This window comes from Anas acuta, chromosome 3 (genome assembly GCF_963932015.1).
Source record: "Anas acuta chromosome 3, bAnaAcu1.1, whole genome shotgun sequence".
Lineage (NCBI taxonomy): Eukaryota > Metazoa > Chordata > Aves > Anseriformes > Anatidae > Anas > Anas acuta.
Genome location: NC_088981.1, coordinates 58,101,844 through 58,162,791, shown reverse-complemented (window position 1 = coordinate 58,162,791; position 60,948 = coordinate 58,101,844). Strand labels below are relative to the sequence as shown.

General features: G+C 42.3%; 2 protein-coding genes and 2 long non-coding RNA genes across 5 annotated transcripts in view; 1 reads left to right on the top strand and 3 right to left on the bottom strand.

Annotated features, from left to right (window-relative positions):
* Positions 1 to 6,065: 6,065 nt before the first annotated feature.
* Positions 6,066 to 11,383, bottom strand: IL22RA2 (interleukin 22 receptor subunit alpha 2). The gene is made up of 6 exons (XM_068677307.1): positions 11,223 to 11,383; positions 10,221 to 10,371; positions 9,353 to 9,531; positions 8,081 to 8,250; positions 7,418 to 7,574; positions 6,066 to 6,339 (listed from the first exon to the last, which is right to left on the bottom strand). The coding sequence occupies exons 1-5, from the start codon at positions 11,317 to 11,319 to the stop codon at positions 7,419 to 7,421; spliced, it is 753 nt and encodes a 250-aa protein (XP_068533408.1). The 5' UTR covers positions 11,320 to 11,383; the 3' UTR covers positions 6,066 to 6,339; position 7,418.
* LOC137854193 (uncharacterized) lies at positions 9,641 to 16,238 on the top strand. Its single transcript, XR_011095009.1, has 2 exons — positions 9,641 to 9,780; positions 11,686 to 16,238. It is a non-coding gene; the product is annotated as an uncharacterized lncRNA (long non-coding RNA).
* Positions 16,239 to 19,095: 2,857 nt separating this feature from the next.
* IFNGR1 (interferon gamma receptor 1) lies at positions 19,096 to 40,032 on the bottom strand. The gene is made up of 7 exons (XM_068677306.1): positions 39,863 to 40,032; positions 32,973 to 33,087; positions 32,391 to 32,563; positions 31,209 to 31,363; positions 30,294 to 30,477; positions 29,102 to 29,217; positions 19,096 to 23,325 (listed from the first exon to the last, which is right to left on the bottom strand). The coding sequence occupies exons 1-7, from the start codon at positions 39,939 to 39,941 to the stop codon at positions 22,831 to 22,833; spliced, it is 1,317 nt and encodes a 438-aa protein (XP_068533407.1). The 5' UTR covers positions 39,942 to 40,032; the 3' UTR covers positions 19,096 to 22,830.
* Positions 40,033 to 59,963: 19,931 nt separating this feature from the next.
* Positions 59,964 to 60,948, bottom strand: part of LOC137854190 (uncharacterized) — an 11,862-nt gene continuing 10,877 nt past the window's right edge. The window contains exon 3 of one of the 2 annotated variants that reach the window (XR_011095007.1): positions 59,964 to 60,948. This exon is cut by the window's right edge and continues 2,831 nt beyond it. This is a non-coding gene — a long non-coding RNA (uncharacterized lncRNA). The other variant, XR_011095008.1, reaches the window with a different exon arrangement.

The window sequence follows — 60,948 nt, the reverse complement described above, 5'->3', positions numbered from 1 at the left end:
CCATGGTTGTATTCTGCAGCCCAGGAATGGCTATTGAATTGTTCTTTCAGAGAAATGGTACCTCACTGAAATCATGCTTAAAGGTTACTGGTTTCAGTGAGATCTCTGACTAGATACGTTAGATGAAGACTGATCAGAGCTGTCCTGCTCCAGGAAATTCAGATTTGGCATTCGGAAAACTTGCAGTCTGGAAAATGAAGGAAATGGGTATTTGGCCACAAAGAAAAGAAATTTGTTTTGGCTTTTCACTTGAAATACATAATGTTATGAAACACATTTCTTACTGTTTTTCTTTCAGTAAAATTAAACCTTTTTATTAGAAATATTTGTCTGGAAGTGTTTTCGTTGATCCTATTCACATGCAATGCTAGGGTTTGTAGATAATCAATGGAAGCTTGTCTGCTATTTAGTTTTCCCTCTTCTGTTTATCTTATTTCCCCACTTTATCCTACACAGTGAGTGGCTATCATTGGACCCTGAGGGGTCATGTATATCACCACAGGTTCTTGGGCCTTGGCATTAGGACAAAGGTAACCAAGGCACACTGCAACACCCGCTTGCACACCAAGGTTTTATCAGCTGTGTTCCATTGCCATAACTGTGTTTTCTCTTCAGATTTCTTAATGTAACCTTTGAAATCTGTATTGGGTTTATGTGGCAAGGTGGTGCTCAGCTGCCCACTGATGTGAAACTGCTACAAAATCATATACATGTAGTTTCAGGGTTCAGTTTATACCCACTAACTATCCCATTAGTTTTCTACAGGAGTGATTCAGACGCTACGGTAGAGCTTTGGTCACCCAAGCATAGATGTCTTGTGAATCTCTGCGTGGTGTCCTTTGTGACTTCAGCTGACTTGCCAAGGAGGTAAGGGTCTCCTGCAGAGCCCTTGTATCTGCCAAAGCTGTGTGAATGTTCTGAAAGCTTAGGGGTATTTTAAATTGCACTAGACACCTATGCTGAGGTGAGTGACTTTTAAAATCATCTTGATAATGTCTCTTTGGCATTAAAGACTGCTGTTGAAATAGCTGAATGATCCTCTCTGAGCAGAATACACAAACATCATGTTCCCACAAGTATAAGGTATCTCCTTGGTTATGGATGCTCATAAAAATAGTCTTGCTCCATACTAATAAAGCAGTCCTTTTCAAAGGCAAAAACTGTTTAGTGTCTGTGCCAGCAGCTGTACCATGAAGCTGGCCAAAACACTTTGCTTGTGTTTTGTAACCTTGTTGAAATACACATTTCTGCTCTGATGCTGCAGGCTCTTTGCTCCACAGCTACTCTGTGCACGCTTAACCTGTAGTAGTCACTCTGCTGCTCTCCAGAACATTTCTAATTCTTCATAGCTTAAATCAACATTTTTCCCCAGGTTTCTCTCTCTGATTCTCATTGCATTTGGGGGCACAATTAGTGGTTTCACAGACCTTCTGAAAGTGTAAGTTTGAGTCAACTCTGTTGTTTTTTCCTCTTGGTGATGTACATGTATTTTAGGACCTTTATTTTTTTTCTGATATAAAAATTGAGAACAAGAACTTAGCCCAGAAATAAGAGTTCAACCCAGTCCTATGACAATCATGTACTTGTCACTTGCCAGTTTTTAAAAAAACATGGTGTCCCATAATAAACAATGCTAAAAATACTTGCTCATCTGTTACAAAATGAAAAACAACTGCTTACAACTGCTTCTTGGAACCAGTATGATTTGTATGATTTCTTATAAAGAAGAAGAAAAAAAAAAGAAAATAAACAAAAAATCCCTGTGTCAGAATGACATTTTCTGAAAGACAGTAATGTAATGACAATTTTCCAGATTTTCCAGTTGCTCCTCTTGTAGGTATAACAATTAAAATTAGGGCTGCTCATTATGATCCTGTTCCTTTGTTTAAAATAAGGACATCTCTGAGGTCCCTACAGTGTGATACTGTTGGGTTGCACTCTGTTACTACTGAGGGTATTTATGTATATATATAAATCAATGTAGATGGTCCCACTGCCTTAAAAAGGAGCAAAAAAAAAAAAAAAAAAGTAAAAAGTAAAAGTTGCTAGTGGTTCTTTAGTATTCTCCGTGGGTGATAGAGCCATTTCAAGAATTCCTTTTTTGTACTTTCCTTGTAAGCATCTGGGCTCAATCTTCCCATTTTTTTACCCATCTTAAGACAAGGACAGTTTGACCTGGGCCTTCAGCAAAAACAACAGGTAAGACTTGCAAGTGATTTCGTCATTTAGAGAATTAACGTTTCAAGCTTTTTTTTTTTTCTGCTCAGAAATACTTTATAGAAGATTCTGAAAACAAGTGCAAAGGATACTGTACATTTCCTGATGGTGAACACCAGTGCCATTTATTTCCCTCTGTTTCTCTGTAGCACTCTGGTTTTGTGTCCTGTATCTTTTGTGGCAAACCAACCCTCAGAAATTGGGGCTTTGATTTCTTCTTACTTTTTTATTTTTTATTGGAGGACAGATTTTACAGATTAATACCTCTGATCATTGTAGCATACATCAAAATCCATAGGAAATCCACCCAAAAGCGCCTAGTTATGAATAATTCACTGTGGTTGAAATACTTGATAAAATCTGATAGATCTGATGCAAAAGCCAACGTCATTTCACAAATGTACCCCACCACAAGAACTGTGCTTACCTGACATCAAGTCATGCAAATAAATCACCCCCAAGTCTACATCTTATTGGAGCAGATATATGGGAGGTATGATCAGGGCTGGCCCAGTGCTGGGCCGTATCATAAACACTGAGGATCATGGCATCACATAAAACTGGGCATTTATATTGTACAGCTGGCTATGCATAATATTCTCCTAATTTATAAGATTGGAGCATCTGCTCCATTGCTGTTGCTCCATCAGCTTTTCCCGAGACCTGTTCTTGAATTTCTGGTCATTGAATATTGCAGCTGCGTGTGGTGGTGTAACGGGAAGTTGAAACCAGTTACAGCAGGAGATAAGCTGTTACTCCGTCCTGCAGATAAGATAATATTAAGTGCGGTCAGGAAAGAAGTGGTAGACCTTGTGGGACGGGCTCCACATCACACAAAGATCAATAACGGCCAACTCTAAAAGACGTAATACTTATTTCTCATTGGCAGGATCCCCAGCTGTGGCACAAGGACTTGGCCATTGTGACAGGCCATGACTGTGACTGTGGACATCCCCAGTGACGCAGCAGGCAGGAGCTTAGAGAATAGGTTGCACAACTCCTGACGTTTTTTCTTCTGCTTAGTCTTTCTGACACTACGCCATGGCCTTAGCAGCATTTGTTTCTGTTTCCTGAACCAGAAGCTGGGGTTAGGCACTCTGCTAGAAAGTGTGTGCTCTGCAAGTGGCACTAAACTAAGAGAAGAGTGTTTTTGGCTGGGCCCTGAAAACTACTTGCCAGAAGTACAAGCCAACTGTAATCTCATGAGTCTTTGACATGGCCTATATTAGAAGATCGATCTTGCCGGGTGCCCTCTACAAGCAAAGCCTCCAAAGGATTGGCTGGTGAACCTGATTCTCTCTCTCCAGAAAGAGAGTGGCCTATAGAGGAACAGCCTGGGCATTAGTCCCTGTCCCCTCAAGCCCATTCAGGTTTCACTGCAGAAGGCTGGTAACGGTCCAGAATATGCACTGCTTGGACAGCTCAGTTCTTGGGATCGAGTCGACGATGTGAAGGCATCCTGCTCAGATGTGCTTACCACCATGGACCCACGTGCCAGCCCAGGACAGCTCTGGAGAGGTGAACCCACAGTAGACAACCTCCTTGTGCCCATGAGGAGGAAGGGGAGGAAGGCCAGGGCTCACTTTTCTAGGTATTTCCAAACTGCCTCATGTGCAGAAAAAGCCTGTTGTAGTTCAGAGTCTGTGAGAGAGCTCTTCTTCCTTTCCATCCACACGGAGACATTAACAGCAGTATGCCACAGGGACTAAGGCATCAAATAAGTTGTTTTTAAACTCTACAACATTACCAGCGCTATCTAGGTGTTATGGATTCAGATCTCCCAGTGCATACCTGCTACACAAAAGTACCTCTCTCTGAATAAGCCCCCTGTCTGGCAGACCCAATGGAGCAAGTTGTAGGAACATGGCGCTATTGCTGTTTGTGGAGGAAAATATGGCAATGACCATTTTACTAAGCCCTTCCCCAGTAAAACTACATGGTTGAGCAGAGTTGAAAGGATATTTGCAATCCAAACGGAAAGTGAAAACTGGCTTTTGCAGAACATCATGAGGTTGGTAAGAGTAAGTCACAGCGCTGTCGGAATGGAGGTGGTTCCTGAAACTCATGTGCTGCTTTCTGTAAGCCTGCGTTGTTGCTAAGGAAGTGAAGTTTGGTTAGCAAACATGACAGCACAAGGCTGCTTCAGACCTTTTATTCTTTTTCCCAGTGTAAGTGCTGCACATTTCATGTAATTTTATCAAATTGAAGAACTTTCAGATTTACAGCTTCTCCGGGTCCATAGCATGGCACCTGCTATATTTCTAGCTGGGTCTGAATGCTTCAGGCATCCCTATGGCTCTTTTTCTTTTTTAAATACATGTATATTTAAAGATTTTAAAATCCTAAACAGTCTCATGCTCTGCATCTGCCAAAGGTACAGCATCCAGCATTGCCATAGTCTGTTGTCTGACTAGGGTAGGTAGATGTTACCATAATAAAACTTTATCTTTGTTTAACAAGGGAAACATGAGCTGCCCTAAGGAAAGAAGTGCATTTGAGAAAGAACTTGAGTTACTACAGATACTGTCTTCAGGCTGTGATAACCCACAAGAGGATGAAGTCGTCACTGCTGCAATGCATGGCAGGCTATTTCCTAACACTTTTTCTAATCTGTTTTATTGAGGTTCTGCAAGGGAGGCAGCAGGGCAGCACTGGTTGCACGCTGCATGCAGTTCTTGCAGTTTATCACCATCCGCTGGGATGTGAGACTTGTCATGTCGCTATGTACTGTACAGAGGATTGATAAGTCTCATTTCCCATAGAAACTTACCTAAATTAAGAAATGGTGTGATACAGGCAGGGTAAAAAAACTGGAAGAATTGAGAGAGGAGGAAATAGGGAAGTATGGAGAAGGAAATTTGTTTTTGTGGACCAGGTATGCAGACACAGATAGAGCACCAAGACATCCACCCCGCAAACAAATGCTTCGTCACTTTGTTTGCCTGCAAAAGTGGTTATTCATATATATTACGTGTTAGAGGGTGGGAATATTTCATACATAATGCCCTTTTCCAAAATCTGGTAAAGGCACGAGTGGCCAGCATTCACTTGCTTAAGCACAGCCTCTCCCAGACACCTGCTGCCAGCATCCTGGCGCTGCTTTCAGCGGTGCTGCCTGTAGGTGAGGTGCTAGGGATGGAAAATGAACAGTAATTTGGATGAGATGTAAGTGAACTCACGGTCTGTCATTTAGACTGAACTGATCCACCTTTGTGTGTATGTGAGTTAAGGAAGAATGGAGAACAATTATGTAGCAGGGAGCTCTGTTTTCTCTAGGGCTTTCTTTGCCCTCTTGTGCTTGGCCCACACTCATTGCCTCTCATCTAATTCACAACAGCAGAGTGTGGTTAAATGTTAAGATTATCCTTAATTACAGACCTTGCAGAACTGGCAAAAGCCATGTCACCTCTCCATCAGTTGTGGCTCACCTTGTCCAGCAAATTTTTTCCCTTGTGTGATGAAGGCTAGGAGGAGTCAAATCATTAGAAATCACAGATGATGGTCAGCATTCATTCATCATTTACTGGTTAAAATAGAGGTCTCTTCCCTTTAACTGTCTGTCATTGACTGCAAGGATCTTTTTTTTTCTTTTTATTTTTTTTTCTTTCCCATTTAAATGAGCACCTGCCAAATCACATACAGGTTTCACTATCAGAAATACTATGTTGAGGACACTGTGAAGACATTGTGAGCACAGGCCCTGCATATTGTAAAGGAAGGACGTTTTTAAATCTTCTGCTGCAATCTTTATTATAGAAGAAATAAAGTATTTGGAATTTCTGTTTTATAAATCATATTTTAACTCCAAGGCCTAAAATAGAAAACCATAGAAACAATCTTAACGATACTTTCACAAGTACTTTTTGCATTTTTTTTATTACAATACAAGGCTATTTGCTTTGTAAGTACAAATAAGTGCTATCTTAAATTGTGCTATAAGATATACAAAGAATCCTTGGACTTTGTGTAACATAAACTGATTGTGGTGAATTGGATAATTTAATGCAGCAAGGGTTAATTCAAAAAGCATCCACAAACGTAGTCCTGCTGTATTCTAGGCCACAGATGTCAATTTACAGCTGGATCTGTAACGGGAGGCATCTTCCACCTTTATCTCTGTAACTGAGAAGAGAAAGAGAATTGCTGCTGCAGTGTGCATTTGAGCTGCATGGTATTGAATTCAACCAAAAATTCAATGCGTGACCTTTGCTGCATCCCTCCCATACCTCTGCAGGTTGCTCTGCTCTTACCTGAGCTTTCAGCCTTGTACAGTACTGGAAAAGCTTTACAACAGTGTGGGGAAATCACCTAGAAACAAGCTCTCTCCTTAGCCTAAACCCAATGACCAAGTCTCAAGAAAGACCAACATTATGCATCACATTATGAAGCAGAAGACAGAAAATCTCTTATAGTTAGGGCACTAAGCTCCAACCAGAAGCACAGGTTCAAACCAACGCTTTCTTGTTTTTCCTCTGTTACCTCAAGAAAGGACATAAACCTAAGCTTGCTGCGGTCAATGCCACTGATACCAGCTTTGGCTTAGGTCCTTTTAGGTTCTGTGCCTTGGCGCTTGCAAGGCAGGATTAATAATAAATCTCTCTGCTGGGCATATGATACACGAAAATACTGTAGTAATCAAGGTAAGTAAACAAACACGTTTCAGACAAGCTAATGGAAATAACTCTTGCATTCCTGCCCATGAAAACTAATGAAATATGATAAATGGTTTATTTATAAACATTTTATACCCAAAGAATGGCCATAAAGAGTGGATGAGCACATTTGGATTAAACACATCAGATAAATCCCTGACCAGAATTGCAGAGGTTGCAGCAGAATTGCATGTTAACAAAGTTGGAGGTCACTCATTTCCTGGTTAATTATTACTTGACAGCAATAAAAACTGACAAAAACAATATTATGTATAAATGCTTGAAGAAAGGGAAGACTTTCTGAGCACTGTGCCAGCTTGAAAATAATTAGCCACACCATCCTCATAATCTTCTTGGCCGTATCAATGGATATGAAACTCGCTGAGATGATGCAAGAGCCCTGGTTAATTCTGTCCCGGTATCATATGGGAATGGCAGTTTTCCTGTCACATGTCATTTTCTCCTTTTGGAAAGCATCTACCTCAGATAAGGGAGTGGCCCCCACCTTCCAGCACCCCCTCCACCTCCATCTCCAGCTGGCAACCTACCTCACAGCAGCATGGTGCACTGCCTGCTGCTGTAGGCGCTGCTGCGGTCCAGTGTCGGCACGTACGTTTTAGCCACGACGCAGTAGCTGACTCCACGCCTCAAATCTTCTATTTTAACCACTTTGTCATTTCCTTCATACACCAAGACTCTGTGTTGCTTCAGATGGAGGGGAAGGGGGAGAAAAAACAGCTGGTCATGCGCATTGTCCTAGTGAGCATGTCTATGAATAAGCTTGGGAAGGTCAGAGCACACAGAGCAGCACGTGGACTTGCATGAAGTCAACAGTACTCCTTATTTATTTATTTATTTATTTCTCCATTTATTTATTTATTTCTCTATTTATTTATTTATTTATTTCTCTATCTATTTATTTACTTTAAGAAATTCACTCCCCAAAACAGCCCTCATTTCCCCTCTGTTTCAACAAGACCTTACAGTCTGAAATACTAAGGTGATAGGAAAGAAGAAAAAGGAGAAGAATTAAAACTCAATTCCAACAAATTCAATTCATGAAAAAAAAGCCCACTTTGTTTTCAGATACTTACACAGTTATTTATGCCCTTGCAATTACAGAGGACTGTTCTGGCTGTAAACGAGCATGATGTGCCCATGCTTTCCTGGCTTTTAAATGGTAAATGTTTTGTATTTGAACATGCACTTACCTCATCTAGCAAGTTGTTAATTATGAAGACTTGGTACAGCAGATCATAATAATTTGTCATTGGTATTGTGCTGCCTCTTTTTCTTCTATAAGGAGAACGTGGAGCCTGGAGCTTTACTATGATGGATTTGTTGCTCTGAACCACATTTACTGTTGGAGGTCCTATCATAGCTAAGGGAGTAAACAAAACAATGAGCATGATTATGGGTTACTAATAACATTTCACAGAACAGAATGCTTTGGATTCCTTGCCCTGTTTTTTTTTTTTTTTTTTTCTTTTTTCTTTTTTTTTTTCTTTGCATTTTTCATAGAATCATAGAATCACAGAATATCCTGAGTTGGAAGGGACCCTTTCTGTTATCTTGGACTACATAAAACAGATACTTGAACCATTTCCCATTTCAGATATGTCAAGGATGCAGTTTCAATCTTTCCCTTCAGAATTTTTGCAGTCTGCTTGGTCAGACGTGGCTAGGGTTTCAAATCATGTCTGCATGCTTCTGCATGCAGCCCCCGAGGTGTGGGGAAGCAGTGGCTGCCCCACGTGTCTCTGCAGGAGGATGTGGCGCAGGGCAAGACAAGCTGCTGCTGCTGCAAGGTACTGCTTTAGGTCAAAGTGGTTTTGTCTGTACAGGATGCTCAGGTTAGTTTGCTCATCAGGGGTGTGGAGCTACTTGTATTCATGTCTATGGTTCAATTCTGCAGTGAGAAGTGGGCTAAGACTGGTTAATTCACAGGGAGGTTAATGGTAGACTGCTCAGACCTCCAGTTTCACCACACACATTACAATGACTACTAGCTAAAAGCTTTGTACATGTCCTTTCTAAGTATACTGCAGTCAGGAAGACACATACATATGAGAAAGCTGTTGGCTATGCAGCCGCTGTCTCTCTTCTCCCTTTTCCCCTCGAGCAGAGAACGTTTCCTTCTTTTCCACACTGTGCCCAATCCTTCCAGCAGCTCCCAAAACTGCGGAGAATATTTTGTGGAGCTCCATGCCCTGGGAAAGAGGTTGAGTTAAAGAGCCAGGCATTTCAGGTCCCCTAATCATAGATGGGGAGCTGCTTGTCTGGAATTGGTTGGCATTAAGTGTGGGCAAAATTACATTATCGCAACACTTCACCTGAGAGCCATGGAATCACAACTTCTTTCGGAGCAGTTTTGTAGCTAGAGGAGGATGACTTGCGATTGCAAATTGGGAGCACAAATGCAGCACCCCATGCCGCGGAGAACCCAGCCCCTTTCTCTGAGAGCCCCACGTGTTTGTACTTACTTTCTCGCCAGGGCGTGAATCTGCAGCTGAGGCTCCAGTCGGAGTAGACACCACCCGAAGCGGCTCGCACCCTGCCATAGTAAGGCTCCTGGACGTCAGCAGTCTCATCCGTTAGGTCACAGAAATGGTCCTGAATCCCCCAACACTCTTCTTTGTTTTGCCATGTGCTCTGCCCATACCTGTGGGGACAGGAGGAGGCATGATGTGGACTCTGCTTTTGCCGACCAGATCTGTACAGATTTTTAGGAGTCCGTTTTAGCTTGGCTGTGCTGACCCTGAGTTCTGCTCTGGAAACGGACTCCTCTGCAATGTGGCGCCGGGGAAGATGGATTTCATGGGTGTTTGGGAACTGCAGGTTTCTGTCTCTTCAGAAAGAAACCTAAAGCGGAGATGTGGGTCGCCCACCCCACAGGAAGCCACACTTGCAGGTGAGCTTTTGCTTTGCAGGCGTGTTCAATGATGCATGGAGAGCTGGTTCCCACCAGCCCATTTCCCCAAAGTAGGCACTGTTTCAGGTGCTCAGGGTCTGAGGAGCTGGACCCGGCATGCCAGGAAGGATCTCCTGAGGAGCAGCCCCCAGGGCCAGCGTGCCCTCAAGGTCCTCCCGCGGAGGTCCCTGAGCTGCTTGGAACAGAGCTGCAGTGCTGCGGGGCCGTGAGGGTGCACAGCACATCACTGGAGGCGCTTGTGTTCTGCCCGCCTCGGGCTGCTCAGCTGCACTTTATGGACTATTGATAAGTGCAAAAACAACCGGGAGCTGGCAGCAGGGCAGGACGTGAAGAATATCCTTCAACACCTGGGAAATGCCTCTAACTTGCCAAGCAGGGATGGGCTGTGGGAGGCTGGAGTTCCCCCGGCACGCACTTACACTTTATACTGCACAAAGTAGACTGCGGCTTTTGCCTCTCCGGCCCTCCCAGGCTGCCAGTGCAAGGTGTTGTTGAAGTTCAGTGAATGAAATTCTACTTTCTGCGGCTTAATGGAGTTTTGCAGGTCTTCACTTTCCAGGACTAAAATCGCTGCAAATAACAAGGAATGGTGACACAGAGCGTTTGTCACAGACGTGCTGCTCCACATTCGAGCACATGTGGCTCGTGTGGTTTCAGACTAGCAGATGGCAGGGAAATTAAATCTCCTGGGTCTCGTGTTCAAAACTTTCCACATCACAGTGACCAGATCAAGCAGTTACAGACCACATCCAGTATTGTGAAAGGAACAATTTATGTAGGTATTTTCATCTTGGTTTTCTCATTGAGTTTACTGCTGTGGAAATGCCCAGCACACAAACCCTATGGATCAGTTCACAAAGCCTGCACTAAGCAGCCCCATCAGTAGTTAAAGTTGGGTGCTCTTTTCTTCACATAACCTGCAGGGATTATAGCTGGTTTAAGAGTTACCACAGCTGCATTGGTTCCTGCCTAATAAAAAATACAACATTCACTGCTTTTCCCATCTGAGGTACTGGAAAAAGCTGCCTGACAATTTTCAAGATAATCTGTTCCCAAACTGAGACCGATGCAGGTGACAGAATCAGTTAACTCCCTCTCTGAGGCACCACAATCCTAACAGTTTTCTAGATTTTGTGACCCAGGTAACTTATATTTCTGCAGCTCTACCCCTGGTGTATCACAGACCCAGAGAAGACTTGTACTAGTTGAACTGAAGCTGGTAAAACATGCTATAAATACATGTAATAGGCATCATGCTGTTTTCAGCTGCACTTTGTAAGGCAAAATCATACCGATCTGAAAATGACAGGACTTTTGACACCAACCAACATATCCAGAGACTTTGTGACTCCTCCAGCTTCACTCACAGACCCAGCACCCCCCTCCCCATGTAGGAAGAGAAATTGAAAGCCTTTACTTACAGCTTATCTCATCCTGAAGCAGGTGTATCAGTAAGCAGAGGGAGGAAAACGTGATCCCCCTCATGCTTAGGAGAGCAGCTCCATGACTGAAGAGCATCTCCCTTCCTCTTGGGCATGTCTTATGAGGAAGTAATTATTAAACTTGCCACATAAAACTTCCCCTGCACTTGAAAGTTTCAAAAAATCCCTCGTTTGGCTTTTATTTGATCTGAGTGAAAAACATATGAGCTGTTCTAAATTAAACATAAGCAATTGCTCTTACTTGGCTGCTGTGATGACTTTGAAATTTGGAACTAATTATGAAGCAAACCAACAAGAATAACATCCTCTTTTTTTTTCTTTTTTCTTTCTTTTTTTTTTTTTCAGGCATTAATCCCCAAATGTCTGGCACTATTATTTTATCCCATAAATTTGTCACACAAGCTTGCTTCTTTGCTATGCCTTTTTTTTTTTTTTTTTCCAGCTTACTAGTCACTCAGAGATGGAGAACAACACAAGAAATCTTGCTGCAATGACGTAAAACACCTACCGATGGGAAGTCAGCTGTCCGGGTGGCCTGCCTTGGGGGTCAGACGTAAGAGAGCAGTTTGTAGGAGGGTTCATGGCAGGACAGCATCTAGGGATGTGCCATCAGAGGGACGAGGGGACATGAAATGCTTGCACGCTGAAGCACACGGCTGCCGGAGAGATGCTGAGAGGCTGTGGAGGCGAGCCCAGCCTGCCGGGCCAAAGTGCCACTCCACGTTGGACTTTCAGACCACAGCAGTCACATGCGGGTGTGCCGCGTGCTCCAGCAGCTGCATTTGCTGCTACTACTGGCCTTCAAGTTTCATGCTCCCAGCACACTCATCCCCGTGGCCGTGACCGCGGGGATGCCGGGGCTTGCCGAAGAAAACGATGTCGCCCTGTGTTTGCCATCGCTTTATTGCCACACATTGCAGCCTAGAGGGAGCCTGATGTCGCCTGTTGGGCGGGACGGAGAGCGTGGCCAAGGCGGGTGCTGGTGCTTGCACACCAGTGATATCCCAGCACACTTGCCTCAGTTTCTGTGTATTCATCTCAATGAGCAAGAAGGGATGATCTAAACTGGCACCATGCGGAGCAGCGTGATGCAGGGGTGCCCTCCGACAACATAATTCGTGTGGAAATGAGCTGCTTGCAGAAACAGATCTCCTCTGTCTGCAGAAAAAAACTTTGCCTAGCTGTCACCTTCACTTGGGGAATAGGCAGAAGCAAAACACCTGCCAAGTTGAAAAAAAAAAGTACGAGTTCTGGTTCAAATTAAAGTGCTTTTTGATCAAAAGGCATTCAGTTACAGTACTCAAGCTAGCCAAAACCTAATCAAGAAGCTGGCTTTGGTCAGATCCGTGGGCACTGAGCACATATACATCATCATGTGAGCACTGAATCTGCAGCAGGCACCTTAGAACTGCAGACATAGAGCTGAATAATTAGCTAGTTAGCCCAATATATGGTGAGCTGAAGAGGAATACAGAAAAAGACCAAACCAAAATCCAAAAAGCAAGGTAGAAGGTGGAAAGGCAACCCTGCCATCACAATCTGGGAATTTTTTATCTATCCATTTCCCAAACACATTTTCAAAATTTGATGACCTTTAAGAAGTTCCCCACACCAAATGCAATTAGTATTTCATCATGTTATATGAGCTCAAGTGCGGGAATAGGGAACTTTTATAAACCAATCACCGGACTGAAATACCATCAAAGTTTAGTCATTCTTGTCACAGGTTGTGTATTTGCTCACTTGAATTGTGCCAACACACCTTACCGTATGCCGCACAACAGCAAATTGCCAGGATCCCAGCGGTGGAACTGTGCCAAAGCTGCTGCCGAGGGCAGCTCCTCCCGTGAACACAAAACCTCCTGAAAGCCGGGCTTGGAAGTATGGCTGGCCACATCCCTGAGGGTCAGGCTGCCTGCTGCCACCAGGATCTCTGCCACAATCACAGAAAAGGCTGCCGTGTGCTGTGGTGAAACGGGGAAAGAAATGCCAGGGCCATGGAAAAAGTCAGGGTTTCCGTGAGCTGCACTCTGATAGCACTTTATCTGTAATTGCAGTCTAAAACAATCTCTAACTCTTCACATAATTTTGTACTTATTGAAACATCGGCTGATAATCCCCACGTTGTCAGCATCTATAGCTGTTTCCTACCCATGAACTTCAATCACGTTGCTTCAGTGCCCTGTGCGGTAAAAGCACCTGTATTCAGGCAAGTGGTAGCTGCACACCTTTATATAGGCATATGTAAACATACATGTCTTAAGCTGAGTACGGTACATCTATAGCAAATTAAAAAATGGAAAAAAAAATAGAGGAGCATTACAGGGTGTACACTTCAACACGGTATATTTAAAATAAATGAGAACTTCTAAGAAACAGTGTTGTTTAAGAATACTCTGGATGGTACCCATAAAGAGATGGAAAATGAAAACCTTTTGCTTTCCCCACCAGCGTCCACATTCGTTCCACTATTAGCTCCTGATTATTTATGCTGGCACTTTTCTGGGATCCCAATCTTTCTGAAACAGCAGTCCTGATGTTTCTGTGAACAGAGACAGAGCCGCAGGCATGAGGATTTTTTTCCATTCCTGAAATAAAAACCTATCTGGACACAGGGTAAAGAGACTTCTCTCAGAGATTGACTATTGCCACACAGAGGTAAAAGTCAAGTGCGTTCTTGCTGGAAGCTGTCTGACTCATCCGATTTGATAGCACCACCTAGTCATATATATTTTTTTTTCCCCTGGAGCAAATTGTTTCCCATCCGTAAGAGGAGAAAATTTAACCCCAGCAGGGCTCCCGGGGCACCACCTCTGGCTGTTCAGAGCGTGGCTCTCAGCTGTCTGGAGCAGGTGTGTGGGTGGGTTTCACTTGTCTGCCTGGGCCAGGGTTGGGAAAGGTGAAGGAAGGAAGGAACTCTGTAAGCCCTGCTCTACAGGGAGTGCCTCTAGTAAATGGCAGAGGCCAGGTGAATCTGTCTTATGTGAGGCATTTGGCACCAGAACAAATGGACAACAAAAAATGAGCAGCTCAGGTTAGCCTGGACCTAAGGGATATTCTCTCTTTTTTTTTTTTTTTTTTTCCTGTAGGTTTCAGTCTTTAACCCATCTAAGGAACCAGCTCAACACCATGGAAAAACCTGTCTTGGCAAGGGACTCTGAGGTCAGTTAGTCCAGCCTGCCGTTCCCAAGCAGGGCTGGTGGTGGTGTCACCTTGGCTTAACCACCTCCAGTGTGGGAAGAGAGGAGAGGCGAGGAGAGACAAGGAGGGGAGAGGAAAACCCCCACAGTCGAGCAGTAGGGACTTTTTGTCAGCCGTTCAGGGAAGAGGCATTGCATCACAAGAGTTATTACAGAAAATTCTCTAAGGAAGTGAGATTGACTTTCACTGCATGCTGCGGGCATTCATTGCTTCCTTCCCGCAGGTACAAACGGCATGAACTGTTCAACTCCTGCTGTCAAAGGGCTTGGGTCAACATTTGGAAGATTATGGTGAGAAATTCCCAGTGCCATATCTGCATCTTGATAGTGAGAAACGTGAATGCATGGAAGATGAAGATCCGGTGACAGCTCACTCTGTAGCAAGTCCTTATCTGCACTTAAAATATTTAGTTAACAATGTGTGAGATGCTGAATTGTGCCAGAACATTAGTAACCAACGGTGGATTTCATTAGGATCTGTAGGAAATACAAAAAATGTCTCAGAGGCTGTTATTTAAATGACAGGTTTCTTTAGCTGACTGTTTTTTCTTATTTGCAAAGCCTCACATTTATTTATTTTTTCCTACTGCTAGAGTGCTACAGCTAGTTGAAGCACACTGAGAAAAGACTTGTTCTCCTTTAGCTTGTGGGTCCCTCACCAAATCAGCCACGGACTAAAGCCCACCCGTTTAGGAGATAATATTCTGTAGGTTGTTTTTTTTTTTTTTTTCTCTTTGTTTGCTTTTGTTGAAGTAATGTTAGCAGTATAGGAAAGACGCCAGGTGATCACTTGTCCAGACGAAACCGCAGATAAGCTGGAGAAGTGCAACACAAACATTGCTCATGCTTCCTTGGCCCGCCTGCTAAGGCAAAGAAAGGCAGGCTCCAAGCCGGGCAGCGCCGACCGCAGCCTGTTCTTTCTCTCCTTTGGCCTTTCACCAGCAGCAGCTGGGGCAGCGCCTGCAACATCAGCAGTGCAGACAGCACATGACCCACAGGCTCGTTTTTTTGTAAGCTAGCTTTAGAAGCCCCCGTCACAGATCCCCTGGCCCTGTCCTGACCACAGAGGTTGTGGGGTTGGCAGACACCTGCTGTGGGAAGAGGCTGACGGCAGTGGGATGTCTGCCTCCGCAGCTGTGCTCGGGGCTTGGGCTGCAGGAGGAGCAGCTGCTTCTCAGCGAAGCTGGGAGAGTTGTGGGCTCCAGGGACTGCCCTGGCCATGCCAGCTGCAGATGACACAGCAGTGATGTGGCATCTAGCGGCAGGGGATAGGGCTTTGTGCTGGACGAGCGGCACAAAGCTGCCCAAGTGCCTGGTGTGCTCCAGGAGCACCTTCACACCACTCTCCTCACTGCCAGGGGAAAACCCATCCTCCAGAAAGTAACTGCACTGAGTGATTTCCAGGCCATGCCTTCCTCCATACACTGCTCTAGTAACTGCTCATAATCACAAGGAGTCTTAATGCTGAAGTTCAGGTGTGCTTAACTTTCTGAAGCCAGGAAGGAAGCTAGGCCATGGTACATCTTTGCAGAAAGCCTTCTTCCCTCCTCCTGCCCTGCTTTACTTTGCCATGTGCACCTACCTACAAAAAATAGATAAAATAAATAATAATAATAAAAAAATCAAACCACCTTTCACTCATCTCTTCTGCCAGCTGAGGTTTGTAAGCATCTCACCATGCAGCCCGCAGCTCAGTTCTGTGCTTGTCCTGCGGCTTCTTACTAGAGGCTCCCCACTGCCTGGGGAGTACAAACTAGAACCGAACTGTATTCTAATAACTAACTTCAACACCCCCAAAGCATTACTGAAATTTTTAAGAAAACTCCAGTTTCACAAGCATTATTCTTCTTTCCTTCTTTCTTTCCTTCGTCTTTCTTTCTTTCATCCTTCCTTCCTCCCCTTCCTTTTTTATTTTATTTTATTTTATTTTATTTTATTTTATTTTATTTTATTTTATTTTATTTTATTTTATTTTATTTTATATTTTATTTTATTTTATTAACAATACCTGATGTGCATACAAGCCTGCTAGCACACAGGAATCAGTGTGATGAGCTCTGGGGACAGAATCTCTCATGCTCAGCAGAACTGGTTTTCACACTTCTCAGGGGTGTTAGTTTCGAGCTTACTGAGCTGTGACCATTTAACCAGAAAACAAAGCATCACACGGTTACCTATTTGACAAAAGAATCTTTGTTCCCTATTCTTTTTTTTACAGAAAATTAAACGTGGTGCATCTCAAATAAAATCGCTAGTTTTGCTGCACATGTTGGGAGCAGCTGATAAAGTCGTTCTCAGTAATCAATCACACAAATCCCTGGTGTTTTGTTCCAATTGTAGTCAAATGGGCTTTTAGGAAGGGGAGAAAAAAACTAGCTATTACCCTAGGGCCTGATAGAAGGCCAGGTTTCCTCCAGTCATTCTGAGATAGTGAACAAACGTTACCTCAGTAGCTGGCAGTGGGAATGAGGGCTGACTCCTGGGATGAGACCAGGCAGAAGGGCCCCTGCTGCACCTGTTGGTCGCTCTCACACACCCATGGGAGGAATGGCAAAGGTGCTCCCTGCCTCTTTGCCTGTCTCTACCCAGCCACCAGCACCACCCAGCCACTCAGCTTTTGCAGCCCTTCCTTACCTGTGGAATTGCTGCGCATTTGTCCCCACCCCCCACCACATAAACAACTACAAAAATAAATACTAAAAAAACCCAACAGCAACCCAAAACATGGCACAGAACAGTCAAAGAGTCATACCCAGGGAGATGATACAGTGTATTACATTTTTATTCTTTTTGCCCAGTTTTAAATCTAAAAGGACGATCTACACTTTTTGTAGAAGGTTATTTTGGAAGGGGCATAACCTTTCTGAGTCTGTGCTGCTCAAGAGATGTCAGCACAGGAAAAAGCTGTGTCAGACGATGTTGCTGCTTGCTCTCAGCTGCATAGATGTGATTTGACAACTGCAGGATTCATTTTGCACAACATAGCAAACTAGCTGGTGGAACTGTCTGGCTTGTGTGTTCTGTTTGCAGTATAATTTCTCTTTTAAGATATGCCTGAACACTGGAAAATAAATTTTCTTTGCTTCAAAACAGATGAAAAATTAGTTGTCAGCCTGATCATTTACCCAGTCAGTTCATCTTCCAGTTACACAAATGGGAAAGCTAGAAAGCATATAGGTGAAAGCTGTGTTCAAAGATTAAGAGATTAATAACAAAACAAAACAAGAGCCTCAGGAGGAAAAACTATTCTAAGTAATTCCTATTGGGTTAGTCAGAAAAATATTTATAATCATTGATAAAACTTGCTCACCGTACGTGTTATGAATTTAATTGCAGTAATTAATTTGTTCATTTTATAAGCTCAGGTTTCTCCATTTGTTCTGCCTCTGCAATCTGCACAGCCATTTCTTGGAGAATCTGAATTCCTAAGGTGTGACTGCTCTTACTGGAACCAGTCCAAAGACAGCACTGCTCCTAATTGTCAGAAATTACTTGAAATGAAGAATTTGGACTGAATGTGTTCATGAGGAGTAGAACATACCTTTAAATGGGACATTCCAGATTGGACAAAGGAAATCAGCATTTTCTGACACTAGTTTAAATCCCGTTGGGTAAACTGACAAACAGTTGATTTCCAAGATACATATTAGATTCCAAGATACATATTAGAATGCACTTGCTCATAATTAAGAAGTAAGAAACATGTAAGACTTTTCTGATTATTTAAAGTTGTCATGGCTTTGGCTGAGATGGTTTTCTTCAGAGGCTCACACGATGCTGTGGTTTGGATTTGTGATGAAAATAGCAGAGATAGCAGAGGGATGTTCAGTCGCTGCAGAGCAGTGCTCACACAGAGCTGAGGCCTCTCCTGCTCCTGGTGCTGCCCAGCCAGGGAAGGGGCTGGGGGTGCCCAGGAGCTGGTGGGGACATGGCCAGGACAGCTGGCCCAGGCTGCCCAAAGGGATGTCCCACACCGCATGGTGCTGTGCTCAGCGATAGCAGCTGGGGGAAAGGAGGAGGAAGGAGGGTGTTGGGGTGATGGTGTTTGTCCTCCCAAGAAGCTATTATGTGTGACAAGTGCCTGCTGATGGGAAGTAGTGAGGGGATTCCTTGGTTTGCTGTGCTTGCACACCCAGCTTTTGCTTACCTGGTGGACTGCCCTCATCGCATCCCACAAGTTCTCGCAGTGTTACCTTTCCGATTCTCTCTCCCATCCCACCTGGGGACAGCAAGTGAGCGGCTGGGTGGTGCTGAGCTGCCTGACGGGGCTAAACCACAACAATGTGATTGGAAAGATCCAGGGAAGCCCAGCTCTCCCTTCTCTGTAGCTGTCAACCCACTTGAATAGTGTGACCACTTCATGTAATTCTTACAGAGAACATAATGACAGTCCCCAGGCTCGGGCATCAAACCGGACTGAAGTTACTGTCTGCTGCATCAGGAGCATGAACACAATTGTTGGATGACAACAACTTGCCAACCTACCATCACACACACGTGCTATGTACACACACATCCCACCGTTTTCTATTCATTTTCAGTAATGCTCAGGCATACACCACATACATGACACTAGGAATTAATTCAGCGAGGTTTCAAAAGCAGGAGTGTATTCAGCTCAAAAGCTGACGGAAGGAAAAAGAGCACACGCATTTGCCTTTTGAGATTATTTTTTTTTAATTTCACATAAACAAAATTTCAATTTACAGTATTTACAAGTATTTTAGTTATAAATTTGAAAAGAGGATCAAAACATGGTAAATGGGCCAACAGTGGATAATGAATTTTCTGGAGACAGGAAGACTTGAGTTAGACATTAGAAAATACTTCCTAAGAGTGATGAGCTGCTATAGTAGATCACCTAATGGGCTCATGGAGTCTTTAGGCAAACGTGGAAGAGGAATGATACTGACCTGAGAAGAAGAATGAAATGTGGACCTCTATGGGTCCCACCTCACCCAGCGGTTGCATCCATTTAGAAGACATGGAAAGCGTATGAGTAAACATGGACATCATATCTAAAGGACAACTCTTAAAAATCACGCTAAAGAAACCTATGCAGGTCATGATAGGAAATCTGTGTTTTGGCTTCAGTAACTTGGAAGATCAAAGGTGCAGATTTTTTTTTTTTAAAGACATGCTAAAACTATTAAGATGAACTAAGTGCAATAGTTCTATTTACTAATACTGAACTGTTTACATGGCACCATTTCAGAGCAATCACTTATTTCTAGTCTTAGTTGAGAAAAACAGCCTTTTGCATGCAACCTTCATTTCCTGGAATCTTCACTAGTGAAGGACTGACTACACACAAACTTGCATGTCTGTTCTGAGCAAATGCGACACTAACATACCTTCTTTTCACAGATGTCAGTCGATTTAAAAAGAGTGATTATTTCTGTTTAAAACTACATTATTTATTTACATGGAGAAAAAAAAAATAAAAAAAGAGCATCTGATGCCTCCGTGTCAGCACAGAGCATTAGCATAGTACTTCGTTGTTAACTGTAGGGCTAACAACAAGAACTTACAATACCAGTGCAAAAAGGACAGACAAAGAAGTTCTTAGAAATGTTGGGCCAAGGGTTTGTGATGCAGGTTGTTTTGCAAAGGATATAATGTTCTGATGTCTCATATTCCATAACATCCCAAATCACCTTTAGAAGAAAGGATGAGAAGAACGCTGAGCAGCCATGACAAGAGTAAAAATTCACCTGAAGCAGCTTGAACTGATGCAACCTTCTACATGTGTCATACTGAATAGCTGGTATTTTATGTCAGTAAAAGGCATGAGCATTAAGCAATTTTGAACCTACAAACCTTAGGGTTTTTGACACCCAGTGCCAAGGTGCTATTCTGAAATGCTTGGGAGCTTAAGCAAACTACTATTCCATCAGAAGAATATGAGCTTATTAATTTAAACACGCAAGTGAAAATGCATAGGTAAATACTACCCAACAGCTTCAAAAAGACATGGCTCAATTACTCGGTACTACAGAACTGGGAAAGCAGTGCTGTAGCCAGTGAGGCATTTCTGTGTTCCCTGTTCCAAAAAGCCACCACACGGCAGCTTGCTGGTAACTAGATTGTCTCCTACTAGAAATATTGTCACGCACTTACCCTGTTCTTAGGCTCTCTCTTATTACTACTGCCACCAGCAACAGCTGGAGACAAGACTCGGAGCTTACTGACCCATGAACACATTCTTGTCTCACTGTGGCCTTACATTTTCAGTCACAGAGAGTAAATAAACAAATCTGGTGCTCTGTGCACCCTGTATTTCACAATTATAAAACCTGGTCCAGGTGTCCCCAAAAAATAAAACATTGACACTGCTTCCACTCCTTTCAGCGTTACGCACACAGCACATAGAAGGGAGGTGGTCCAGGGAGGGTGATAATTCAGTGGCTTTTGTAACGATAGTTCCAAAATCTTCTCAAGAATAATAAAAAATAATAAAAAACTTCATGATAGTAACAGTAACAGGCCAGTTGCGTACATACGTGTGTTGTGTAGCACAAAATACCTGTACTCCTGTGCTTGATTTTCAGGTTAGAAAATAACAGTGCTTTTCCATTATACATGTCAATGTGTAACGGGAATGTCTAACCACCACACCAATTTTTTCCCACATGCACATGATATATTTGCGTTGTTTCTGACCTTAGCCTCCCTAACCTTAACTACACCCTAGCACCCTATGCAGCTCCTATTTATCAACAACCTAAAAATCTGAAAGAAATGGCACCATTTTGAAGCTCTGCACAGGACACAGCTGCTCATCTCCTTGGTGAAACAGACTGCAAAATGCAAATTTCAGTGGTGAACCATACTATTAACTGAAAAGTCAGTTTTGTTGAAGATTTGACTGCAAGTTAATTCTGATTTTCAAAGCCTTCCTGTAGTACTACAGCAACTAGTTGCTGTACAAACTTTATCTTAGGAATACTCATGCCACTGAGAAATTTCAGGATAAAGGCACAACGCTGGTTTCCCTTTAAAATCATTTGCTGTAACAAGCAAACATTTCTGATATGCATATAAAAATTATCTTTTAGAACAAAGACAATTTTGTACTAACTAACTACCTCGTGTCTGTAAAAATATCCCTTTTTCCTGAATTAAGCACTATCACAAACATTTCTTACAAACAGAAAAAAGCACCACCAAATCTGGACTAAAGACAAAGTACCTGGATTGAAGGCATTAGACTTGCAAAGCTTTTAAATATAAAATTCTCATCCTTTGTTTTTCAAAATTATAATCTTACATGACAATATCCAGAGCCCTTTCAGATGACAGTGTTTTAGGAACTTCAAATTATCACATTGCTTTTCTGTTGCCTCCCTCAAAAATACATCTGAAGACAATTTGGTGCAGTTTCTGAGCTAGGTCATGACAATGAAAAATGGCAGTCATTTCCAACCATCTAGAAATTGTGACTGATTGGTAGAAGTCCTGTTGGTTTCTATGAGAAAACATTACATTGTTCTAAGAATTACAACAGAAATACTCTGAAGGAAAGCAGGCCGATTAATTTTGAATAACACTTCCTGAAGAGTCTGTGTAACTACTGCCGGTCACACACACCTTCCCCCTGCACCTCCGGAGGATCAGCCAGCACACTCATACAGGTGTTATCCAAAATGTGACAAGATTACACAGTGTATCTAGACAATCCATCTGGACGCAGCCATAGGGAAGTAACAGTGTTTTAAAGAACAGCTATTTACATCACAGGACTTCTGCTTTGAAGTTTTTTTTTTTTGTTTTTTTTTTTTAAAAAAGTTTAGCATGTACTCACTGAAATGCGCAAAGTAGCAGCCCTGGAAACACAGACCTCTAGTTGCAGAAAAGAACATAAATAGCTGATTCTTGGTGATGGAATCAAATTCCTAAGTGACATAGGAAAAAGTTACAAGTATATTCTTACTTAAAGAGTAGGATTTCTTTGAATACAAAGACATTCTTCAAGAATTTTCAGAGAAAACAATGACAAGGATAAAAATACTACCAATACCTCTCATAAGTGATACAGCAGCTGTTTTACACTCCTTTATAACATCTCTGCTCTTCACAGAGTACAGAATAACAGGGAACTATCTTGTTCAAACAGGAAATAGTAAGTTATGTCCTATACACAGGTATTTCTGAAAGTGACAGGTTATTATGAAATTTCCTCCCCCCACCACCCCGTTTTCATATTGTTCTTAGGTGCTATGCTCAGTCCCATTTCAGGATCCCACTGTACTAAGCTGTACACTTGTCATTCTGTTTCCATCAGTGCACGTACAACCTGTAGATATTCATGATATAAGCCTGGCTCTCCATGATCTTCAGTAATGCTGTTCTTCATGAGCTTTGATTAAACATTTCATCTATCCTGGTTAGTCAGTAGGCCTGTAAGCAATCACAGGTTGTTCTTCACCAACATCTATCAACATATCTAATGGCACGTGAGGCTTGTCATAGCCAGAAAATTTGGGACAGCTTCTTGGCATGACTGTTTGGTGTATTTCTGTGGCAGAAATCTCTGGACCCGAAGAGTTACTACTTGTATCTGTTTGGTTACTGCTAGAAATAAAGTAACTCTCTTTTACTTTACAATTCTGTTCATCATCAGAAGGGACCTCCTCTGTAATCTTCTGCACAGAGGACTCTTCCACTTTGTCTGGTGTCTCTGGCAGAGGACAAGAAGATGCTTCTTCACTGAAATTCTCAGGACTGACAGCTTCTTCTTCTGGCTCTATATTCAGCAAGGTTTCTTTGCTATTCAAAGGTGACACTGACTGGACTGGCATGATGCTTACTACAGAGATGTATTTTCCCTCTGATTTTGATTCGAAAGTGTTATCCGTGTTCAGGTTTCTTATCACAGTGACCTTAAATGGGGGAAGAAAAAAAAAAAAAAACAAAACACTTTTAGTTCTGCATAATTCACTAACTTATCTGCTTTACCTTCTGTTGAAGCTTAGAGGCCAAAAAAAGGTACAAGTTCATAATACACATTTAATGTTTTTAGAGCCAATTCCAGCAGAATTAGCAAAATGAGAATCTGGTAAGGTCATCAACCTTCATCTGACTTCACCTGTTTCATTCATACTTCCGTTCAAGCTCTCAGAAATACCTTCTACATGAAAATACATTTGCAAGGATCAAACCTGTTTCATGAGTACAATCTCTGCCCACTGTATTTTTAATCATCTGAAGATTTAAGCTGAAATCTTTCTAGTTATTTCTTTTATGTCACTAAGCAGTCCCTCAGTGTTGCAAGAAACTGTAACATTTTGCTTTGAAAACTCTACCACAGGAAGACCATATTAAGTCGTTCAATGGCCTGGCTCCAGCTTGTTTTGAAACATTAAGACATGCCTTCAGGATGTTTAGACTCTTCTGGTTTTGTTTTTTCTTTCTAAGGTATTTTAAAGAATATATATGAAAATCTAAGAAAGGTAAACTTTGAGCTGTATGATGTTGCCTTCTAAAGCTACTAGAAAGCACAGGGAGAAAGCACTTTTCAATTCAAGTGTCCTTTCCAAATTTTGTAATTTGTTGTATATGTGTACCACAGACTACCGGCTACTTTATATGAGCTACGTCCTTAATGAAATATGAACAGTTTTACAAACTGCTTTTGGGATGCTCTGTAAAGTAATTTGACTGAAAATACTGGTTGAGGCAAACTTGGAAGGAAGGGATGGAGGAAAGGAGGAGAAAAGGAAGAGAAAAATAGCATTAAAAAAAGCTCCAAATAGGCAAAAAGAATTTCCCAGTCCATATTCATGTAGGAACAGAGTGCATTCAGAACCAGATGATCAAATGACTGTGCTTTACAAGCACCTTCTTTGATCAAAAGGTTACAAGGCTGTATCTTTACATTCATACCTGCACAGTGTGCTGACTTCATTACAACTGATTACTTCCCTTCACCTCTCAATTCAACCCCAAAGCCTTCCCTTCAGTTGCACCAACACCTGTTTATGGTACTGTGTATGCTGGATCAATGAGATTACTGGAGTTAAAAATCAAAACAGAAAACAACCACACACAAAGGAATGCTCCTTGGAGAGAAGCTAATTGTAATCTTAGTGAGCAATCTAAGTGATCTGCAATCTTATCCGATAGGTGTGTTAACACAACTAAGGTGAGATGGTCATCTTGGGAATTAAAGATTGCCACCAGGAAACTTTTTAAAAATTATTATTATTATTTTCAAAAAAGACATTTAAGGTGAATTGTAACACTAAGAATCTAGCTGCTCTTCAGCCATCATCCTCTCTGGACTTTCGTTTTCTGTTGTGCAGAAATAGTCATAATACCACGTAGAGACTATTTAGGGTAATTCTGCATGAGTACGTATAAAAACCACCCATTCATAAGAAGTGGATGGTTAATATAGTTACAGAAACCAGAATGCAATGAAGAATGCATAGATACTGAAAATGTTATGAACAGTTGGCATTCATGTTGTCCATTTCCAAAACGTACTTATACAGATATAAAGTATTAGTTACTTATGCCATACTTAAACTGATATTGAAGGGACTAGCATCTGTAGCTTTTCTGAGGGTAGCAAAAATCAGGCTCCAATAGTCACACAATATGTGACAAGAGAAGACAATCCATTATTTAAGCTGCCATACTTGCAGAACGTGAATTAAAGTGAAATGCTATAGAAACTATGTCTAAAAGCTGCATTTACACCTTCACCCCTACCCCAGTACCTGTACATGCTGTGCCACAGCAAAAATAAAAACCCTGAACCAAATGAGCTCTTATTTCTGTCCTTTTAAAATTGTCACGTGCTTCTAAAACCATAGTCCTAAAAGACACTAAGGGAACATCTCATACTTTATGAAGTTTCTGCATTTCACACTGCTGACTAGCAATGCTTAGAGAAATACTCAAGGATAAAATCAGTGCTTCTATGCAAGAAAGACATCCAAAAACTTCTATTCTCAAAAAGGAAACTAATTTTCCTGTCTGTGGCACAAGGTGGTACAAGCAAGATGTTACAAGACACTCCTATTCCACGAAAGAAGAAAAAACCCTTGTGGGTTTCCTGGTAGCAAAGGTTCTTTAAGAGTCGCTTAGTCATTATTTACAAGATAATATAGCAGTTCATGCATTCATTTCTAGCTTCAAAGAAAATAATCGATAAGCCTTACTACACTAACTGTAATAACACTTACAGGATCTCTAATAACAAGTGCAATCAAGATATGGGTTACTATTTTAAAACAAGTGTTACCATAAGTAAGTTATTATTTTTCCTTTAACTGTTACTGATAACGTATACAATGTTATCATCACTCTTTCTTTGTCACAAGCACTAATGAAGTAGCCTCTTCCTTCTAAGACAGTAATTGTTTGTGGTAAGTATCATTCAATGACATTTGCAGGGACGTGCAATTACAATTCCTCTAAATGAAAAATTGCATAATCAGAATGACCAAAAAAATCCAGAGTCATAGAGCAAATTCCTAAGTGTTTTGTGCACGTTTGTAAGCGCTCTGGAAATTCAGAGAGAGAAAACAACATTGTCACCCCTGTCGGGCTCAGAAAAAGCATCAACAGCAGAAAAGTTGACTTCAGTGTAAGCTAAAAATGCAAGTTGATGCTTTTCAGTGAGGTTTTGTCTTATTGAGCAAGTGTATTTTCTACCTACTAAAACACTGTCCACCATTTAAAGACGAGAGGCATGAATAGAAGACAGCAAAGTTTAAGTAGATGGAGATGCCCACAACTTAGCAGTAAGTTATGGACTGTCTTCTTTTAAAGTGGATAAACCTGTATCATGAATCTTGGAACAAAAATCTGGTACCACACACAGGAGAAACTGAAATGACTCAAGATGATGGGTGGAAGGAAACAGCCTCTTGAAATACTTTTTGTGAGATAACTGAAAGAAAAGAAATGTCTCTCTCTAGAGCTAGGCTGCTGAAATGCTGGATTCCTGTAATCAAGCAGAAGACTAGCATAATGAAGTCTTGTAAATAATCTATCTCATTTCCTTCGATGTATACTCCTGGTAGGGTCTTGCCAGGAATAGGGGTGTCTCAAACGTTTGCCCTAACACCTTCTCTAATGACGGTAACCATTCAATGTCCATACTGAAAGAGACTGTGGAAGTAAGACCTAAATATGACTGCAACTGCTCTCCTTGGAGGTCCTAAACAGCATAAAGATGACATTAAAAATTTTCCTGCAATCTAAATGGAAATTCATTTTTTTATTTGTCTGACTCTCAGCTAGGCTTGATGATTGCTATTTCTTATTTTTCTTTCAGAATTTCAACTTTCTGGAAGTGACTCAGGTATCTTATAGGATCTACTTGAAGCCATCAGGAAGCAGATCAGTGTAAGGCAACAGTCTTAAGGTGGGGCATCTTGCCTAGTCTTCTGATGTATGGAAAAACTCTTGAGATGTTTCATTTTCAGACAGGCTCAGGTACAACACAAAAGGTCTGTGATAGGGTCTCAGATCTCAGATGCCTGCACAGATAACTCTTTGTATAATTAAACTTATTATTCATACAAATTATTGTTTGCATTAATATATTCATTAATGTAATCATTCAAAAATAATTTTAATTATATAAAATGAATCACAGGTTATTAATTATTCATTTTAAATTCCTGTATTATTCATACCAGCTGTATTAAAACCATCTACTTGAGCTCTGCAATTTATACTGTCACCAGGGACTTCAACAGAAACGGACAGAAGGTAACAATCTTCACAAATAGGTATATTTTATTCTGTTCCTTAGCAGGAACAACGTGGAATGTGAAGCAGACTGTGGTATGCTGGAACCTATGAATCACCAGAAAACATACAGCCCAGTAAATTGAGAATATGGACACATGTGAAGTTTCCACAAGAAAGCTAACGTGTGGACTTAGACCACACAGCAGTAAGCTCACAGGAGTTAAGTGGCACATGCTCTACTTGTGATTTTCTTTCTTCTGATCCCTTAGATGTGGTGTACCACAGTGGTTTTGGGAAGCCTGAAGAGCAATATGCTCAACGCATAGCACAGTCATCTAGATGCAGAGACTTTTGCTAAAGCAAATGGTCTTCAAAAAAAATATTTTGTGCATGTAGGACAATGGTATATATTCAGACAGTTACATACGGGTGTGAAGATGAAAAAAAAAATTTCCAGCATCTCACTGTTTTCTAAAGGTCTGCCTGACGTCAGAGTCTAGCTGCAGAGTCCTTCAGACAGATTTATCTCATCTGACTTTCTACTAAGTCTAAATGTGGATGGCTCTCTCTGAGCTGGTCCCATGGCTCCTGTCAAAGTCCATGAAGAGAAACAGGCACTTCATGGAATGCTTTGTCTGACCAGACTTACCTATTATTGTAGAATGAGATGCCTGAGCTGCAGAAATTGATGGACTAGATTGCTGCTTACTACAAAGGGACCTAGCATCACTGGCTTGGACATCTTCACTCAGTCAGAGCCATCTCACCTCCTAATATTCCACTCCAAAGAAATCAGGCTCCAGGGGGATGTTAGGTGTTGAGCTACCCTGCACTAAGGAATCTCTTTAAGGGTCTTAAGTTGAAGAACACAGAACTGAAGATCCCTGCCTCTTCTCTCCAGAAGTCTTATGAGACTTCCTGTATCTGCCAAGAAGATACCCTCTTGATACAATTACCATTTAAGAATTACTACTACCTCACATGGCAGCTCTTGAAGATTTTTTTCAGCTACTGATGTTTATTCAGCTGTTGTGACTAAAAAGATACCAGAAGGACAGTATAACAGTACTTGTCAGGGAAGAGTGGAATACCTGACATGGATGCATGGAGGCTTCTACCGTTCTTAAAGCAGCATCCACTCCATTTTCTACATACATCTGCAGGAAGCTTTTACGGAAGATCTGACTGTCTTCTCTGTGATTGCTCAATATAAGAGCAGATTTCCCCTAGCAGTTTTTCTTCACTCTTCCTACAGTGCTATTACGTTGTTGTTTTTTTTTCCCCTCCTCACTCTGCACCTCACTAAGAACATTGTAACACTTACCAGTATCACACTACTACCAAATAACGAAGGAATCTCATGCATGTCCAATGATAGGACAAGAGGCAAGAGACAATGGGCACAAAAACAAGCAAGAAATCCTACCTGAATGCAAGAAAGCACTCTTTAAAAAAAAAATTGTAAGGTCGGTTAAACACTAGAACAGGTTGCACAGACAGGCTGTGGAGCCTACTGCCTTGGAGATGTTCAAAACTCAACTGGACAGAATCCAGGGCAACCTGCTCTAGTTAACCCTGCTTAAGCAAAGAAGTTAGACAAGACAATCTCAAGAAGTCTCTTCTAACCTCAGTAATTTTGTTTCTCTGCTACTAGAATGAATACAAACCTGTCTATGTATACACACTATGGGTTTTTGGAAACTACATTCTCATAATAGACTAAGTAACATTACTTCAGTTAAACAGAGACCAAAGTCTAATCCTACAACAAGTACAGGGCATCTGAGTACAGAGGCTATCATAATCTACAAACTGGTACAAATGCTATTTTTTTTTTTATGAAATTATGGTAAAAACAACCAGAATGTCCATAAAGATGTTACAGGTATAAAAAAGTTACCGAGTTGGATATTAAAAATCTGATATAGATAACAAGTCTGAACTTACCAAGGATTTGGGCAGCTTTATGTTCTTCTCCCTTAGCTTCTTGAAGCCACAAAATAATGTGAAAATTACGCCCATGATCACCACAGCCACACACACAATGACCATTTTTTCTGTACCTAGGAAGTTATACCAAATTCTGTTAAGAAGTTTGGAAAATAAACCACTGCTGTGCTGTACTATTTATAAACAAATGTAGAAACTGCTATAGCTCAGGATGCAGTATGCAAATTTATCAATTTAACACATTTTTTTCACTGAAGAGAACTTAATTTTTAAAGCAGTATATGAAGTACATAAAAATTACAACATAGGATTTTCAATTCATCTAACAGTCATGTTTTTATGGAGGTAAAGAATTTTTATAATTTATTTTTTGTTCCTTAGAGATGATGTATAGGTATGAATTTTTTTAAAAAACACACTTTCTGTGTGAGAGCATATTAATCAATGTAAGAATTACTGTGCATCTCTGCACAATAAAATCAAAATGTGAAATCCAAAACAGAACTTTTATCTAATATTTATAGAGGACTCCATTAGTCCAATTCTCCTTTAAGCCTTCCCCCTCAACCGCACTGCTCCTTCTGTGCATAAAAGAAAGAACACAACTGCTTCTATCAATTTTATCTCTTTTCCCTAGTGAAGTTTTGGGCCATAATGAAGTAACATTATAATGGTTGTAACAGACTACCAGAGATACAAAGATGGGCTACCAACTAGCTACCATTGTTCCCTTTAATTAAGAAAAAGCAGATGATACCTCGACTTTATTACAAGTTACTTCAAGTTCCAGAATAACTAAATGCATTTGCTACTGTGATGTGACTCAAAAAGCCATTTATTAGAAGATAGGTATAGTGCTTCCAAAAGCCATATAACCCAATAAGCGATCAATTTGTCAGTTGTTAATTATACCAATGATCAGGTATAATAAAACCAGTTTTGTAATACCAGTGAAGCAGGAAAAAGCACCCAGAAAACTCAGGGTTACTTGAAAATAACACATGATTTTTAAAAGCCTTTGGAACAGGGAAAGTGCATTTGGAAAAGAATGACTATGCTTTTTCTTTTTTCATATTCTCTCATAGATATCCAAGTGATCTCATGACTGTATCGGAGCTCAAATACTTTGCTGTAACATATCTCTAGTTAGACTCATTAAGTTGCTAGTAAAATTTTAGTGTTCTCTTACTTGTAGTTTGCTCAAGAGGAACCTGAATGCAGCTTTCTTCGGACGGGGCACCAACTATCAGATTTTGAAACAAAATTCCGTTTGCCGAAACACAGTAAGTAGAACCATTAGGAGTAACTGGGATGTCTATGCTGCATTTATTTGTAAACTGTGGACAGTCATCTGCAAAAACCTCATTTTTATGCTAAAAAAAAAAAGACAGACAGAAATATATGTAATATTTATATCATTTGACTAAATACATGATAGATGTTACAGCACCTTCCAACACTTCTTAAATGTTGCAACACTATTTGGTGTGGCTCCTATATCTACATGCCTTGCAAAAGCTGTGAACTCCAACTATCAATTTTTGAGCTACCTTATGCTTGTTTATTTAATGAGACCACAGTGCTTTCATCTAAACTTTTCAGATGCAAATAAAACACACTGTTCATATTCCATACTTTCATTCCTAGTTCACCTGTACCTAGATGCATATAAAGGTTAACTGTAAATAACCATATGTACTATCATTTTCCTAAAGTTCACCCTCTGTGATTGCTACGTAAAGTGGTATCACTATCTTTAATATTCTGAAATGAAAGGTCTATCTAGGTATGTGAAAGGAGTATAGTTATCCATGTTTTAGCAGGTATGCAGAAATAACAGCATGTGATCCAGTAATCCTCTCTTTCATGTACAGCTAATGCAATTATCTGATTCTTGTTGGAAAAAGTGCATTTGGACAAACTTTCAGACCTTCAAGTCCTCTTACTGTAACCCAGGTTTTAGGTTTCAGCAGTCCTATGTTACATTTGACTGCCTTTTTTTTTTTTTTTAAAATATCTGTGGGCTCTGTGCATCAGAGGAGAGAATCCCTTATTATGTATTCAAAACAAGTAAGTGTTTTTAAGTTTTTATTTTGAAACATACCTGAGTTTCATTATCCCAAAAAGTCACCTGGTATGCGATCTCTGAATTGTCTGTGATCCAAGGCTGAAACCCCATAGGAAATACAGGATGGTAAATATCAACTATGATTTTATCAGCGTGCCTTGAGAGATCCAGTTTTGGAGGTCCTATTTTTCCTGCAACACATTTTTCCTTTACTATTAGTCCAAAGTTTTTAACACAGTATTGAGATAAAGAGATCTAACAAAACAGGCTACTTGTAGTTAACTTTCCAAAATTCATTAGATTCAAGAAGACTGATATGTTCACTTTAATGTTGTTAGTATTATATATCTGCAACATTGGGAAATAATGGACGCATTTCGATACATAAGTGAACCTGCTTCTAAAATGGAAATAATGGAGATTACTGTTAAGAAGTCAAACTTTCCTATGCATATAGGACCATAAAGAAATCACTGATAACAGAAAATCTAACAAAGCAATTATGCCATGTGAATGAGAACAAAACAAAGTACTGCTGACTATATGCCACCATGAATTATGCTGAGCTAAAAATAATACTGTGCTGAAACAAAGGCTATTTGAAAACATAAACAAATCTTTAAGAATAATAGTCATGAAATCTGATTTCTGGTGGCAATCGCCTACGCAAATTTTTAGTATCTAATGATCTAACTGAAGACTCTGACTTAGCCTTGTCCAATAGGAAGGTGATTTTATCTCTCTTCATCCATGGCTGCCAGTTTACTGCCAACATTCAAACTCAACATTATTAGCATGACTTCTATCCCTCTGTCAAACGCTTGAAACCCGACACTGATTTTAAGTCATGAGAACACTGAGTAAGGGAATGGAGTAGAGAAAAAGGAAAGCATAGTGGGGAAACAAGGAGACACTCTCCATTTCTCCATCTCCAGCAGTGCATAAATCCAGTTCTATCAGAAGCACAGCCCAGGTCAGAGAATCTCATGGGCAATGTCTCACTCAAGTCCAATACCACAGCGACAGGGCAAACAAGTCCCTAGAGAGACAGAACTATGGAAGTTCCTACTGAGCAACCATCATGCTTTGCTTTGTCCTGGACTCCCAACTTTATGAGACAGAATAACACAGCAACAAAGATACTCTGATCATTAAAAGAAACAAATAAAAAACAACATATTCTGGGAAAGGAATTACAAGATCTATGATAGAACTTACCATGCTTTTGCAAAATAAACTCATTTGTTTCAACATACTCAGACTCTTCTGATCCAACAACAGCTTTAACTCGAAACCAGTAAGGAGAAAAAGTTTCCTTTACTTCCCGTGAGAGATCACAAGAATTAGTTGAGATGTTCACACAAGTTGAAACAGTCATATAGGTACCTGGGCTGTAAAACAGAACAAGCAATAGCTGTTATTTCAAAAGAAAAATACTGTACAACACACTGCCTGTGATAAAACAACACTGCAGGTGACAGAGCACTGGCACAGGTTGCCCAGAGAGGCTGTGGAGGCTCCTTCCTGGGAGATCTCCAGAAGCCGCCTGGACATGGTCCTGGGCACCCTGCTCTGGGTGTCACTGCCTGAGCAACAGGTCGGACCAGATGGCCTCCAGGGGGCCCTGCCAGCCTCAGCCATTCTGTTTTTTTTTTGCGAATTTTATCTTAATTTACACTTTGGCAACCTTTACGGGACGTCAGCACATAAAAAACCCAAAACTTATCACCATGGTCTGATTGTTTTTGTGCTTCTAGAGAATATGAGGTACCTGAAATGACAAAAAAAGTATGAACTTACATGTAAGGTTTCATTTCCACAACAAAGTAAGTCGTTTCAGACATAGGCTGGTACTGCCAACTCAAGACGGTTTTGAAATTTTGGGATGTTACCACAAGGTCTGTTGGTGAAGGTACTGGAAGAAGCAGAACAATTGCACTTAGTCAAATACAAGAATAATCAAATATATTTCTAAATACTTTGGAAAAGGCAACGTGCTAGATATGACTGGAAAAATTAGACACAAAAACTGCAAGTTGTTCCCCCCCAGTGGACCAGTTTGCCATGAGTACAAACACACTTGAGCTCTGCATGCTGATTTACTATTCTTTTCTCCTACAGAGAAAGTTTTCTTTCTACTTGCAACCCTGAACCTCCAATAACCCGTGTCCATTGGAAACAAGTCTGTCAGACAGCCCTTATCAGGTCCATCAGGATGATTACATCCCTATGTCCATATTACACAGGTAAACTGGCAGGGCCGATAGCTTACTGAAATTAGAGATTAACCCCCAAACCTGCAGATTTCTCTGGCTCTTCAGAACTGACCCAGAAAGAGGAGATGGGGAAGTGTGTCACCAAAGCTGCTGAACCCAGGCTGTGTGCCCCCTAATGCCTCCTGTCTCCTAACATCTCAGCCTAGCCAAAAGACAACAGGCCTGCCGTGGAAAGCTTGGATTCAACGTCAATTTCTGATGATGACATTTTTACATTCCCAGCAGTACTTCTGGAAGGCTGTGATAATGAAAAACTACCAGTTGCAAGGAATTTTAGCACTGAAACTACCGTGCAGGCCCACACTCATGAGACTACCTGAGGAACGCTTTATTAACAGCACCAGAGGTGAGGAAGCGACACACAAATAAAAAGTAGCATCAACAGCTTCCTCACACAGCAAACGTCTGAGCACCAACAGCAGCAGAGATACTGGGGGAGCTGCCGCACAGGAATGAAAATGACTTAATGCTTTAACTGCTTAGGGCTGTCACGTGGCATTCAGAAGGGCAAAAATGAGGGTCACAAGCATTTTAATTGCCGCTTCTTAGCTTCTCAATGTCTGACTTGGCATTGCTAATATTCTGCCAAGATAGCTTTTGTGAGACATTGAAAGGTAACTTGTGTTTGACCTGCTGCAGGCTGCTGCTTGTTCACAACACAAATGCTCCTACTTCGCTTCGTGATACGTTGAGGGAAAGTAAACAGTTTTCATGTCTTGAAAACAAGACCACAAAGATAACACCTTACAGAAAGCAATATCCAGAGGCTGAGATACACCATTAACCTCGAAGATCTGATGATACACATAATATGCCTCACTCCACAAGTGGTGCTGTGGTTTAGTTATTTCACAGAATCACACATTTGATAGTACGTACAGGAGTGGTATCTCAGTTATTGGAATAAAGGAACCTAATCATCAAATTCTCAACCACAAGAAAAAAAAGGTGACAAGCTGGCAGAAGAGGTGTCAAAGCACACAGACATCACACTGTGCCTTAAAAAATAAACACTTGCATAGAAATAACCATGTGATCCCTGCATTTTTATTTTATTTCACATACAGGTATTACCTTCAGTTAATGAATGATCGTATTTTCTTTAATTGAAATCAATTTGCATCTCCATGTCTAAGAACCATTCAAAAATGGTTCTTAAATAAGGTTTATTATGCCAGCTAAGCGTTTCTCTGGTGCTTATTGCCACATTATGCCAGGAAATGCATTTAGATCTACTTCAGTATTTTCCCAACAGCTCCATAGGAGACGCAAGCATGCTCCAGCTGTGAGACTACAAAGGAACTAGAAGAAAACAAACCTTCCTCATGGAAAGCCAACTTTCTTCACAAGTCACACCCCATTCCCAGCCACGAGGGAGGTCACCACCCCGTAACACAATGACCACAGGTTGGCCACGATCACGTACAAGAACAAGAGTTTACACAGACCATCAGTTCATCCTTTTCATTGGTACTGTTAACAACTTTGTCTCCAGTGGTAAGCTAGTCAAGCAGCATATCCCTCTCTTACCTTTCACGCCATATCCTTAAGACCTAAAGGATACTCTTCAGCATGAGCTGAGAAGCTAAAATTTTTAACTCTACTTATGAACAAAAGCCAGTAGAGAAACAGGTTTATAGCACACTTTTTCTCACCTCATTAACCTCTCCATGTTTCACAAGCCAGGAATTACCTATTTTACCCATTAAAGTAATTTTTCTACCAGATGACACCTTTCACTCCTTTTCCCTTACTCTCCACTGGCACTGACCATCTTGTCTCTCAGGCTGTCTAATGCATATGTAGTACATTACATTCAATGGAAATTGTTCCCAACTTGCATTTACCTATGAGATTTTCTGATTCCACTTGAAAGCCAAAGAAGGCCTGGGTGCTCACCTCCTTTCCCTAATTACACCAGTTATTTCCATGGAAGACACTACCTCTACTGGGGAAGGCTGCCTAATTTGTTTGAGTCACCAAGTACTTGACTCATCAGCTCATTCAGCAGCACACAGAGGCTGAGCTAAAGTCACAGCAGCTTAAAGACAGAGAAGTGAGTGCTCAGCACTACAACAGTTTAGACCACGGGACTTCAAAATGGGTGTGGAAATAGAAAATATAGTCTACTTCTACTTCCTAAGGGAAGTCCCTTTCTTCAGGCTTATTAGCTCCCTTTTTTTTCTCTCTCTCTCTCTTTTTTTTTTTTTTTTTTTTTTTTTAAAATGGACCCTGTGGGACAGTGCCGTGTGGGAGCAGTGCTTGGAGAGCTGCTGCCTGTGGGCAGCCCCCGCAGGCTCAGCTGGGGAAGGACGGCATCCATGGGAGGGACCCCACGGGGAGCAGGGGCAGGGAGGGACCGTGAGGGAGCAGTGGGGACGAAGCCTCAGGGACTGACCGCAGCCCCCATTGCCTGCTCCCCTGCGCCACTCGGGGGGAGGAGATGTAGAATAGGGAGGATGGGAGGGAAGGTGTTTTAGCTTGTTTTTAGTTTCTCACTTCTCTAGCCTGTTAGTAATGGGCAATAAATGTAATTAGTCTCCCTATGCTGAGTCTGTTTTGCCCATGACAGTAATTGTTGAACCATCTCCCTGTCCTTATCTCAGCCCTCGAGCCCTTTCCATCATATTTTCCCCCTTTTCCCTTTGAGGAGGGGGAGTGAGAGAGCGGTTGTGGTGCAGCTCAGCTGCCCACCTGAGTAAAACCACCACGTGGGGCAACCAAGAAGCCGAGCACCTAACAGAAGGAACAGAAGGAGGAATGCAAACACGTAGCTGATCTTGGCAAACTCACACTAGGATCAGTTTATAACCAACACACACAACTCAAAAAGAAACGTGGATATTTATTTGTTCATATGCAAACAGTCCAAACTAACTAACGCTCCCACATTAGTGACAAAGACCTCCACAGATATGACAGACACTGTTGTGTGTTTACATATATGCATGTATACACACATGCACAACATATTACACACATACACCGCATGTGTTGGGAAGATATTTGATTATTATCTTCACTGAAGTATTAGCATTTTGGAGGCATTCATGTCTTCAGCTAACCCACACAGTGGACAGGAAGGAAATACATGTAGGAGGGGATTAAAAGCCAAATGCCACTGAAAGATTTTTGCTTTTGAAAATCTGAGAAGGTTAAAATACGTAAACTGAGAAAGGTTTCTGTGCCAGCCTGAAACTAATCTGTCTTGTTCACTACATAAATGCTCCTGAACAATACTACCTATGGAAAGTACTTGTGAAGTAATGTTTATAGCAGCCACTTATTCAGTCAAATCTATTTTAAAGTATGTACAGAAGGACTTAGTATTTGATAAGTGTAGATGTCCCACCTATTCACTGAGCCTCAGTGATGCATTATCCAAGAGTGAAAAAAGATGAACCTGAGAAGGGGACGTTTCAGAGATGTAAAAATGAGACAGACAGCCTCCATACTGATGTCTCCTTCTTGCCCAACACCAAAGATCCTTCTTCCCTCCTAGCAGATGCCACGAGGCATTACCATACACACAGAGGCTTCCTTACTACTGCTCACAAAAACAGAGTTTGACTGAAAGCCTCACAATATGTGTGACTGACCAGGTGCCGGTGAGCCCACAATGCAGACTCCACGGCACAGCCACCTGAAACAACGCTGACAAAGATCCAGACAGCTCTCTGAAGCTGCGCACGCTGAATAAACTTCACTCAGGTACTGAAATACAAATTGAAAGCTCGAATCGAAAGCTTAATGAGAAACTGTCAGAAATCCTCCTGTGAAGATGCAGTGTTTGAAACTGCTCCTTTTTTGGATTTTCATTAAAAATAAGTCCTTATAAACCTCAGGAGAGGCATCACAGAAAAACCGTTTTAAGCCGTTTCTGTAAGATAAGAGAAACAACAGTTCCAAATTTGCTGTGGATTCCTGCCAAGTGGTTATCTCACCATTTAGCCTGTTAAAAGACAGCCAGACATAGCACTACACAACCGTTACCCTGTGCTACTGGCAAGGAAAACAGCGTGCCTTCCCCGGGCCAGCCCCGCGCTCCATCTGAGCTCATACATCCCTTTATATGCACCCTAGGAAGGGCAAAGGCTTTGGTGCCTTCACGAAATGTAGAAGCCATGATTCTCTTCAGCTGTCACCACCACCAAAAGGGAAAAGACAGCAGTAAAAAGATCAAAAAAATCTTCACTACCACCAGGCTGCAAGGTGCTGGAGAACCCTGCTCCTGCTGCCTGCTTGGCTGCCTTCTGGGTCGCATCCGTGGGAGGTCTGCAGGCACTCGCCTTCACCTGCTTTGTTGTTCCTCCAAGAAGAAATCCTGGGCGTACACTTCTCCTGTAATGCCACTCCTATCCCTGGTGGCACTTCCTTAACAGTCATTAAAAGTGAGCTTGAGTTAGCACACGCAACAGCAATTCGGTGCAGGAGGTTCCACTGCAAGTTCTCCAAAGATCTTCAATTCCTTTCTAGGAATCAGCATTCAATTTACAAACGAAGAGAGGACAAAAACTAAGGGTGAAATTTAAAGCTGTTATGCTTTTAAAAATACTTATGAGTGAAATAAATATTCTTGGTTGTGTGACATCAAACGCTAGGGGCAGTATTTAGTGCCTTTGAGAACAGCTACTATTTACATGTTTTATTTCCTCATGGAGCTTGCCCTAAAAGTTTTTGTTTATGATAATAAAATCTCAGCCAGGTACTATTCTGTATGAATTTTTTACCCTTTATAATAGCTGAGACGTCATGGTACAGCACTCTCTATTATCAAAATTTTGTCTGGAGCTGGACAGAAGAACTGCTATGACTGCCGGTAATCAGAATCAAAACAACAAACCCAAAAGACCAAGATCACCACAACACAACTGGAAGCCAGCCACAAAAAGGAAGTACACACACCTCCTTGGAAATTTGGCTTTCAATCAGCAAGAAGCACCTCAAACTGCTATTGCAGTCTCCAAATCTGCTTCCACTACAACTGCAACCTTGACCAGGGGCCTCCCTTTCTGGATACTTACACCCCAACAGCTCCCACCAGCGAATGCCCAGCTCCAAGGTGCGTCACAGGCACATCTATGCAGACGAGCTAAGTGCCCTGCTGCAGAAAACACAGCGAGCCTTCAGCTATTTGGACGACTGCTGCCTGGGAGATGATGACCGGCAGAAGGGCATTTCCTCATTGCACACTCAGCCCAAGCCACTTTATACTATCAAAACACTAAGAGCCCTATTAAGACTTCAGAAAATAAGCACTCTATCATAACAAAGGAAAGCATCATAAATGCCTTTCAGAATTCCCCGTTTCCTACTCTCATCTTTCCACTGTAAGCCAACACATCTGCTTGCATCTACATAATAATGAAATAAAGTTACGTTAATGGTCTGTCTTCACAGGCATAACCAGCTTTTTCATTCATCTAATACACAGCAGTATCTGCTAGAACTCCCTCCATCACATTTTTTTGTCTAAAAAAATAAGTTTTTGCTTAAAGGATGAAGCCTCTGAAGGGTGTGTTTATAGAGGCTGTGGCCAACCTGCACACTAGTCACCAGGAAAAACTCTACTTGTGTTTTCAGGACACAACTCAAAAGCGTGTGCTGCGGATTTCAGCTGAGGCTTTGCTGCACTCATGCACAGAATAATGAGCATTTTACTTCTAGGTAGCTTGATATTATCTCATCTACCCCACAGCACTTTCCAGAGCCTCACAGTGAGGCAATTATTGTGCCAGATTAGCCTGGATTATGGCAGCTTCAACTCACAGTAGTGATTTACTGTACTGTGCTTTTTAACCTCAAAATCACTTGCCACAACGTCAAAATATTATGTTTTATTGGCAATTAAAGCATATCCTCAGAAGACGTGAAGTCGGATCCCCAAGGCCAGCCAGCATTCACCCTATCAGGCCTCCTTACTGCAGAAACCTTGAAGGGAAGGCGTTGAGGGCAAGGTCTAGCAACCTGTCGGCGCGGTCAATGTTGGCTGTGAGCTGCCCCGTGACGCCAGCCGTCCCTGCTCCGAGCTGGGGGCAGGCAAAACCCCACCAACCTCCCAAAGTCCTGCGAGGGCAGCACCCACAGCGCGTGGGGATGCGAGCAGCCAACGTTGATTTCTGCCATCAGCCGCTATTAGCACTTCAGGCACACAGCTCCCAGCTCTACGGCACGTAGCTCCCCACACCCCTAACCCCCTGTACCTCCATCCCCCGCTTTCCCTGCTTTTTTTTGCACAAATCACCGCATCCCGGCTCTGCCCACTCTCCCCTCTCCCCTCCACCCCGCGGGCAGCGCCAGCCCCGAGGGCGCCGCTTCCCCCGCTCCCCGCCGCGGCCGCCTCCATTTTCTCGCTGCCCCCCCCCCCCCCCCCTTCCCCCCGCGCCCCGCTGCTGCCCGGTCCCGGCTCGGTACCTGCGGGCGGCTGCTCCCCGCTGCCCGCCGCGCTCCGCCCGGCCGCCAGCAGCGGCAGCAGCGCCAGCAGCAGCCGCATGGCGCCGGGCACGGCCCCGGAGCTGCTCCGCTCCCCCAGCCAGGCGCCTGCGCCCTGCCTGCAGCGGGCAGGGCCCGGCCGGGAAGCGGCGGGCGGGCGCTGACGAGGCGGGGGCGGCCGGGCGGGCCGGCTGCCGGAGGGGCCCCGGGAGGGCGGCGGCCTCGGGGCTTTTTTTTTTTCTTTCTTTCTTTTCTTTTTTTTTTTTTTTTTTGAAAAATTTCTGTTAAGTGCTGATACAGGCTCGGATCTGGCAGCTCGCACCGCTGGAAGGGCGCCCTCCTCTTCGGGGCTGGCTGGGACTTCTGCTCTCCACGTCCCGATTTCGCTTAAAAAATAAGCTTAGGGATATGGTTTAGTGGGGACCGTTAGTGTTAGGTCAGAGGTTGGACTCGATGATCTTGAGGTCTCTTCCAACCTAGAAAATTCTGTGATTCTGTGATAAATAAAAGAAAAAAAAAATAAAAAAGAAGAAGAAAATTCGAACACAAATGACCTTTTCTAGCCTGCCTTCTGCTTCTCTACGTTGTTTATTTTCCCGTTTGTATGTGAACACTAAAAGCACCTTAAAAGCTAAAAACACCTAAAAGCTAAAGCCACCCAGAAGTACCTAAAAGCACCTAAAAGCACCTAAAAGCTAAAAGCTCTTCCAAGTTTGTAGCAGGAGCTTATTTCAGCTGGTTGGGAAAACATCCCTGGCCGACACAGCGAGGCCGAGAATAGCAAATTGAACTGGAAAGATGGTGCTCATCGTCCAGAGACCTCCGGAAACAGCACTATGTAGCGGAATTTCAGCTTACGCTGAGAGACTTTAGTCTTACTTATCAAAATGCGTTCACGTTGGCTTCCAAAAATTACATGAAGTGCTGCCAAGCCAGATGGCGACGGCAGCCCTTCCCATCCTGTTCCCATGCCCCTGCTCTGCACCCCAGTGCCTGGTTTGTTTGTGTGTGGACCACTTGGCCCGGCCTAGGGGGATGCTGCTGTGCCCCCACAGGTCCCTCGGCACCAAAAGGACACCAGGCCACCAGGAGAAGGGTGCGGAAGAAACCCTTCCTGACACACACCGCCCCGGCTGCGGGGGGTTGCTGCCATGTTTTGAAGCTCCTGCCACAGATTCTGCAAAGCCTTCCCCCAGAGTTAAGATGGAGGCTCTCTGAGGGACAGCACCCACGCTGCTTCCCAGACTGTCAAAGAGACAAAAGAGGAAACTGAGCTAATTGTCAGAGTCATCCTGCTTCCTCTTTCTCAGGCCTTCCTTGGACAAGGGTTACCTCAGCTGCTCCCTCATCTTTATTCCCTGTCCCAGACTTTGTCCCCCTGGAGAAGACTGTGAAGGAATAGCTTTGCCTGCTGTCTGCCACGCTGCTGTCTGCATTTGCAAAGCTGAGTGGGGAGATGGGATAGGAGGAGTGGGGAGATCGCAAGCCAGCGTTGATGCTGAAGAAAATGCCTCGCTGGTAGGGGCTCAGAAATGCTGGTGGCCGTAAGACTGATAAGGTGGTGCTGTGGCAAGTAGGATCAGCACAGGTTAGATAGACAGCATCTCCTCCCGGATGCACTGACACTGAAGATAGTGGATTGTGAAATCCTGCTTGCACTACGTAGCAACGCCATGCTCACCAGCCAAGCTGCGCTCTCACGCTCTCCGTGTGAGCACAGCTACAGCCATGAACCCCACAGCCAACAGCTCCTTAGCTGTTTGGGTGGAAGTAGTGCCTGCTCATGGGCATGCTGAAGTTAACTGCTTGAATGGTGGCATGCCTACACAGCCCTTTCCAACTGATTAAAATGGCATTTTGCACAAAAATAAGCAAGAACAAGAAGTCATCAGCCCTGGATGCAGGATAGGTATTCTGATAGTCATAGCTCAGTCTGATTGTTTTGTTTTGTTTTGTTTTTGTATGGCAATTCTACAGAGACTCAAGGGAATCTTATGAATGGTTAGAACAAAGAATAAAAATTAAGCCTGTTCTCTGCAGAGAAATTAAGGAAATTCCAGATACAAAAGATCCTTGGCCTGCTTTCCATCTGTGCCTCCAGATACCTTCCAGACAGCCCCTGGCAAGGGCTGCTCATCCTTTGGGGCCGGTGGAGTCCATCCCCACCAAAACATTACAAACTGGATAAATTGTTTCCTTGTCTTGAATTGCTACGAACTGGAAAAGAGAAAAAAAAAAAAAACAAGTCCATTGTCATGTCTTATAACTTCCCCATTTACTTGACTTTCTGTCCGCAAGCCAAGGGGCAGTCACATGCCTGTCTCTGAGAGAAAGGTCTTGCAAGGAGAAACAACTTCTCACATCATGGGACAAGTTTCCCCAGTCTTGTTTCTTTGATTGTTTTTTAGCTATCACTTAACTGTGTCACAGAGTTCGTGTGCTGCCACATCCATGTGCAGCAGCGCCCCTTGGGGTTTTGCTGTCTTGCAGAAATAGGTACAGGATCTTCACCTCACTTGGTCTGACATGCTTGCTGTGATCCTTAATGACAGCTCTGATTCGTAATTTCATTCTTAATGAAAGCAGTTACGTGCTTTCTCACAAATGAGGCTACATGCTGGACCTTCAGGGATTTGGCTTTGAAATATCCCTCAGGGCCCTTTGATTAACTAAGCTAGAGGCCACTGTCAATGTGGGAACAAGTTTGTAGCCTGTATGGGAACATTCTTAGGAAAGGTGTGTTTGAAGGGTAGTGCTTCCTCTTCTTTAAATGCTGTCACACAGAAATCACAGCCACAAGCTACTTGTCTCTAATGAAAACTGTTCCCCAGTGGCTAGAGTCATGTTCAAAATATACAGAAAACCAGCCAACTCCACCACCACCACCCACCTAAAAAAAAAAAAAAAAAAACAACAAGCCAACAAACAACCTCCAAACCATCAAACAACTCCTTAGTGATCACTTTGCTTCTGTACATCCCATAAAATCTGTCAGGAAGTTCAGTGACCTTCTCAGGCAGACAATTAAAAATAGACACCTCCACCTTCCAGTGTCTTTACTAACTCTCTAGCAGCCATCACAAATTTCTGCCAGCTCTCCTCAACCACGCATTCTTTGAAAAATCACTAAAGAAACTAAACCTGAAGCAGTCTAAGATGTGGTATGCTATTAGAGACTCCTGTCACTCATTCTAGAAAAGAAACAAAATGCCTGCCTACCCAGGAAATTACCTATATCCTATGATTAGAGCTCCTTTAAATGCCTGTGTTCCATATCCTATCGTTGTCCTGGCACTGAATCTCGAAGGAGGTAGATAAATAGCGAACTGTGAAAATTGTGATTTCACAATTGATGATTTCACAAATCACCAATGGGTGATTTCACAAATCACCATAAATTGAATCACAATTGTGATTTCACAAATCGTGTTGTTGGCAAAGCAGCTGCTGAGTTAGTCACCTCTCCATCAGAGCAGCAGCAATAAGCACTGCTTAGAAATCAACTACCAAGTCAAGGTAAAATCAAGTCAAGGTAAAACTACATTGGAGGCTGAGGAAGGCATCTGCATAAATAGGAAGATGAAAGAAATCAAAGATTCTCACTTTCTTACATATATTTGAGCACACGGAGACCCGTAAGAAAAGAAGAATCTAGAGTCAGTATTTGGGAGTTGTTTTCCCATCTGTATTCTTTTGTGCTTTCTAAATGAGCGTGTAGTGCAAACATTACTGTGTGTAGTATGGTTGCTGGTCCCATTCCCAGATACAGGTCTGAGGAAAAGGCCAACCGCCTTGCTTGGCAAAAGTAGCATTGTTACAGAAATTACACTAATCTGTTCTGGTAAGAGGTGAGGAAGGCATGCCTGAGCATGGGAAGGACAAGCATGGTAAAACATCGCAGTCAGAAGCTCTGTACAGTGCGTTTGTGAGCTTCTGTGTCTACATCTGGCCTACACCTTGTAAGCATTAAAGGATAGACTGGGAAGATCATTATCTTCCATCATGTGCTAGAAGAGGGTGCCATTAATCTAGGTGCAAAAATATCTTCTAGTAAAGAGTTCCACCTCGTGAAACAGGCTAACACAACAGGCAGTCTAAGGAAAAAAATATGTTGGATCCTTTATTCTCTTTCCATGATCCGATGTCTCCATCCATTATGGGAAGTCTCATGTAAAATTGTTGCCAAACGTTAGCTAAGTTTTAGAGATAGTGTATGTAGTGCTTTTAAAGATCTGTGATTATTTTATTGTGCAAATCAATCTTATATAGACTGTGCTGTTGTTTGCTAGACCACTGGGGACAAACTGAGGAAAGGAAACACCTCTTGTGCTGAATTTTATGAATTTCTAAAAAGCATTTTCACAGCATGAACAAAGTATTATAATAGAAGAGACTGAAATTCTGCATGGTACCCGATGATTAAAATTTCATAGCAGAACCACCATGTATAGTCAGGATAAGCATTAATCCATTCAATCCTAATCATATATTGTTTCTTGCAAGTCTATTTAGGGACTATTCAGAAACAGAACAGAATGATAAGGATGTCTGAGAATGATCACAAGTATTTTCAACAGCATATGTAATACAGAAAAATGTTTTATGAAACACGCTTTAAGAAAAAAAAAATGCAAGGCATTTTTTAGTCCTCATGACTGGGTGGATTCTAACTGAAAGTTGTGTGTGCTCATAATACTTATGGGGGGTTTCTGAATCTATTGACCTCATAGCCGTAGGAAAGCAGGCTTCATTAATTCTGCTGCTCATGGAAAATTTTATGTGACTGTGTTTTTTGAAGCAAGTTCTATTATCTGGAAAGGGAAGGAGGCCAAAGAAATTTAAAAAAGTATCAGAAAAAGGAGGGAGAGTCAAATACAAAAATCAGTGTCTTACAAAGCCTGTGTGTGTACTGATACCGCACAGGCTTTCATTTCTTTTCCACAAACATACGAAGAGAAATAAATAGTCTTTGCAATAGGTCTCCTAGAGCTGATTAGCAACGGGAAAAGGAAGCTGAGAATTTCCAGATATTCAGTTGTACACAATGTTATGGTGTTGTCCCCTGGTACAGCCGAGATGGAGTTGGGCTCAGTTCAGTGTCCTACAAGGAAAGTGTAAATCCTGTAACCCAAGTTACAGCTGGGAATCCCAGACATGAAATAGATTTTTTTCCAGGTTGTGAGGGTAGTGTGTCCACCCACGCTCTGTGCCAGGAAAAAGCAGAGATACATCAGGACATTGTCAGCTCCTCTGAAAGGGCAGCCAACGAATCACATAGCCTATAATAACAAGAATACCCTGAACTGACATATTTTAATCTAAGTATTCGACATCATCTGTGTTGTTCATTACAGTATATGCTGCTGTAGGCAAATGGATTTATATTCCATTCTTAAAAAAGAGGCAAATGGATTTATATTCCAAATTTTTCTGAAGTGTGAAGGACGTATGGAATAGAAGAAGGGAAACTGACACATTGCTGAAGACAGATAAAACACTTGGTCTTTATTCTATACAACGAATTCTTGCGTTAGGAAACTGTGCTGCTATTGAGTTTTGTGCTAATAAACAATACTGTGGACAATGGTGTCAGATATTTTTTAATCAGTAGTCATGCTAATTAATTGTGTGGTGGATCTAGAGGGGAGAGGGAAATACCAGTTCCATCGTTTGAGGGAGCAGAGTAGGATGCCTGTTGTAGCACTGCACTAGGGCACTCACTACTGTCCCAAGATGACAAACAGAGCTGGGAATGGGTGCTAAAAGGAGCTGTTTGGATCATGAGCCAAAAGTGGATAACTTCCCTTTTGAGAAGAGGCTAAAGAAGCTTGTCTTGTCTAGGCAGGTAAAAGAAAAGGCTGGGAGGGGAACTTCCTTTCTCTATGTATATTCAGGGTTTAAGCATGGAGACACTCTCTGCCTTTTAAACTAAAAGGTAAAGTTTACATAAAATCAGGAAGTACAAAACGTTCATCTCTAAACTAAGGCTGCAAATTAGAAGGTTTCTAATTTTCACAAAGGTTAGAGTTTGTCTTCCTGGTAAGAATAATGGGAATAAAAATTTGGTTAGTTTTAATAAAGGGAGTCATCATTTGAGAAACAAATTACTCAGCAAGTTGGCCTGCTCTAGCATAAAGAGTGTTTCGATAATCTGTTTTGATTACTGACAAACAGAAGAATGTTTAAACATACTATCTACTAAGAATATTTTATTTTAGAGCATATATTTCTTTGTAAAGTATATTACTGATATCCTCTCAGTCATTTTTTTTTTTTTTTAAGATTTGTAGAACAAAAATCAAGCAGTACATCCATAAGAGAAAAAAAATCTTCAGAGAGTACTTTGAAATAGTGCTGACAAAATGGAAGTAAAATCTGGTGAAAGGAGGAAAAACAAAAACAAAAACACTTGATTTCATAGGGAATCTTTCTGATTTCTAGTGGGCATTGGTTTGATTTGTAATTGTATGGAAACAAAATGCTCAACAGAGTGGGCAGTTCAGAGATCTGGCCCAATCCTGACCATTAATAAATGAATGCATGCATCCAGTCTATCAGCTTCAGCCTAATAAGTTAGGTGCTGCAAAAACAAGCAGAAAAGTCTAGAACATTTTAGATTTTATAAAACAAAAATAATTGCATTCATAATACATCAGACTGATCCATAACAAACTGACATAGTATACTGTGGAATATAACATAATACATAACGATATGCAACAGACAGGAAGCTGATGAACCCACCGGCACTTTGTGTGATTCTATTTTCCCAAATGTTTGCTGAAAACATATTTTTCTACAGTTGTCTGTGTTTTCCCTGTAAAACAGCACGTAACATCCTGTGTTTTTTCCATTACTGGGAGGAGGGCCATATAAAACCAACAAGTTGACTGTGTCAGGACAAGGGGAGGATCTCAGGAATAATATGTGCAGATAAAATCAGATTAAAACACTCCACTCAAAAGTGTAAAGCTGCCAGGAACATGCAAATACAGTTTGTCCAGAATATACAGGTATAATTTTTTAGCACTTCTCTTAAACTACTGATTCGCAGTTGCAGAGCTAATAATTAGTTTTCCAGGAAGTGGAAGACAGAGGTGACATGAGGGCTGTATGTACTTTTAACACTAGGGCGTATCAGGCAAAACGGAGACATTTGCATAACATGACATTTTATTTGGTAGAACAAACTTCTAGAGATAGCACAATAGGATTCAAAACCATGCTGGAGAGCAGCTGACCACATAGACAGACTATTTCACAGTTTGGCTGCCTAACCATCCCATTCCTAGCACAAAACCAAACGTTGTCATCTGGGCATGTCTTTGAACCCTCACTGTGAACATGTGTGAGACAAAACAAGCCATCATCACATCAGAAAATCATGGACCTCTCTTTGTTCCTATACAAGACATTTGCTTTTGTGGAGTTCAAACAGGAAAGAAAATCCCCCAGGTACATTTGATAAGAAATACAACTTCAAGCTTGTTTCAAGTACAGGTATTCAGTATACTGGTGTGCACGTCTGAAAAGACACATGCCAGTCCTCGAGCTTACAAAACTGGATGAAGAAAAGCAATCACTCTTGCCCTGATGACCCCAACCAGGGATAGCTATTTTTCAATTCCAAGGTCCTTCTCAGTGTGGCTGCACTCAGGCAGCACCCAAATGCCTGTCCCATAGGCACCCATACTCACAGCATGTGTAAGTATCATTGCAGCACACAGAGACCCGGGAAAGGGACTGAGTTTGGGTAGAGAGGGGGTAAAGAACAGATTTGATAGGAAGGTAGAAGAAGACAGCATGGACTCAGGTATCAGGCGCTGGGCTCAGCCAGACATCCATTTATTTCCTCTTTGGTCCACTCAGGAAAATGTATAGTTAAAAAGTTGGCATGGCAGTACATCCATGCTTTGAATGCTTTGGGGGGGATAGGGGAGGTCTTGGCCTCTCTACACAGGTGCATTTGGGCTATTGCAATCTGTGTTTTTTTCTTATCCTGTCACATTTCTGGGTGATACACCATGACATTGTACTTCCCTGGGAAGATGGGTAGAGCTGAGGGAGAAAAATTTTTAATTACTGTGATTGCAAAACCTCTGCAGCCAGTGGACGTGACTGCAGTCCTGCATTCAGGGTGTGCATTCCTCTTACAGTTCAAAGAAGCAGAAGACACAGCCCAAACACAGGCTACCATGCAAGTCACAAGCTGAGCTTGGTGAACATGGCTGTAAAGGACAAGTGGCTGTGAGCAGATAGCCACGCAAAAAACAGTACTCAGAAGCACATGGAGAACAGTAAGGAAAAACAGGAAAAAAGAAGTACTATGAATGGAAAAAAGAGTCATTAGGGAAAAACACAAAGAATGGGAACATTTTAGGCAACACTGTTTTGGAAAAGCAAGGTGATTCCATAAAAACACTATTCTTTCTTGTTTCTTACAATGTTCAGGATCTGTTAGAAAAGAAACAAAAGAAGCTAAAAATCAATCTAAATTTTTCCGCACAGAGGAAACAAATATCACTATAAGTTTCTGTAAGCTGAAATCAAAAGGAGTAACAACATGTTCAGCAAACAGAAGGTATCAGATAAACAATGAGGACCTGAGAGAGCTCTTCAAACACACTGGATCTTGTTAATATAAAGTAAACATGAACTTTGCTTTTACTTTACAGATCAAAGAGGAAGTCTTTATCTTCATTTTGGTACCAAAACACCGATAATATAGTAAGAAGAAAAAAAAATGCTGTGTTCCATTTTCCTTCTTTTTCTCCTAATGCTAAGCATTTGAGCAAAACTTAGAAACTGCTAAGCCATGTCACCTCTCCTATGTTAAAAAAACCTCTCCTATGTTAAACTATGACATACAAGTGCTCAGGAATGAACTCCCTTTCAAAGGATCTTCCTTGTCAGTTCAGATATATTCAGACTGAAGTTTATCAGCAATTCTGGGCTGACTGATGAGAATCACAGAATCACAGAATTTCTAGGTTGGAAGAGACCTCAAGATCATCGAGTCCAACCTCTGACCTAACGCTAACAGTCCCCACTAAACCATATCCTGAGGTTCCTGTATGTTATACTTTAGCTTTTTAAGCTTCTGGATGTAGGCCAAAAATGCATCTGCTTTTTTTGATTTCTTATTTTTGGCAACCTACCGTATGCTGAGATGTTTCACCATGTGCTGCAAGCCTAGCTTCAATCTACTGTCAATGCACTGTACACACTCGAGTTTTAAAGAAGTGAACACGAGGCATGTTTGTTATGCCTGCTGCGGCTGTGGGAGGGAACTGGCTTTGGTTGGTATATAGTGCATGTAAAGCGATACGTTACAGAAAAGTGAAGTGGGCCTGAAAGGAAGCCAGAAATAATTACTTAATTTTTGAAGGAAGGGCTGTAGTCCCAGAAGACTGTTCAGTGCCAAGTCTTTGAATGATCTCGACCAAAAAGGAAGGGAGTAATTTCTTTTCAAGAGACAAAAATAATAGACAAGCAGTTACGTATTCAGTTTGCTGCTATTCTAAAAGCTCAATGACTTGTCTGGTGAAATGGAGTCAGGAAGCTCAGTGCTACACTTTGTGCTGATAGTTTATGACATTTAACTTTCTGCTGGAAAACAAATGCTAAAAAAAAAAATCAACCCCAAAAACCTTTTATGTTTGAGTATAAAAGGTAGATGACCTACTTCATGGTAGATGCTTAAATAGCTCTTGTATTTAAATGATGGCTCTGATTGATGCCCCAGAACCTGTGGTCTTGACAGTTTGCAGGATGAGAAGAATTGTTGTTCTAAAAGGGACACCAGCAGGTAGAATTTATGATTAAAATCAACATACAGACTAGCATATAATTGTGGAGCAAAATGCACATAAACATAGTAAACTCTTCTCTTTTTCTGTGAGAACACACGAGCGAGGGATCTGCTCTGCAGCCAAAATGCTACTCACAACCCGGACAACCAAAGCGTTTTATAAATAGAGCTGGGCAGCTGCGGAGAGGGGGGACTCTGTGTTTCAGCATTTGTCTCCGTGCATGGCTGTTGTGATGACTGGGTAAAACATCTGTATTCTTTTTCTTATTAATGGCTTAATGAACGTGTCAGTTTTCCTGTTAATTTTTAAACCACTGACTGCCAGGTTTATACACAATCTTCAGGACGAAAAGGATTAAATCAAAGGAAGCTGTAAAGAGACTGCTAAAGAACCAACAAGGAGTACTAAAACAATATTGCACAAGTCAGTCTCAGGTGCACTGTTTTAGAAGAATTAAGATAAAAACAGCTGGTGGTGCATTGAATAAAGCACTTCACCCTTTTAGAGTAAGGAGTGCGAAATGGAAACTTTTATGGCATTTCAAGTGCTGCCCAGGTGTATCAGTGAAAAAGCTAACTTGCTGATGTGACCTGTAAAATAGCAATAAAGATGTGTGTGTGTGTGTTTTTGTTTTGTTTTGTTTTTTGTTTTCCACTAAAGATGAGGAATGTCAGCCATGGTGTGGTAAGAAAATATAATGGAATGGACATGTAGATGTTGCTATAGTCTTGCATGCTTTCTAACTTTAGGTAGAAGAATAAATCTTTATTTAATGCGTTAATCTGGAAAAATGGATATCAAGTCCCTCTAGCCAGCTATGCCAAAGGTTTATGTGGCAATTCATCAGCAAGCCTGACTGCAAAGGGAAAGGGTGACTGGGGAATCCAGGACCTTCAGAGTCAGAGACCTTGTAATCACACCCCTGGCTGGGCACAGATTTAACAAGGATTACAAAGTCCGTAGTCTTTATTCCTTAGTTATCATTTCATCTGACTTGTCCTTCTCTCAGCTGTGGTATGAACAAATCATAAGCGCTGCTCTGTGGATCCTCTTGCTTCCCCCGGCTCCTTCAAAGCTGCCAGCCTGCACAGCAACTTTTTTGCCACAGCCAGTCTGTGTGTTTTTCCCCTTCTGCTCCTAACCTTTAAGGAGGTGGGTGTTACAGAGGGGAAAGGTGAGTTTAAGCCCCTCTTTTATTATTCATTAGAGGCCATGTGTAAGCCTGTGGGAGGTGCCCAAGGCCTGGCTCCAGTGAAGGTGCCCTTGGGAAGGCCTTCAGGGGAGAAACTGGAGCTGCTAACCCAGTAGTCATGACAAGCACGAAACATGGTGCTCCCTTTTTCATTTCCTCATATCCAAAGGGTTTGTATGGTGACATTTTCAGCCTGGATAAGAGGAGGCTCAGGAGGGATCTTATCAATGTTTATAAATGCCTGAAGGGAAGGAAGGTGCAAAGAGGATGACGCCAGGCTCTTTTCTGTGGTGCCCAATGGCATTACAAGAGGCCGTGGGCACAAAGCAGAGCACAGGAGGTTCCGTATGAACACCAGACAGCACTTCTTTACTGTGCAAGTGACAGAGCACTGGCACAGGTTGCCCCGAGAGACTGTAGAGCCTCCTTGGAGATCTCCAAAAGCCACCTGGACGTGGTCCTGGGCACCCTGCTCTGGGTGTCCCTGCTTGAGCAGGAGGTTGGACCAGATGGCCTCCTGGCCTCCAGAGAGCCCTTCCAACCTCAGCCGTTCTGTGATTCAGTGATTTTGTGATCTGGCACACCTTTGGTTTTAATCTCTTGTTATAGTCATTTAGATGTTCCTGTGCTAAGGTATGTCATGGGTGGGGAAACATAGCTGGTGGGGGAGACTACAGCTGAAGTAACTTTCCTCACCTACGAGTCGTTCTTGTATGATTGTCCTGCTAACTGGCCAGAGGCAAGGTGTGAGGACTGGATAAAAGCATGCAGAGGTGTTGAAAGACCCCATCCTCTTGCATTGCAGCCATAGGCTGTCAACGTTGGGACCCTTGGCTCCATTTGGCCATAGGAAGGGAGGGGAGGCCCTACTGTGAGAGCAGCCACCAGCCCCGGGGAGTGACTGCACGATGAGCTTTTTTTTAATGTGCTTTTCCACATAATCATCCTCTGCCCCCAAGGCATCTGTCAGAGCATACTGGAGAGCTGTTGGTATTAGGCATGATGTGGCATGTGGGACTGAGAGAGTATTAAAAGCTGGAGTTGTAATGTTGTAGCACTGATGATTTATCTAAGTATGAAAGAAATAACCTGATTTAGAGACTAATGGAGACAGCAAAAGGACATGAAAATAGGGCAAATTCTGGCCTAAGACTTAGAAGTCAGTGATCCATTTGTGGTCCTGCTGCTGGCCTTGTCATATGACTTTTTTTTTAAAAACAAAACAAAACAAAACAAAACACAAAACCAAAAACTTCCTTCTTTAAAATGAAAAGAACTAATATGTACTGTTGTTAGTACATATGCCATACAATAACTGCAGAAGAAATACATCTTTGCTTGTAAGGCAGGGGAAAAAAAAAAACAAACAACAAAACAACACATTGAATTACGTTTATATGTACTGCTATCTGCCCCTAAAGTTTGCATTAAAAATACACATGCAATGGTGTAGCTACTTAACTAATCTACATTTTTTACACTGTAAAAATGGAAGTTAAGCATTGAAGGGCTCCTAGATCTCACTCAAAGAGCTTTACATCACTTATAAGTTGACTGAGTATAGTATAACTACTTTAGTGGCATATAAACATTTTCAAAATATGGTTTTGATTCTCAGAACAGGGAATAGAAGACCAACAAGATCCCATCTATATCGTCTTCTGAAGGCCATTTGTACATTTGGCTGAGATTGTGGACTACATTATTTTTATTTCACATCACTTGCTTTCTGTTTTGCATAAATCCAAATGTTATTAACATATTTAAGGATCATTTTATGGGAGACCAGTGAACAGTCAGTGGGTAAATCCCACAAGTGAGTGTTGACAGACCAAAATTAGCTTTGCAGGTCTGAATTTTTGCCTAGTTAGCTTCTCTTTAAATTTAGTTATATGTATTACACCCAAAGTCAAAATGAAACTTTGTACAGGAACAAACTGAAGCCATAAGCTGGATGCAGTTTGCATTTAGGAAAATTCAGAAATGTCATCGAACTTATTGATTGGGGCATGTGCTTATGGTAAGAATTTTAATGTAACTGAGGTCTTTACGCCACTTCTTGCAAGACTGTACCTGGATGTCATTATAGCTTTACTTTACAGGGAAAAACAACAACAACAACAACAAAACACTTTTTCTCTGTCAAGCCATGACTTCAGAAGGACAGCATGTTTACAAGGAAAGCACTCAGCATACTGTTTAAGTAACGCTATCAAATATTGTCTTGCTCTTTCTTTTTAATTCTTTCTTTCTTTCTTTCTTTCTTTCTTTCTTTCTTTCTTTCTTTCTTTCTTTCTTTCTTTCTTTCTTATAAAGTACAGTTGGAAATAAGTATATTGGGTTATCTGTGGGGTGAAAAAATGCTGATGCAAGCAAAAGACAAATTAAACCACATTTGAATTTAATTAATTTAAACCACGTTTAAACTAAACCTGGCAAAGACAAATTAAACCACGTCAGTTAGTAGAGACAGAAGGCAAATTGGGATTTACAGATGTGGAAGAGATTTCTTATAGAAGATAGGTCTTCAGTCTAGGGGAAAAATGTAAACAGATGCAATGCAAGAAAAAAAAATCGATGTATTTTTGAAAAATATGAACAATTATCTATCAGAACAAATTATGCAGAGAATTGATGTGATCTGTAGCATTTGATACTAAAGGAAGAGACACCATTTTGCTAGAAAATATACCATAGCTCAACAGAAGATCTTGGGTTAATGCATAAACTAAGAAGTATAATGAACAAATGAAGAAGTGCCTCCAGTGTGCGCAAAGGCAGTCCAGGTGATCATGACAGTCTCTTTGGATATTCAGTTGTGCGTGAGTACGTAAGAATTTACAAAAGATACCAACTGTGTCTGGCAAGAAAATGCAGAAGGCACAAGTTGTGCAAGGGTGCTAAATGATACAGAATGTTTCAACTACCACTTCCCTGAACGGGTTTTGAAATCCTTTTTCTATATTATCTGCGGAACTCTAAAAACAGAAGAGAACTTCTGCTCCTCAATAAGCTGACGTTACACACTTCTGGCCTGAGGGAAATGCAAAAGAACCCTCGGGGACTTAATAAAATCCGTTTCTTGCCTCAGGTAGTGCTGGTGATGTTGTGCTGCCTCTTCTTGACCTAAGCTCCTGAACTTCCAATGCTGACAGCTTCTTGTGGGAATTAAAAATAATAATAATAATAAAAAAAAATATATTCCTAAGAGTTGGTTATTTTCCAGACAAATCATCTTTATTTGCCATAATGTATCATTATTTGTCTTTTTTTAAAGTTATTATTTATTTATTTTTAAATTGGGATTTCAACATCTGGGCATAATCATCCTGTTTGTGTTTTTTTTTGTGTGTCCATTTTTACGTATTTTCCATACAGATGGAATTGAGCAATTGGAGCTGTGTTGACTGTGAAGGATGTGTGGGAGATGTGAGTGAAAAAAGCCCCTTTTGGGAAAGGAGGAGCTCAAGTCAGTGAAAGGGAGGGGAAATATTTGTTCTCGGAGAAATAACATTTGCCTCTTCAGACAAGAAGGGATGTGACTAAGGGAGAGGTACTTGATGAGGTTAGACACAGTCCCAGGCTGTTTAGATTACTGCAATGATGCAACTTGATTTCATGCCACGCAAGCGTAACTTTTGTGCTCTTTTTCTGCAGTGGAAGCTGTGCCTCATTGCCCAGGACTGCAGGAAGATAGCTTGAGAGATCTTGTCCTTCTGCAGCAGCTCTCTACTAGCTCTGCAGAAATGGTGGAGAACACTGGCGCCATTTGAAAAGCTAGTATCATGCAGGCCCCTTAGGGTGCTGTTCTGCTTTTAGCAGATCAAACTTGGGGTCCGTCGCTGCCTAGAAGAAGTTCAACACCTGATTAGCTTGGCTGGAGAGCCCTTTTCCTGCTAGCACAGCGCATTCAGGGTGAATACTAGATGGGGATAGGAGTGCCATAGCCCTTGCACAGGTGAGGGAACGGCGCTGGAGGGATGCTGGTTGTGCACTGGCAGATGACATTGCCTGGTGGCCATGCCAGCTCCTGACACAGCTGCCCTGCTGGGGGGTGCTGCGCTCTGAATCTCTTTGCACTGCGTGGGGGGAGCTGGGTGTGAACAGCATCTGGAGGGGGATTGCCAGCTCGGGCACTGCTCAAAAGGGAGTGTTGTATCACTTCAGTTTGGTACCTGCTGATGCTGCAGGGTGCCAAAAGTTATCAGGCTGTTGATCTCTCATATGTGACAAAATGTCCTGGTCCCACCAAAGTGCGCTGGGCTCCCTTGTTCCACTCAAAATCTTGTTTATGGCAAAGGGAAAACTCACCTTGTATTTTAATAAAGCTAAGAATATGCTGGTAGGATAAACAAAATCCCATCTGTCTAATCCAAGAACTATTAGTAACTATTAAGGAGAAAGAAAAATATCTTCTTGCAGAAAAAGTATTGATAATGATAATACAGTTAAAATCATTATACACACATTTCTTAGTTTCTATCCCCTTTCCCAATGTTATGCCCTTCCACTGCTCCTCTGGCTTGACCCCGGTGGTGGTGGTGGGGTGGTGAGGTGTTGTTGGCATCTGGAGTCCTTCACTGGAGGAACATGATGTTCATGATGATGGTTTCTTCTTCCCTGTGCTATGATCCACTTTGGGTTCTTTTTATATACTTGCTAATGTGTTTCTAAACCTTGCTTTATTTTGGTTTACAAATCCTTTTTACATCTGAATGTTCTGGTGTCATTTATTTATATTAGGTACTATTTTATTATTATTATTCTCTTTGCTGACCTAAAACTAGTTTTGTCCAGCTCCAGGCCTGAATTTCTTTAGCTGACTGTTGGAGGATTGTTTATATCTGTGGTGTCCCCAGCACCAAGCCCGTGCCCCATCTCCTATCTCCCACAACCCTACTGCTGTACTCCTCTATATCACCTCCTGGGTCTCCACTTCTCAACGCTTCTGTTACCATAACAAGCCTGTTTGTTTGTTTGTTTGTTTGTTTGTTTTCCTACACTATGCATTATGCTAGAGTTGTAAAACTGCAAGAGTACCATACAAAGATAAATGAAAATAAAAACAAAAAATAGCTATAGACACATAGTGAATTAGAAAATGGTAAAAATGGCCCTTAACTGATATTGGCAATACTCTATGACTGGCTACATGGTTATAACCTTATCCAAAACCAGGTGGTGGTGACAATCTAGAGGGCAAAGGACTAGAGACTGGAGTGTGTCCCTGATGCCATTAAGTGTGGGTGATGAACCAAGGGTTGCCTCCCTACCTCCTCAAGGGCCCAGGTCTCTGCTCAAGGGCACGGAAGAGTCAACTTGCTGGCCAGGCTCCCTGCAAGTCCAGTGCTGACTCAGTAGAACGTGGCCTGTGATACAGTTCAACTGCTCAGCCAGTTGTCATTTTCTAGTACCTCATTTCATGAGACTGCTATAGGTAGTATTTTCTGATATTGAGTTACTGAGAAGTAACACTGACGCGTGGTCTCTTATTTTCCTGACACTCACCACACTCTGCAATACACTTGTTTACACACTGTACATACTACTGTATCTACACCAAAAAGATTTCAAAAGTGATTACTGTTGCCTAATTTTTCTGTGTAGTAATGAATGCACAGTGACTTATAGTCTTGCTAGCATTAAATTTTTTCAGCTAGATTCATGTATTTGTTCAGTTAGTTCCTTATTCTTTCTTAAGCCACTTCAGTCAGTGTTATGTGTTTTAAGTACACAGTTTAAATAGAAGAGCCAAACAAGATTTAAAGGAAAGTTGGAAAATACGTGGGGAGGAGCAATACCTGGATAATACACAAGGAATCAGACCAGGAGAATAAGGGGCTTGTGAGGGACAAGGTACCAAATTCATACCCCACTGAAAACGCCGTATCTGCTCCTGGCCTATAAACCCCATCCTCCAGTGTTCATACTGGATCCCATCAGCTTCCCAAAGCCTGCCTGACACTTCCCATCACCTTTCTTTACCACCAGCTCCTGCCCCACAGAACTGCAGGTGGACTTTTGCCCATCCAAGACCAGGAGGGTGTGAGCTGGAGTCCTGTCAGAAGCTGCTTTGGAAAGCAGGTCTGACTTGGAGGGGCTGTAGGTACTCTGCTCATCACAGCCATGCACAATGGCTTCACCTCTCACTGACCAATCTTCACCTCAGCTAACTCAGGTTTTTGGTGCTGTGAAACTATGGCTAACGGAGGGAATGGCATCACAGCCACGAGATAGGTAACTTACCTCTGCATACTGCTTTTCTCCATATGTAGTTACCCTCTGTCTTTTTCCCTACGGTTGACCGTGCTTAAGCTGTTATGTGACCTATAGTTCTCCTTCGGGCTGTAGCAAATGAAAATATAAATGCACAGGTCAGTCTTTGAATCTTGTTCTTCCTCAACCTCACAAACACATGATAGCTCTTGGGGAAAAACAAAACAAAACAAAACAAACAAAAAAACCACACATTTATTTATTTGAGGAAGGACAGAAAATTAAGATTAGCAGAATAAGTACAGTTTGCAGAAAAAAATATGGAACTGAAATCGATATAGGCACCCAACAAATTTAACATCAGAGTAGCTTCACTAAAAAGCATAGGCTGCCAAGTTCCTGTGTCCTGTTTACTGTGATTTGTTTGTTTATTGTCCCAGCACAAATGTGGCATTTCAAGAAAGTGATACAACCTTTGTGTAGAATTATGGGAAATAATATGATTAACACCTGATGGTGCCTGTTTTCCATCTTCTCTCCTGTGAAAGAAGCAGAGATTTCTGTCCTTGCAGGGATCATTTGAGATTACAGGATCATCTGAGAGGCAGCTGAAGCAATTGAAAAAAACACCAGCTGTTCATTATGACTTCTCATCTGGATGTTGCTAACCCCGCAGCTGAGCTGCTGGAACAGATCTGATGGGTGTTTCCTATGTCATAAAATTGTACACATTGGTGCAAGCTGCAACTGTGATTTCAGCCAAGTACGCTCTATTTCTTCAGGAGCAGACTCATGTAACTCGTCAAGGTTTAGCTCCTGGAGTTGGGGATTATGTCTGAGTGATGGGCAATAAACAACTTTCAGCAGTTCATTTAAAGTGTGGATGTTGGGATCAGCTTTTGCACCCTCTGATATGAATGGAGAAATTTCATTTGAAAGCTGCTTGGTCTTGGCTCATTCTAGGGAACTGTACTTGTTTCATGTTGAGAAAAGCTGGAGATTCCATTAACAGCACAAAAGCTGAGGGTGCAAAGAACTGAGATTTCTGCAAAAGCTTTGACCTGTGCCCAGCTCTTGTTTGATGCTACACCCAAGTTCTGAGAAACCGAGGAGTAGGGCCATTGAAGCCTGGTGGTCTCTGGATCAGCATCTTCTCTGGTGTCTCATTAGGCTTTTCCTGCAGGTGGGACAGAAAGAGAGCAAGAGAGAGCATGCACATGCATATTTTTCTCTCCCTCCTCTTCCTTTCCTCACATTTCTGATGGGTAGCAAAGGTGGAGCCTGCGCTGCAGCTTTCCTTTCAGCAGGAGCTATAATCATAGAATCACAGAAAAATTAAGGTTGGAAAAGACCTTCAAGATCATCTGGTCCAACCATCACCCTACCAGCAATGTCACCCACTAAACCATGTCCCTAAGCACCAGATAAAATCTTTCCTTGAACACCTCCAGGGATGGTGACTCAACAACTTCCCTGGGCAGCCTGTTCCAATGCCTGACCACTCTTTCTGAAAAGAAATGTCTCCTAACCATTTTAATTGTTGAAGAGTAGTGCTCTTTGTTCAATTCTATGTTTTAACTGTTGAAAAGTAGGGGGATAATGTTTCCATTTTTCCACTCACCAGGGACATTGCCCGAATGCCAGGACTTCTCAGCTCCGATGGAGAGAGACTTGCCAGTTCCCTCAGGACCCTGGGATTCATGTCATCAGGTCCCACAGACTTGTACCTGTTTAGATTCATCAGGTGGTGTTGAACCTGCTCTTCATTGACATTGGGTGGGACTTTGATCCCCCAGCCTCTATCTATGGGTTCAGGGAAATGAAAGGCTTGGGAAGCCCATCTAGAAGTGCAGATGGAGGCAAAGAAGTTGCTGAGTGCTTCAGCCTTCTCCATGTCTGTGATTACCAATTACTCAGGTATAGAAACTCACTCCTAATATAAGAAATTAGCCAACTATAATCGCTTACACACTACTATTTCACCCCTCAGTCTATGTTCACACATGTTAAAGGTGTATGGTGGCCCCTGGGGACTCCTCCTGTCACCCCGGCGCAGCAGTCCGAAGGAAGCTGGGTCCTCTCTTGTGCTCCTCCTCGAGGCTCTGTGCAGAAGGGATGCCACCTCTCACACAAGGGCTGGGGGTTGGGAAAGAAGCACTCACACAACCCCTGAGAATCGGCAAGAGTTGTTTATTGCCGGGACATCTTGCAGGTAAGCCTGTGGGATGTCCATGGTGTTTGGTGGCTCCAAGCTAATGCTTGGGATGGAGCCTGAGCAATGAGTAGGGAGCTCGCCGGGCACTCCTGCGATGCTGTTGGTGCTCTCGGATGGAAGTGAGCAACGACATGCTGCGGTAGTCCCAGCACTGGTGTCTCTTGTGCTGCTGGCGCTATGGCCAAAGGCAGCTGTGTTGGGAGCAGCCTGGAAGATGCTCTTTCTCCTATATCTAGCTTTTTATTTTTTTTGTTATTCATAAGAACTCAGATTATACTTAATTGAAATTGTCCAATTCACTAGAAAGCTTTTGGAAGGCAGGATGGCCAGTATTGCAGAATTACGTGTGGAGGGGCCACTCAACCATGCACGTACGTACTAGGCTTACCCCCTCAGAGCAGAAACAGAGCAATAATTTCTTCTCAATCGGTAAACTCATTAAAGCTATTGCAACAATTTAAAAAGAAAAAGATAAATAAGCACACGCTTACGGGCAAAACTGCGTCTGTTTTTCTTTGTTGATCCTGAGTTAAGTGGGGAAAAAAAAAAAACAACAAACAAACAGGGATCAGCACTAATACAAAAAAAATAAATCTATTTAACTTTTTTTTTTTTTTTTTTTTCCCTGTTGTTCTGCTCATCTGGTGTAAATTAAAAAAAAAAAAAAAAAAAAGAAATCTTTTGAGGGCCATGATTGTTTTAACCCGCCAGTAACCCCCTCGAGTTCACCGGAGCAAAAGCCAGCAAAAGCCTGTTTATTGTCCAGCAGGCATCTACACATGTTGTAAGCCACGTTCCATCTGGTCGCAACATCGCGGATCATCTGGGCGACAGCCAGGCTTCATTTGCTTCATGTCCTGGGCAGCACGGAGGCAGCCGAACAGCAACACGCCGATGACCGGCCAACCGCGACCGAGCTGGCCCCGGAGGATTTCTCGGCTGATGGCTCCCCGTGACGGGGCGGTGGTGGCTCTGCGGGCGGTGTCTTTGTGCCATGGCCCAGGCCGGGCTCTCTGGGGTGGTTTGGGCGTGCGGGAAGGTGCCGGGGAGCGATGGGAGATGCCTCGTGGCCATGGGGGAGCGCGTTGGGTGCGCCTCAAACTCGTCCTGCCAAAACGCGGCGTGTGCCAGGCGCAGGGCAGGGTTCAAGGCACCCCCTGCCAAAGGAGCGGGGGCCGTGACGTCATGGAGAGGCCGGATGACGTCACGGCCCAGCACGGCGCCATTTGGCGTCATATCGGGGCCGGGGGCCGCGTGGCGGCGCTGCGACACCGCCGGCAGGGCCGGGCTGGGCCCCAGGGGGGAGAAGGGGCTGGGGACGGATCCGGGAGGCTCGGGAGCGGAGCGGCCGCGGGTCCCTCGCAGACGGGGGGGCACAGCAGAGGGACGGGGCGGTTTTGCCCAGCGCAGCCATCAAACATTTCGCCGTTCCCTTCCCCACGCAAACATTTCCCCGTATTCATAGCGCGCCGAGTGCCAAACGAGATGTCTGTCCCCCAGTTGCCGCATCCCGCTTTGCCTCAAGAGCCCCTAGACAGTGACGCATTTCCACCCAAACAATATCCTAAGCCAGCAGAGAAATGCATGTTCAGTTTATCTTGCAAAGGACTCAATGCCAAACTGACGCCGAGCA

Coding starts and splice junctions, on each gene's coding strand:
- IL22RA2 (XM_068677307.1), bottom strand. CDS start 11,319: ATGCTCTTCAGTCATGGAGCTGCTCTCCTAAGCATGAGGGGGATCACG. Junction 10,372..11,222: donor GCTTCAGGATGAGATAAGCT/GTAAGTAAAGGC, acceptor TGTTATTTGCAG/CGATTTTAGTCCTGGAAAGT. Junction 8,251..9,352: donor ATTCACGCCCTGGCGAGAAA/GTAAGTACAAAC, acceptor TTACTCCCTTAG/CTATGATAGGACCTCCAACA.
- IFNGR1 (XM_068677306.1), bottom strand. CDS start 39,941: ATGCGGCTGCTGCTGGCGCTGCTGCCGCTGCTGGCGGCCGGGCGGAGC. Junction 33,088..39,862: donor CGGGGAGCAGCCGCCCGCAG/GTACCGAGCCGG, acceptor TGCTTCTTCCAG/TACCTTCACCAACAGACCTT. Junction 31,364..32,390: donor GTTTATTTTGCAAAAGCATG/GTAAGTTCTATC, acceptor AATGTGTTGCAG/GAAAAATAGGACCTCCAAAA.